Source organism: Dermacentor albipictus, chromosome 9 (assembly GCF_038994185.2).
Source record: "Dermacentor albipictus isolate Rhodes 1998 colony chromosome 9, USDA_Dalb.pri_finalv2, whole genome shotgun sequence".
Lineage (NCBI taxonomy): Eukaryota > Metazoa > Arthropoda > Arachnida > Ixodida > Ixodidae > Dermacentor > Dermacentor albipictus.
This window is the reverse complement of record NC_091829.1, coordinates 69896659-69968747: the sequence shown is the minus strand read 5'-3', so window position 1 is coordinate 69968747 and position 72089 is coordinate 69896659. Positions and strand designations below refer to the sequence as shown.

The window sequence follows — 72089 nt, the reverse complement described above, 5'->3', positions numbered from 1 at the left end:
TGAGGCGGTGTTATTTCTTTTGCAGTCTGTCGTAAAATGTAAGGGTATGCGAATAGTTACTTTCGAGACCCAATCGTGTACGAATCGAAGAGCGCCAGAATTGCATCGAATAGCGAAGGATTATCCAATGGCTTTCGAATAATGAATAGCCGTTGTCGCAGTTAATATAAAGCGATTTTCGCACTCTCCATTGCGTATTCACTGCTTTAGCAAGCTTCTGCCATTACATTGCAAATTATGAAGCGTTGTTAATTCAAAGCGCAAGGAAAGCTTTAAGAACGTGTAAGCATTCTGTTTGCATAGTAGTCTTCAGTAACTCAATTATAGCGGTTTAGTCAGAAAAGTCTGGCTGCCTGAGCGGCGCACGCCGTGCTACACTATACGTAACTTTTCGCCTGCTACTGTTGCCGCCCGGACGAAATGTATCGTACGTTTCTCCGATATTACGTTTGATCGCCCCCGGTTTACTTTTGATGAAAACATTCCGGCACGATTCGAACAGTATTCGTGCTTACCAATAGTGTGTCGATTCGATTCGATTGCCGCATCGAATCCGAAAATAATCGATTCTAAAGTTTCGAAACGTCGGGCAGCCTTAGTAAAATCTCAATTTCACGTCTTTTTGCGTGAAGTGGCAGTACTGACGCGTTTCCCTTGAAGAAGCGAGTGAAACCATAGTTATTGCATGTTTTTTTTTTAAAGAATAGAAGTCAGTTTCAAGAAAGCAACTCTACAATGTAGAGAGGTTGTACGCAAGTTCTCCATCAGACATCTTGTTTTCTAGTTCAATAGACGGTGCTCGTAAATGGCGAGTCTCCAAAGTGGTCCGCGGGGTCTCCCTTCATCTTTCTGTCAGGGAGCGCCCAACGGAAGTTTCATGCACACTTATTTGAGGCGTCAGTCGCGGAATGGCCTAAACTTGTAATCTTTGTAACGTTTGTCTATCGCCGTCAGCCTGCGAACTGGTGACGCTGATAGAGCCGCGCCTTGGCTGCCTTATCGCCTTATTCGTCCTTGTTATCTTGTCTTTTATTTTTATTCCTTATTATTCCTTATTCCAGTGTTTCTTATTATAGCTCATTTCGACTGGTATTCTAATGGATAGAGGCTGCATTTACCAGCAGTGAAGAAGAGCCAACAACAAGGTGAATTAAGCGCAATTTAACCCTTTCCTCAATATTGGTTGCTGTTGCCCTTTGACCGCTTCGGCAAACGCACGTTTTTGTTTTCGGTGTTTGTTTCTTTTCTACCCGAACGCCAAATCATCACGAAACACCAGACAGGTCCGGCTACGAGTGTATAGGGTGTCCTAGCTGACTAACAAAAACATACGTTTAAAAAACGTGGTGCAAGATACGATTTCAAGACCCTCGGTATTCGATCGCCAGACCTCTGACGACCGAACACCATCAATCTCATAACCTTATCTTACTCCGTGAAGTTTTCATCTCTATGTTTCTTTCAACAGCTCGGCTAACGTTAGCTGGGACACACGGTATACTGTATGTACAACATTCGCATGGTTCTACGGAACAGCTGCTTTCCCTTTCGTATTTTAGTGCCTGAACCACTGTGGCGCCTCTATTCCATCGACACCGAGACCCCCCGCAGACCACGCACACCTGACAGTGACGTTCAGACATTTTCATAATTGAACGTGTGCTTTCGAGAAGCAAGCAAAACACGAGGGGGGGGGGGGGGGGATCGTGGACGACTACCTAAGGACCGCGCGACGTGCGAAGCAGCTGGTGTTGAAGCGCGTCACCGTTTTCGTTTTCTTTTGCCGTTCCCGTTTCATCCTATAGCTCGTATTTCGGGCGTCTAGGCTGCGGCGTATATTCCCGAAAATTTTCGGGGTGCAGTTTTGACAGCGTGGTTCTCGCGGGGGGGGGGGAGAGAGAGAGAGAGAAAGAGAGAGATGCTGTCGGCTGTAGGACGGTGGTGCAAGTTTAAACGAAGCTGTCATTTCTTGCTGGCTGGCGGCTCATCGGCGTCGACTGGATGGATGTCGGGCGCTGCCTTGAGGTGTTGCTGAGGCAGCAGTCACTCACCCGCTATTGTCTTCGTTTGAAGAAGCCGTGTCTCTATGCCACCCTCGGCTAAGGCGCCAAAATAAAAAAAATAAAAAAATGAAATCGTTATTTGGCTTCGCGTCAGGCAGAAGGACCATTGCGACAGAACGTGTTTCAGTATTATAACGTCCCATCATCGTAAAAAAAAAAACACTGAAAGAAAAGCAAAACGTAGTGCCATATTTCTGTCTTGTGGGGCACCCCAAGGTGATGAAGAAATTATTTGCTGTAATATAAGATGTTTGTACTGTAGTGTATTATAGGTTTCAGTTTAAGAGGAAATGGTAGGCGCCTGTGAAGGCACCGTAATTCCCTCTCTTTATCAATGGTAGAGTGAATAGTCTATATATTGCAACACAAAAAAAGTGCTGCGTGAAAGAGACGTTGGTTCAGCTATTTATGTACGCGCAAAACATCTCAAGAAGCACCCCAAAGCGATTTATGTGCAGTTATAGCACCGTAAGAAATTACCAATCGTCGTAATTAAAGAGCGGAAATTGGCGTCTGTCGACCCTGCACTCCGATAACGGCTCACGGACGTTGAAGCAGTGTCCTTGACAGCGGCAGCTGCCGTTGACATTTTTCCTGTCGTTCTGTTCAGGAGGCGTTGGGGGCCTGCACTGAGTTCAGCTCTAGCGCGTGGAGAGGGCAGCAAATGGGAACGAGAACGGAATAAAAGCAAGACTCTCGCACTGCCACTTCAACGTCTCTCACTGCGAATTCTTTCTTGCTGTGGTGCGTTCTGTGCATGGCAGTGAACGTATAACGTTGCATACCGTCCTAGGCATAGCGGCATAGCGTCCAGAGGCTCCCGCCAATGCACGTGTAAGAGTAGCCTTGCGCTAAGACAATGCGTACTTTTATTGCGATAATAATAATAATATTTGGGGTTTTACGTGCCAAAACCACTTTCTGATTATGAGGCACGCCGTAGTGGAGGACTCCGGAAATTTCGACCACCTGGGGTTCTTTAACGTGCACCTAAATCTAAGCACACGGGTGTTTTCGCATTTCGCCCCCATCGAAATGCGGCCGCCGTGGCCGGGATTCGATCCCGCGACCTCGTGCTCTGCAGCCGAACACCATAGCCACTGAGCAACCACGGCGGTTTATATTGCGATAGCAAATACATGGACACTCCAGGCGCATTTCTGCCATCGCCGTCGGCGTTGTCGTGATGTTCCGTATAAAGTCCACAGGCGATATCACCGTCGCCGTGCTCCCTACGCTGTATGTGCGAGTGAAAGGGTGCGAGGGGAGCCAACAATCGCGGCTCAAACTCACCCGCGTGAAAGGGAGCGAAGCGGGGAGGAAGCGCGCCGTCTTCCGTCGCTGGGGAAGCCCCCAGCGTTGCGAGGCGCCGAGGGGAGGGGAGCGAAGGATGGCGGCGTTCTACTGCGGCTGCAACTGCGCATGTGGCGAATGCGCGCGTTCGCGCGCGCCCGTTTCTTGATGACGATTTGTGTTGGGGGCCGAGTCTAGGTGCGCCGGCCGCTCGTACCTTCGTGCGTGCTGTGTTATCGGCGCTCGGTTTTGTTGAATGAATCACGGCGGCCGCATTTCGATGGGGGCGAAATGCGAAAACACCCGTGTGCTTAGATTTAGGTGCACGTTAAAGAACCCCAGGTGGCCGAAATTTCCGGAGTCCTCCAATACGGCGTGCCTCATAATCAGAAAGTGGTTTTGGCACGTAAAACCCCAAATATTATTATATTTCTTGAAGCGATAGGCAGCACGAAGGTCACTTCGGTCGCTGCTGCTGCCGCGTTTCCTCACGCCAGCGTTTTTACAGGGCGTGTCCGCAGTGATCGAGTTAGATGTGTTCATGTTTGCTTCTGTGCGCGCTGACATACGGCTAGTTAATTTAGTCAGTCTGTATATGCTTACAAGTTTATACGGCCGATGAAGCTCCTATCGTTACTTCGTGTAGATGTCCACGTTAATTGCTACCCCAATCGATGCTTCGCTTTGGGCCGAAACAGCGATTTCATACGATGTTCATGCTTCACTGCACAAAAATAACGCGGTTACCTTGGCAAACTCGTTTCACTGCATGTCTTAGCAGTGTAACTGCGTCACACACTATGCTGTAACAACCTGCGGGGGAAATAACGAGCTTTTAATGCGTTTTCACGCGCGGGCTCCACTCCACGCGCGCTTATTCAAATCTACCTGGTTCCGCATGAACCGCACTGTATTGACGCTACAGTACAAACTCAAGCACGCCTGCAGCGACGCTTTGTATGTCCACACGGTTGCAATTACATGGTAAACACAATTTCGTGCCTTGTACACGGCTGTATATGCAATAATCCCTGCCACAATCGCGTGACCGCAGCTTTCGCCGTGCGCACGGACAACCACCGAGAAAGCGTCACGACACAGTGCCTGCAAGAGGACCAGCCACGCATGGTGGTCGGTTTGTGAGCCGTTAGTGTGTCGTTACGTAATCCTCATATGCGCATGGGAATACCTCAAAGCGCGTGGTTGAGCGTTAGACGGCTGCAGCAGTCCTACCTTTGTGTGCGCCATCTTCTCCCGCACAGTATAGTCAAGGCTATCTCACGTGATCATTTTCCCACGCACGGCAGATATGCAGTGCTGGCCGAATCGGCAACGCAGAACGCATAGCCCTTCGCAACTGCACGTGCTGCCAACGGGAGCCACTTCGCAACGCCACCATTTCACACGCGCCTTCGTCGTGGTCATCCAGTCCCTCTCTTCATGCCGGTCTGGCTACGCCGGGGCACACCTGCTTATTTAGCACGCTCATGTTTACTACAATTGATATTGCTCCTAAAGCTGCTATGGCCTTACTTCGTATAACATTCCAGTGTGTTGCTATCGCATTCATTGCTTCGCCCTTGCGGTGAAACTGTGACTCTTCTTCCACATGAAGAAATAGACGGTGGAAAAAGAGTGCGACTCAACAGCGGTTGGCACCGAAGAAAGAAAAGGTCTTCTTGGGCGCACTAGTGTACCTTGTGGTTAGTTTGTGGTGCCTCTTTACAACACCTTTACTTTCCTTATATTTTTCTAGCTTCGGGATCGGCCCACATGTTAATTGCGTATCAGTTATATGGGCACTCCAGGTTGCATTTTTGCCGTCGCCGTGATGTCCCGTATAAAGTGCAAGGGCGAGAACACCGTCACCGCCCGCCGTATGTGTTAGTGAAAGTACGCGAGGGAAGCCGACGATCGGCGGATCTATCGCGCACGCGAGAGGAAAGCGGAGAGCAAACGCGCCGTCTTCGGTCCCACGAAAATCCGTGTTGATACGGAGGGGAGGAAGGCCTTGTGATCGGGCACCAACTGCGTATTTCGAACAATGGGAACTGGCCGATCGCGGCTCACTCTAGAGCACGGAAGGGAGGAAAGCGGGGAGTCAGCGCGGGATTGCGTACTTCGTCAGTCAGCGATTGCGTACTTCGCGCGCCGCGCGGGCCTTGAAGGCGATTTGCGGACGGTTCAAACTTCTGTGCGCGCTGAGTTCTCGCCGCTGAGAAAGAAAATTAAATTATGGGGTTTTGCGTGCCAAAACCACGATCTGATTGTGAGGCACGCCGTTGTGGGGAAACTCCGGAGATTTGGACCACCTGAGGTTCCTTAACGTGCACCTAAATCTAAGTACACAGGTGTTTTCGCATTTCGCCCCCATCGAAATGCGGCCTCTGTGGCCGGTAGTCGATCCCGCGACCTCGTGCTTAGCAGCCCGACACTCCGGAGATTTGGACCACCTGGGGTTCCTTTAACGTGCACTTCAATCGAAGTACACAGGCGTTCCCGCATTTCGCCCCCATCGAAATCCGGCCCCTGTGGCCGGTATTCGATCCCGCGACCTCTTGCTTAGCAGCCCGACACCCTAGCCACTAAGCAACCACGGCAGGTTTGTCGCCATTCAGTTTACGTTGAATAGGTAGTCAGCACGCAGGTCACTTCGCTCGCTGCTGCTGCCGCACTTGCTCACGCCAGCGTTTTGACAGCCAGCGTCCGCGGTCATCGAGTGTGAAGTGTTCATGTTTGCTTGTGCGCGTTGACACCTTGCTTGTTAATTCAGTTAGTAACTAAATGTTTCCAACTCGCACTCTTTCGGGGAGAATTGCGGCTTTCTTAGAATACTCTGTGTCCGGGACCGGCCCATATTTTTTGTTGGCTAAAGCCACGCTTCTGCTTCCAGTTATATGGGCGCGCGATTTGAACGAACCAATCTGGGCTTCATTCTGGCCTTCTTGCGTTAACTGCGCATTGTTACTGCTCCTCTTGCGTTAACTGCGCACTGTTAATTCGTACCTCTTTCTTGTTACAAACTTCATTTTGATCCCTTTCTGTTGTCATACGCACACTACAAAGCCTCAGGTTCTTTAATTGGGCGAGACGAAAGTGGGCAGATATCCATATACCACGAACCACAATTACATCAGAAGTGGCCAAAGAAATCTTGTCTTAACGAAAGAACATAAAAATCAATAAAAAAATTACAGAACAATAAAGATGTACAGATAGCGAAATTTTACCATCGAAATGACTCGTGCCACTTACATGACGCCATCAGATTAGAGGAATCGTTGCAGTTAATGTTTTATAAATGATGCTGCCTGAGTTCGCGCAGTTTGCGATCGAAAGTTTTCAAGCGGAGTAGCCGCGTTTTGATTAATGATCTGGGGGCACAATTTGTTCTTCCAGGACAAGCTCGCAAGGCCCAGCACTGAAAGTAAGCCCCACTTTCACTTATCTGTAGAGTGGGATTCGACACGCCTTCCGCGCGTCTTTTGTTTGCAGCGCAGTTTGTTTACCGTACGCAGGGGACATAAAACTGCACCTGGGCGTCTGCAGCGTTTGTGAATTTAATTCCCGCTGGTTCAAGGGAGCTAAAAGCCTCCGTTTCTTACGCGCATCGAAAGGAAATCGATAAACACGCTTTGCAATGTAGTCGATAATTACCCGTGCCTGTTCCTTCCAAGTTCGGTCCAGGTTTAGTACGCGCCTGCCGCACAAAAGTTCGTTGCACATTGATATGTACACAGGACGAGAGTGCGTCTGCTATCGTATCATCTGCCGCTCGCGTCGTCTGCACATACGATGGTAGACGGCAGGGGCGACGTCAGCATTCGAGAACGGGTGCTGCTCTTCACTTACCCTTTCTCTTGCCACCACCCCCCCTCGACAGATCTGGAGGGAGTGCGCTGTTTTGTTAACACTGGCACTAGCTGCGCAATTATGGGGGTAGGCGGCAGGAGATGGGGGGCGGTTGGTGGGAGGGGAGGAGGAGAGAGGCAGGAAAGAGCTCTTCCCTAATGTTCTCCTAATGCCCGCCTTCTTGTTAAACTTTCAAGAGGTCACTCCCCATGATGACGCCGAGGAAGCGTGGTCCCTTGCTGATAGCGAGCGATGGAGCGATGCCCGCATGGCTGCGCGAGGCTGTGGGCTGAGACCGCGGCTAACGAAAGCAGAAGACTCAACAGCAAAACGCCGTCTGCGCGCATGTCGTCGTCTGCAATCGTTCGGCTCGAGCAGACGGCACTTCGTCTTTGTCCGATCGACGAACTCCGTTGGGATTCGAATCACGGTGGCGTGCGGTGTATCGACCGTGCATTAGTCTTAGCTCTACCGCTGCTTCTGCACTTTGTGAGTGTGCTGTCTCCTCAAAGTAAGCGAAAGCAAAAGGACTGTAGGCGTCCTCTCTCGGTTTTCAAAAGTATCACAGATAGCCGGAAAGCCGAAACCGCAAAGCGGTACAAATGCGTTCGGTGTCAACAAAAGTCAGGTGCTGCTTCTACAAAGAGCTTGCTCCTATTGCCTTTTCGATCGTGCAGCCGTTTTCCATTAATACGAAAGCTGCGGTCGCCGGGACATTATGGGATCCTCATTACAGTCGTTGCTGCTTTTGCTGCCTACATTAAAGCGGCTATCGCTTTCTAAAACAAAATCCCTGCGGGACTTCGACAAGCTTTCTCGGATTTTGCTGAAAAGGTGGTCAAATGCTCAGGGACAAAAAACGTCAATGTTTCAGAACGGAAAGCTTGAGAGTTGAAATTCAAATGGCCGTACTGCCCTTTCGCGATATGTAGAGAAACACTCCAATCTCCATAATGCATTGTGGCGATCCCACTGCAGCTAAATGAAGCGATGTATCTTGGTACTCTCCAAGAAGCCCTTTCGTGGCCGGCAGGCATTACAGAGACACAGCAATACAGCTTTCGTAACGTCGTAAACCTCGGGTACTCACAAATAATATGCGCATGAATAATTCACGATGCTGCGAGCACTGGGATATGAGGGCTGCAGGATATGCATGAAAGCTTTGACAATTGTTATACGGGAAAATGAACATACAAACAATAATTCCGGCGTTTTCTGTCTTTTTATCATGGCTTGCGACAAAGAGCGTTGTTAAAATATCCCAGCGTTCTTTTTTTATTATTCGCGCTTCCACAGAACACCCTAGTTGCCTGTTTCCCTTTTTATTTTGCCTTTAAGAAAAAGGTCACAAATGAGATATTCAAGTCTATTTCAGAGTCCACTGCAGCCACCGCAATCATAATATGCCATTTTCTTCTCCTGAATTTTGTCTTTCATTCTTTCGATCGCCTTATATATTTTGTGCGTTTGCCTGGCCTCCCTTCTGCAGCATCTGAACTGCGGAATGCTTCCTGAATAATTAATGGCAGTATGACGAGTGGGGACGGTAGTGATAACATATTTAATATTCACGATGTGTTACGGGTTGAAGAGGTAACCTTGCAATATTTTGACAGCTTCGTGTGTTCTGTTCAACGTATCTACATTTTATTTGTACATGTATTTTTTTAATGGTTCTTTAATGGTTTTTTAATGGTTAATATTCCTGCTGCATATAGTTCGCGTGAGACACCACGAAATACACAAAGATGAAGCACGTGAACCATTTAAACTGATAAACAGGCTTACTCGTTCAAGAAAGACGATGAAAATTAGGTTACTTATATTCACAGCATAACGCTCTGGATGTGTTGACATTTGTGGTGTGTTAAATTGTGGGTTTTACGTGCCAAAACCACTTTCTGATTATTAGGCACGCCGTAGTGGAGGACTCCGGAAATTTCGACCAACTGGGGTTCCTTAACGTGCACCTAAATTTAAGTAAACGGGTGTTTTCGCATTTCGGCCCCATCGAAATGCGGCCGCCGTGGCCGGGATTCAATCCCGCGACCTCGTGTTCAGCAGCCCGAAACCATAGCCACTGAGCAACCACGGCGGGTTTTTGTGGTGCGTATAGATATACAGGATAAGCGCAGGCAAAGTGACCAATCACATCCTTCCGATAAAATAATCATTAGCGTACTTCACGTCTCGGGATTCGAAATTAAATGTAAAGCTGTTCTTGGGTTGTTTATTTGTTTAGCGTAAAACATTAAGGGACGGGTGTCAAGTCAGCGAAGTTCCCACAGATATATTTTTGCAAGAATTTACGGCCGTTGGACATCACTGTAACACACAGTATTCTCCTTTATGAAAATTGTACGCTCTCTAAACGTTACGCTAGCATAAGCAAAAACGAACGAGTAATAAGTAAATGCCAAAGGTGGAAACAACAACAACAACAAGATAAAGCGCGGCGTCGTCGCAAATTAGGAATATTTGCATTTCGATCGCCCTTTTGCGTTTTGCTTGGCGTTTTTATATCGCTGGTATGGATCTTCCAGCTTAAGAACTCAGACACAAGAAAAACAATGCATTTCTTTCACCGCAGATGACTCGGGTAATACAGCATTTTCATTTTGTTTTGTATGTGCTATTATATATATATATATATATATATACACACATACCAGTTTTTCCATGCCGTCTGATCCAATGTTTAGCTCTTTTTTATTCGGTATCCATATTTGTTTGCGTTTTTTTTCGAAACAAACTCCATTTTCAAAAGATCAGTCGCAGCGCTTAGGTGAAAGCGTCCGTTTCTCAATGCCGGCAGAGGACAACAAACAATTCAAACAGAGGCGGGCGTTCGGGAATCGATGGCCCATATAGGTACAGTGAGTGACCGCTCGCCTGTACTGGCCACTTCCGTATTCCGTCCTTTTTTCTTTTCCTCTTTTTTTTTCGTACGCTTTGAGATTTTCACGTTGCGCTGTCTTTGGTTTGTTTATTTTTTTACCCAATGCTTTTGTTATCGCTTTTCGTCCTTCGGGTTGCTTCTGCCCACTTAATGTTTACGGTCTGCTTCCTTTGATCCTCAAGTTTCGAAGCGATTCCGATTCGGATATTGCACTTGGGGCCGTCGTTCTCTGCGTCGTCATTGCGTGCTGGGAGGGGAGGGGGCCAGGGGGTAAGATTTCAGGGACGCCAAAGCGAATCGAGAGTCAGTTCTCGAAAATCTGCTGAATAAATCTTGATATCGAAGATTCAGTCGAAAATGCAATCCACGCTCTGAAGAAGAAGAAAAAAAGACACTGGTGCAGTCAATGGCAAATTTTATATGTTCTTTTTTTAAAAGACCGAAAAATGAAGTTATTGAGTGGGGGCGCAGGAAGACTCTAGGAAGTGCTCTCGATTCGCCATATATTGAAGCGTTACATAACAATGAGATCGAGAACTTTTCTAATTTTTTTATGATAAGGGCGCGGGGTGTGGGATAGAGAGAGAGAGAGAGAGACTTCAAACCTAGTAGCATTCATGTACGAAGAACCGAGTTTGTTCGTTCGTGTAGTTGAAGCTCTGTGGCGGCAGTTGTCGTTTTGTTTTGGGTGCAACAGTTCGCCAGTTTTTCGCAAGAGAGAGGCATCCATTCTGATTGAGTACTTGAGATGACATCGCGGTTCTTAGAACTGCGCTGCGCTTTCACTTGACTGCGACACTTTATTTTTTAAGGGTGATTTGTGTAACTGCTTGAACTTGATTTGCTCGCTACGGACGCGGTGAATAGCCGTAAAAAGGCAATTTTCGTTTCTTGTTATTTGAAAAATTCGTGAGAGAGATTAAGAGAATCTGGCAGGACGCGTAATGCACAGAGACAGTAACCGGTGGCTCATTACAGCAACAAACAGGGCACCAAGTAACTTAAGGTAATTATAGTAACAGTTCGGAGAAGAGTGGTTGAGTTGGCAGATGCTTAGTTACTCAGATGAGAGCAGGAATTTGGCAGGCATAAAATGCAGCCAGCTTAAGCAAGAGCAGATGTCATAGGGGTAGCTTGAAGAGACATTTATTTTCCACTGAACATGATATAGCCTTCCGGTAAAGAGAGCCTTACAATCGTTCTTTGTTTTGTAGGTTATCATGTTGTGGGTTATCATGTTGGTTATCACGTTGGCTGCCGCGTTTGATAAGATCGGTGCATTTTGTTTGCGACAATTATGTGTTTCGCGTTAAACCTGGTGAACGCCGATTTTGTGTTCTCGCGATCGTTGTCGCTTTCGAGCTTACACACACATCTGACATCGGTCTCGGGCCACCGGGAGCCCTCGATACGCTGATATTTGCAAAGCATGTAACTTTGCTGATTTATGCATGATAATCGCGTCGATTGTGACGTTTTGCTTATAACTTTACAGGCGTTGAGAAAACGGAATAAGTTAAGACTTACCAAGGTAGATTACTAGCGTTCGCTTCCGTAAACTTCGGTCGATCCCGCCTCAGCAGCTGACGAAGCGTAACCAAAAGCGTGCCAACGAGCGTGGCTGTTGTATCTAGAGGTAAACGCACGCACGCCTTCTGAAACGTTTCCCGTCTTAAGACCACAGATTCTACATATCGAAAAGCGAAGTAACATATCTTGAGAAATGGAAAGGACAACGGTCATGTAGCGCACACGACAAGGCGTGTGGTCAGAACGAAGCGCCGCGTTTACAGGGCCCACTTGCTTTCAACTTGGGCTGATCCTAGTCACATCACTCGACCACCTGCACAGACTGGAAGAGGGGTTTTCCTATTGCAGCTGCCCATTAAGACTCGGCAAGACCAGGACGCACTGCCACGTCGAATGAGACTTGGTGTGGCATGTACGCTCTAAAACATGACAAGAAAATTGCACATGGGCATACTCCTGACCGTTGCGTGTGACCCCCCCACCCCTTGACCTCCTGAGACTATTCATCGTGAGCTCTGTGTGCGCTCACAGTGTGAGACTGAGTGGTGCAGACTTCTGACTACTGTGTCTTCTCTAGATTCCCAGCCTCTTTCGGACGAAACTCTTCTAGGAGCCCGGAAAGACGCCGAGAATCTTCTACGAGTAGCAACAGTAGTGTAGGAGTTTCTGAGCGAAGCTGCGTCTTGACACGCGTCTGTGAAATAATGCGGCCTGTACACACTGGTTGTTATGAAACTGTGCGATTTGTAGCTACGATGCATGTAAACAGCCTATGTATGTACGCACTTTTAAGCAGTGGCGTGTGGACATTTAGAGTCGCATGTATAGGTAATGTGTGTTCGGTGCATTCTCGCGCACTTGCCAGGAACACTAATCAAGCTGCGTGGATTGGACAGCAGGCTAATAACGCGAAGTAGTTTTTCCGCACCGCTTCTCATTCCCTTCTACTTTCCTGTGGTTTTCCCTTCACCTCTGTCCCACTGTAGTGTAGCTGGCTAGAGACACACTCCTCCGGCCAACAACTCCGCTTTTGCTCTCAACAAACTTCCATCACTCTCTCTCTGTTCTAACTTGTTCAGTAGCACTTACCGAGGGCTGCTGAATGTTGAAAGCATTCAAATGTTTCGCAGTGCTATGCGCAATATAAAAAGCTGTTCGAAGCAGCTTGACCAGACCCACAACCACAACAGAACAGCCAGCCACACCATTCAGTGGCCCGCCAGAGGGCTAAAATCACGGATTTCAGATTTTCGTCAGTTTGTGTACACAAATTTGTTTCCACTCATCGTCATTTGTGAGCCCAACTTCTCGAAACCAATCAGACTGTCAGGGTACGAATTTATCAGGTCATCAGCAAATGGCGCATGCAGCAAAGTCATCGTTTTTGTTCGTCGTGAGCTCACCTACGTTTTGCAACCAATTGCGTCCCACGACGACAATCACTATATATGCATCACAGTTAAAAAGAACAAACTTTTGTTTACTCTCATAGGCGTGTATATATCGCCTTCCAGCAATTTCGATACTGAAAGATTAGCGGATATCTTGAGTGTTTGTCCCGCCCCATGGGTAACCATAGGTGATTTCAGTGCGCACAATCCAGCATGGGGAAGTACAAGGACAAATGCAAGAGGACGAAGAATAGCAAGCATCGCCTGCAACTATGGCCTTACTCTCCTGAACGATGGTAGCCCCACCTTTCTTCGAGGCATGACATACGGCAGCTGCCTTGACCTTGCTTTCGTCTCCAACTCTCTCGCCAGATGTGTGAAGTGGTTTCCAGATATTGAGACACATGGGAGTTATTACATTCCCACCTATCTGAATATCAAAGGCTTGTCGTCTAGATCAGGCCCACGGAATACCATTCGGATGATTCAATGGGCCAACTTCAAATCTGATATGAAAGATGCCTGCCGCGAGGGCCTTCCCTCAGGGTTAGAGCAAACGATTAAAATGACGATGCAAAACGCCACTCGCATGATCACGATCTCTTAGACGCGAAACGACTTCGACATGAAATTAGAGTGACTTCGAGCACTTCGTGGCCGGGCGGAACGTCGATATCGACGTACAATATCAATCCATTACGTTAGGGCAGCCAGGAGGATGCAAAAGAAGATTCGGCGTCGAATGGATAGCAACGTTTTGCCAGACACTCGACCCCCGCAAGCCACTGTCTCACATTTGGAAAGCGGTGCAAGGTCTGCGTTGCCTTCCGGAACAGCGTTTTCCATTAAAGGTGCTCGCGCTTTTCCAAGGGCGGCAAGACATCGATGTCGCAGAAGACTTTTGTGCACGGATGGCTGACCAAGTGACTCGTCCAGATCCTCCAGCCCGAGCTCACGTCCCCCATTCTCGTGATTGCCGCATGGACCTTCCTTTTACAATGGAGGAGCTCTAGGCGGCACTAGCTCTCTGCAGGCGCTCATGATCTCCGGTTCCAGATGGTATATCATACCGGGCCTTGTGCTATCTCGGAGAATCCACACGGATTGCATTGTTTAGTCTTTACAACACCTCATGGCAGGAGGGAAATGTTCCTGACAAATGGAAAGTAAGTCGCCTGGTGCCACTCTTGAAGCAGGGCAAATCCCCGCTAGAGCTCACCTCTTACCACCCAATAGCACTGGCCAGCTGTGTAGGAAAGACAATGGAACGGATGATGCTTGGCCGCCTGGAATGGTGCCTTGAACACTACAAGATTTAGCCGAATTCCATGGCTGGTTTCCGACGTGACCGCTCTTCCATCGAAAATGTAGTTGATCTCGTTTCTTATGTCCAGCACGAAAGGTCCCGTAAGCGTTTATCTGCAGCTTTATTCTTAGTTGTAAAAGGGGCATACGATAACGTATTACATGAGGTTATTCTCGACGCTCCTGTGACGGTTGGCCTAGGTGATCGAGTCTTTTTGGGGATGGCAAGTTACCTATCTGCAAGATCACTCTATGTGTTAACTGACGATGGCCCAACTACGCGACGCTATACCAGCAGGGGCGTTCCTCAAGGCGGTGCTCTCAGCCCGACGCTATTCAACCTCGCTCTTATTGGGCTTGCTGAAAAATTGCCAACTACAACCAAAATTTCAATATACGCAGACGACACCTGTGTCTGGACTTCAGCAGTCACACGTCCTCAGATACGGGCACGGCTTCGTTAAAGCGGCTGCTTTAACACCCAGCTCCTTGTCTAAACAAGGTCTCAGCATATCACCAGAAAAGTGCGCACTAGGTGCATTTACTCGCAAACCAATGATGCCTTATGTCATCTCAATCAATCGGCGGACCACTTCCTATACCGTAACCGACAGATTTCTTGGTGTAATTATCGACCGAGACCTCTGTTGGAGCCCGCACGTGGCCTACATGAAACGGCGCCTGACAGCAACTTTCCAGCTGTTTAAACACTTGACAGGAAAGACGTGGGGGATGTCAGTAGACGCAATGCTTAAACTATACAGAGCTCTCTCTCTCAGTTTTTTAAAGATATAGTCTACCTGTACTGAACAACACCTGCAAGACAAATATTCGTGTTCTGCAGGCCGCACAAGCTCAAGCACTTAGAGTTTGCCTTGGCTTGCCCACATGCACGTCAACAGAGGCAACTATTGCAGTTGTTCGGGACCATCCAATGCAAACTCACATTACGGTGGAGCCATGAGAATGGTCATCAGACATTTTGCACCTGCCCCCTATTACCACCTTGCAACACTACCTTCAGACAGGCACCAAGCGTCATTCTCTCAAACTATCTTTAAGTACAACGACAAACTTCCCTCGGGCTTCACCTCTGCATCTAAACCATCGAGGTCTCCATGGTGTCTTGTCAGCCCCACAGCCCATTTCAGCGTACCAGGAATCGGGAAAGAGCCTGAGCTGTCGTCGCCTGTGCTGAAACAACTCTCTCTGCTTCTACTACACGAGAGGTACGCGGACAGTGCACATATTTATACTGATAGTTCCACAAACATTCACTGTTCGTGCGGTGCTGTGGTCGTCCGAGCAAGAGCTATTACCCAACCACCCAACGACATCGACATCTGCGGAACTAACTGCTCTTCGCGCAACACTTTGTTTCGTCAATCGGGAACCACCTCGATAATGGTCAATCTTCAGTGACTGAAAGGCAGCCCTACAATCTGTGCTATCAGCTCTGCGTCGCGAGCCATTCGAACAGCTCGTGTTCGATATTAGATGCCTACTCCATACGTCACATGAGAAAGGACATCGCATGACGTTTCAGTGGCTGCCAAGTCACTGCGGCGTCATAAGAAATGAAGACGCCGATGAAGCCGCTCGGGCAGCTCTTGAAGACACACAGGAAGACGCCATACCACTTTCACGGTCCGACGCAGCCAGCATACTTCGAGTGCTTCCAGGGGAGATCCCGCTCTCTCTATGGTGCACACCAAACAGCCAGACCAACCGGAGCAATCGTCAATACGACCTGCCCTCTTTAATGCATCTCTGTATGCCAACTGGACTCCGCCGAAGAGAGGGCACCCTGCTTTATCGCTTATGGCTAGGGGTGGCCTTCACGAAATCTTACTCATTTCGCATTGGAATGGCCGGCAACGCTTTCTGCAATGCCTGTCTTTGCGAGGAGTCGCTGGAACACATTCTGTGCGACACTCCTGAATATAATGTTCAGAGACAGTCCCTGGCGTCCGTTCTCGCACCTATTTTCACATTTTCACATATTGCCGACAGAAGACATCGCACCTGAAGGCGACGAAGGGACTACTTCGGTTTATAAAGGAGACGGACTTGGACAAGCGGCTGTGAGAGTGATGTCACGTACCGCGCAAGAGTGACCGACTGTAACTAACGATGTGTGTGCTGTGTTATGTGCTCTCTCTATCTCTTCTCCCCATCTTTCACCCCCCCCCCATCCCGCTCCCATGCGTAGGGTAACAAACCGGTTAAGCTAAACTGGTTAACCTCCCTGCCTTTCCTTCTCCTTCCAACCACACCAAGCAGGCCCCGCACCGGGTACACCGCTTTTCATAACAAAAAGCTAGTTCAGAGCTGCACCGCTGCAGCACATGACGGGTTTATGTGACTGCGAGCGTGTTAGAGGGGGAGGGGGGGGTTCACAAGCAGCGGTTTACCGTCAAATATGGACCAAGTATACAGCCCATTAAAACTAATTAGCATCTGCCTTGAAGACGTTGTAATGTCGGCGTTAACGCGCAATCACTACCAGAAGGCCGAGAAGAGAAAAAAAAAGCGAGACATAAACCCATGTGGCAGCGATGCCGGCAACGAAATGGTGGAGCCAGAACTGTGCGCTCTGCAGTTCTGACTCCGCCACGTCGTTCTACTCCCAGGGGACAGCAAAAGTAAAAAAAAAACGAATGAAGAAAGGAAAGGTCAGCGCGTTTACAGGGTAAGGCAACAACACGGAATCGGCGAGGGGAAACGAGAATGGAACACGGGTGGCAACGACAGATCGACGCCTCCGAAGCGTTTCGACGAGGCGCAAACAACAGAGCGAGGACAGAACGACCGTTTGCGCTGCTTTCAGAGATGGGGTCTCCGTCGAGGGTGACACGAGCCAGAAGCTACTCTCAAGGGGACCCGGACGCGCGGCCCGGTGGGTGGGAGTGGTGCCGAGTGAATGAGCACACTGTCCTCGGCCGGAATAAGTCAAGAGAAGTCTTGCACGAAGGCAGAAACAATATCTGGCAGGGATGCGCTCTTCTGAACGGACGCTAAAGAGGAAAACTGGGTCGAGTTTTATTCTCAAATCGCGCTTTTACGACACCAAAGGAAAAAAAATTGGCTGAGGCTTAGCTTGGTTAAGCCTAGTAAGATGCGAAGCAAATTGGTGGCTAAACTTGGTAAGTAACTTGTCGCCGAGCCGCATACTGAGCACGTTGCTTGGCCAGACGTTCTTCCCGCTCTTCATCAGTCTCTGTAGCACGCCGCAACCTTCGCTTCTCATTCCAACGAGCAGCTCTGTCTCCAGGAGGCATCTCACCTCGTGAGTGTCTAGCAGAGGCAAGCGCAGCTGCTTATATACCGCCGCGACACCGCGAGCGACGGCGCGAGTTGGAGCCCCGTTTCTCCTCTGTCGTGACGTCATGGTGTCACGTGGTCAGCCTTGAAGGCGACGCCGCGAGCGACGGCGCGAGTTGGAGCCCCGTTTCTCCTCTGTCGTGACGTCATGGTGTCACGTGGTATGGCATGAGTACTCAAGGTCATTGAAGGCGACACCGCCGCGCCTGAGGAGCTGGGTAGAGCTCTAGTAATATGCTTCGCATAAAAGGCAATGTTACAGCGAGGAGGAGTATATTGAGCCAGAAGGGAGTGAACAGAAAGGACCGGTGGCGAATTCTTGAATTCTCCGCACTAAGTAAGGGTTATGTCGTCGAATTTGACATCGTCTGCTCGGGACCAGGCCGTTGTTTACTGCTAAAGAGGAACTACGTTGTACTTTAAAGGAGCCAAACACTCGGCAGTTTGAAGCACATTTACAGCCACTACACCGGAACATATAGGAGAAGTATACTTCAAAAACCGTGACGTCACATTGACGCGCGTGCGCAGGGGTCTAGGCGCTAAATTTCGAAAATTTAAGTATGGCTTTCATATTTCTGTTTGGTAATGAAACTTTGCCAGCGAGTCCTTATTAGGAGGTTGAAGTGATATCTTGGAGGGAAAAGCCGCTCTTTGGGCGCTATCTATATATATATATACATATATATGACATGGAACGACCACAATGAGAGCTTAATACGACAAGAAACGATCGCAAAGACACGCAGGAATTGTGTTTATCTCGTTCTTCAGTGTAAAAATTCATTTTGTTCAATATGTGAACGTCTCCCGTCAAATCCTACTTTAAAGGAAAGAATGGGCTGAATAAGGCTCCTATATATATATATATATATATATATATATATATATATATATATATATATATATATATATATATATATATATATATATATATATATAGGGTGATTCCACGAGAGATCAACACGGGTCAAAAAATTCATATTTTAGATTTCATTGAATATTTTACATTTTATGCGCATATCACTCGGTAGCACTAAAGTGAACGTGGCTCCTTTTTTAAATGAATATTTTAGCAGGAAAAAAATAAGCAGATGCGTCAGTGCGGAGGTGCCTATTTTATGCCCAAGGCATTTTCACAAATTCACAACGATGTGAAATGCAATATGTTACAGCTATGAAGAATACATTCTTGTGTGTAAAACGTAGACGTAAAGAAGGGTCAGCTAGCACTGTTTGAGGCTTTCGTGCAAAACGGAAGTGTTTTAGAAAAATTCGTTAATTTGGTACAATCTTCAAAAGTTGCTATATTTACGATTTTTTATCAACTAAACCAATCCACGTAGCCTTTTGAAATTCGCTGGACTGTGACACCTTAACTTACTCAATAAGTGTGCTGAATATTCTTGCTGTATCACAAATTATCATTTCTAGAATTCGCCTCAAACTTGAAGTTTTGACAAAAATGAACGCTATTGAAAAATCAAAATAAAAAAACCCCATCGTAAATTTTTCTCAAAATCTCGTAAACAACTGTTCACAGGCACGTAGAAACGAATATTGAAAAACATGTTGCATTATTTTGTTTGTAATCACAATACAGCTGGTCGAAATGAGAGCTTTGCCAGAATGCAGCAAGGTGCTAAGAAAAAGGGACATCGGGGTAAAAAGAGCGTGCCTAAGGCTTTGACTTGCCTAAACTTGACCGTGATTGCGACGTAAAGGCAGTGTGGGTAAACTATAATTATTATTTTAACCACGCTGTTCTAAAATGTCTGAATTTCCAACATAAATTCGTGGAGTTATGCTTCTCCTCGGCCATCATTGGCGCCTATACTTAGTTCATGCTTTTAGATGCGGCGGCTGTAAAAATCGTCTCTTTTGATCGTGTTGGCAGAGTGTAGCAGAATAGGTAGTGAATCCACGGGAGGCGGTGGCAGGAGGATCAAGTGAAGTAAATACGTTGAAATTTTTTGGCAGCGCGGCCGCTGCCTTAACCAGGATAAGCTATGAACACTCCCGTTGTTTCGGATGCGCTTCCGTCTGCCGTCTACTGAATAGCTGCCTTCTGCTCGACAACTCCGATATTAGACACCGTGTTCCCTGTTTCGGAAGCAATGATTTAGTTTATGGTTTTTCAGGTATAGTTGGCGTCCAAATTATTGCCCCAGCGATGGCGGTCTTTGGGCAACACAAGCTAATCTCGAACGTCATGCTCTTGCTGATTGCAACCGCTGGAAGCAATCGGGGAGCCAGTAATATGTCGTAGGTACCATGCCTAAAACACCACCTATAGGTGATGGCACAGTTATCTTACATATTATAATAAAAAAGGATTTGGATTAGCTACGGAATCAATCTAGTACACCTTAATTTTCACCTCCACTTCGTTCATGTAGGAGCTCTTATTTTTACGTCTGCTTGTATCAGGCGTGAACGACCTCGAAACAGACGACAGGCCAGTTTTGTGCTGAGGGTTCTGAGCATATCCCACAGTCGTCATTCATCATAGACAAGCGCTAACAGTGTTCGCAGTAGTTTTCAGGTGTGAGTAGAGGTGCGATGGCTCACTGTTACAGCGGTGATAGGGTATTTTGTGCAGATTACTTGAAGGTGCACAAAAAGAAAATACCGCTTCAAAGAAATTTCCGCAAGGTTGGAGACATTGGTGTATCTGCACTGCAGAAACTCTTGCCGCGAGCTGCCCGCCATGCACAGGATGACGACCAGGTATGCCAAAATTGCTTCCGGCGACTAAAAGAAATGCTCTGTTTTTCCGATGCTTCCCCTGCTGAAACAGCTGATGAATACTTACCGGAAGAAGACGAACTGGGAGGTAGAAAGGAGTGCCTACATCCACTTGAAACTTTGCCTCACGTTCATCAGCAGAAGTCGGATTCGCGACTAAGGAACTTTCGCCCGGTGCTAAACCCAATTCAACTCGGTGGCACTGCAAGGTCGAAATCTCACTTCGTAGAGTGCAAGCGCCATTTGGACCCCTCAGGTACGAAATGCGGCGTGTGCACCGAATGGTTCACCAACTTTAAAAAAGCCTATGACATGTGCTCTTCGTATCAAGAGCGAATGCGCTTGTTGACTCTTCTGCCAAGCCAACTTGAGCGCCGAAAAGTTCAAGCTCTCATTCCAAATTTGTCAGCCTACATGATATACAAATCCCGACGTTGGCGCGAGAAGCGTGGAATATGGTCAGCACCAGACGCACCTGAGAGATCACGGTTGAACCCAACAGACGTCCAGACCGCTGTGGAATATTATACCAAAGACGAGCATGGATGTTCTCGGCAGAGTCCCAACAAAAAGGATGTAGTATCTGTTTCGATTGATGGGAACAAACAGTATGCTGCCAAGAGGTTCATGACCCGCTCTGTGCGGGAGACATATCGTCTCTTTAAGGAAGCCAATCCAGATACATCTATTGGGCTCTCAAAGTTTTATTTGCTCCGGCCAAAATGGGTTCTTGCTCCACAACAAGACGTGTGCCTTTGCATATATTGCGCCAATGCCACACAGTGTGTTTCCGCGCTAGAAGAGCTCACTGAAGGTGCCTACACAATTACCCACCTCAAAGAGCTATGTCTTTGCACCTCGCCCACGACTGATTGTTTCCTGGGCGATTGTGATTATTGTGCAAATGAGGATGCTTTCACTACTACAACTTTGGGAATCCCTGAAGAGACAGAGGTAAACTACGCAGTATGGTAAAATGGCGACCTCGTCAAAAAGACAGCACAGGCTACTACCTTTCTGCAGGAGCTTGGAGTATGGCTTGTCAAGTGGATCACCCATGATTACATAAGGAGAATTCAAGCATCAGCAATATACGACGCCAAACGGAATCAACAGCACGGATCGCGTGTCTTTCACTTCGACTTTGCAGAGAATTGGACAGCTGTTGTACCGAACGAGGTACAATCATACCATTGGCACAAAAAACAGGTCTCGCTATTTACGTGTGTCGCCACGAGTAGAGGATCCAATCAATGTTTTGCTGTCATCAGTGATGACGTATGTCATGATGCTGCACACGCTTGCTTTGCACTGGAAAAAATCTATGAGTGCATGAAGGAAGAACTTCAGCTTGACGAACATGTTACATACGTGTCTGACGGCGCCAGTAGCCATTTCAAAAACAAGTATCCGCTTTACGAGCTGTCACAGAAGGAGCACGCGTCAACGAAGTGGCTTTTTTCGGCCACAGGACATGGCAAGAACGCTTGCGATGGTGTTGCTGGCTTAGTAAAGCACCAAGCCTCGCTCTACAATCTCAGAGCAGACAGCACTACAGTCATTAGGTCAGCCTCTGAAATGGTGGCGCAGATGACTACAACGCTGAAAAACGTTAAACTGCTCTATGCAGATGCGGACGAAGTAGAGAACTTTCGCCGCCTCAAAAAGAACCAGTGGAAATCTTTGCCACGTGTTCCAGGCATACGGTCTTGGCACATTTGGTTAAGCGAGCCTGACGCCAGCAATTTCGATCGCGTTGTATTAGTGTCTCGCACTGCTGCAGGTAGTTGGAAAAGGATCAAGCCTTGCTGAGCGTATACATCGGCTATGCTCGAAGTTCCTTGTGCCCTCTACCTGCCTCCATGTTAGAGCACTTCAATGAGGCATATGCGGATCACCAACAAGTGTACACTGACGGGTCAGTAAGTCAACAAGCAAGCAACTGTGCCACTGCGTATTGGATTCGCTTCATTAGAACTGCGTGATTTGGCCCTCTGGATCAGTTGGTCCTATAGAAAAATGTGGAAATAGCTGCCAGTACTGCAGCGTTTCGTAAACTGAGGCCGTGTTCTCAGCACGCTATCATCGTTTAGCATTGCCTCATTCGTCATTGGTGCTTCTGCAACTATCCCACGCATTATACCAGCAAGTTTGGCCGAGAGTTCATCTGGTCCTGCCAATACTTCAATGAAGAAATAAATGCTCTACTTGAGGTTTTGCACAGAAGGCAATTTCCTTATGAGTGCGCGGAACAGGTAAGGTTTCCCAAAAGACCCAAGTATGTGAAAGAGGAAGTGTCGTGCTTCTTTCCAGCTTTTCTAAGAAACTGTGAACTTTCCGACAAGTGGTGATCCTTAGGGACTGTGAACTTTTCATTATATAGCAGTCTAACAGTTCCTTTTTTTTCTTTTTCTTCAGAGGCGGTAAAATAAACAATCGCTGGCACTGTCTGCCAGCTAAGCCTGCCTTAACCAACGCCATCGCTGCTCCCACCACCACCTCTTAGGTTGTAAAACGACGTTCTTGTAATGACCAGTACGACATTTTCAGAGGCATTCACCTGCTGTACATTCTGTTACCTGTGTACATTGATACCGAGTTAACAGTTAATTCTGTAGCACACAAATAAATGCAAACCTACATTAACAGAAGGTACAAATTATCTACGCTGCAAGGAGAAGGCACTTGCTGTTAAATAAAATAGGCCACGTAATACTTATGTTGACGCTTCTTTATTCCCATTCAAGCAAGTATCTAGTGTACTAAACGCACTTTTATGCAGAAATATTAATTATGAGGTCACAACTGCCTTTACGTCGCAATCACAGTCAAGTTTAGGCAAGTCAAAGCCTTAGGCACGTTCTTTTTACCCCGATGTCCCTTTTTCTTAGCACCTTGCTGCATTCTGGCAAAGCTCTCATTTCGACCAGCTGTATTGTGATTACAAACAAAATAATGCAACATGTTTTTCAATATTCTTTTCTACGTGCCTGTGAACAGTTGTTTACGAGATTTTGAGAAAAATTTACGATGGGGTTTTTTTTATTTTGATTTTTCAATAGCGTTCATTTTTGTCAAAACTTCAAGTTTGAGGCGAATTCTAGAAATGATAATTTGTGATACAGCAAGAATATTCAGCACACTTATTGAGTAAGTTAAGGTGTCACAGTCCAGCGAATTTCAAAAGGCTACGTGGATTGGTTTAGTTGATAAAAAATCGTAAATATAGCAACTTTTGAAGATTGTACCAAATTAACGAATTTTTCTAAAACACTTCCGTTTTGCACGAAAGCCTCAAACAGTGCTAGCTGACCCTTCTTTACGTCTACGTTTTACACACAAGAATGTATTCTTCATAGCTGTAACATATTGCATTTCACATCGTTGTGAATTTGTGAAAATGCCTTGGGCATAAAATAGGCACCTCCGCACTGACGCATCTGCTTATTTTTTTCCTGCTAAAATATTCATTTAAAAAAGGAGCCACGTTCACTTTAGTGCTACCGAGTGATATGCGCATAAAATATAAAATATTCAATGAAATCTAAAATATGAATTTTTTGACCCGTGTTGATCTCTCGTGGAATCACCCTACATATATATATATATATATATATATATATATATATATATATATATAGTAAATGAGGCGTTCTTTGATTGGTCGCTTGCGCATGAGGTCATTCGGAGCATTCATTAGAGATGTCGTAGCGATTTATAACGTCCGGCTCATAGAAGGTGCTTGTCCTGCCCTAATTAAAGCAGGAATCGATAGACAAAAGGAATTTGATTTCTCTTTCTTCTTTTTTTTCTTACTACTGCTCAAGCTAGTAGGGCGATGTTATCCACCTGAAAGACAAAGTCGCAAAACTACCTGAACTGTGGTAAGAGACAGGACGAAAGGCCTCGTGGATCACGGTGGTCTTGTCCAACCTATATTGAGGCGATAAATCTGTGCGCGCGTTGGGCTTCACTCGGAAGTAACACGCGAAATGAGGCGCCACGCCAGGGTCACACCGACCGTTGTGCCTCTGGTGGCACTGACGAGATGAAGAGGAAGGTGTTGGGGGAGGGGAAGGAAGGAGGGGGAGAATGCGTGTATAGGTGCAAAGAAATGCGAAGAGAAGTCGGAAGAGCAAGGACAGTTTTTTCCCGCGGTCATTTACACGCCCTGGCGGGCGACAACCCCGTCTTCCCTAAGCCACCCCTTCTTTCTTTTATTGGACATGTTTGCCAAGGAGTTTGTGGTTGTATATGACGTCTGCTGCTCACTTTTCGTGACGCGGTAACTATGCAAGGATCACCGAAATGCTGCGAGCATAGTGGGAAAAGAAAGAGACAATGATATCGGTCCCCCAGTTGACTCATTCGAAACATCAAGTATTTACGAGTGGTACAGAATTGACCAATCCCTTAAACACGAAAAACAAGGTGCTCTCGAGTGACACAGTGCCAACGGACCACTCGCGGGACGCGAGAACATTCGCACTGGTTCATCTTCTCAGACGCGTCACTGTGAAAAAAAAAGAAAAAAGAAACACTTTTCGCAGGAAACGAATCTCCGAAGCTATGTTTTCGTGAATGTGACAGCGTCAATACATGAGATGTCCATCCAAGAAGGTTCAATATGAGATGCATTCATAAATACAGTGTATTACAGAGACGAAATGTAAAGCGATTAGATTTCCAATGTGAACAGATTTACTATCCCCGAATACGCTTCCCCGCTCTCATTGACTGCGTGTGCGGCTGTATCGTCATGCACTGATGATGATCATTTATTGGCACACCTCTTGAAACGGGGCGGCAACAAAAGATCATCTAGCCTCCTTGTGTTAATCAAGTATACTATAGATGGTGTTCATTCTAGCATGTTTGTATACATCTCCTTTATCTTTCTTCTCTCTCTCAAAACTCCTCAATCATGTACCGCTACGCATGCCTGTTCGTGCCTATGTCCAGCTGCAAGAACTATGCCCGAGGGAACCCACGAGCATGGATGGATGGATGGATGTTATGAGCGTCCCCTTTGGAACGGGGCGGTGGCTTGCGCCACCAAGCTCTTGCTACCATGCTGCCTAATATCCTACCTAGGTTAACCCATGAGAAAAAAAAAAACACACTATGAACTACCACGTCCAAATTTTCTGATACCCTGTTGCGAACTGTGCTTTTGTACGCCTCCGTCCTTTGTCGTTTCCCTACTTTTCTTCCACCAATCCTCCAATCGCCTCTTACTGATGTCTATTGCGGACCTGTTTGCTTTACCACTGCTCCCGCTGAACCCAAGGGCTTCAAGGAGGCCAGTGGTGCCCAAATCGACCGCTGGATAGATGTCTTCACATTCTAATAAAATATGCTCCGTCGTTTCCCTAGCTTTACCGCAGCAAGCACATGCTTCTTCTTCCTTCTTATATCTCGCTTTATACGTGCGTGTTCTAAGGCATCCCGATCTCGCTTCGAAAAGTAATGAGCTTCCCTTTGAGTTATCATAAATGGTTTCTTTCCTAATTTCGTTTTTTCCCCTTAAGTAGTTACTCATGGCAGGTTTCTTTTCCATTGCCGCCACCCATGAGATTAATTCAGCCTCTCTGACTTTCCGCTTGACCTTCTTTGTTGCTGTGTTGCCCACCCCACAGGCCGCATACTTGCTGGTAAGCTTCCTAGTTCTTTTCCTCCACTGTGAATCAATGTTTTGCCTGTACAGATACCTGAACACTCTCCCAGCCCATTTACTTTCCTCCATATTCCTCAGCCGTTCTTCATACTCAATTTTACTGCGAGCTTCCCTCACTTCAAAACTAGTCCAGCCCATATCCCCTTGCACAGCTTCATTTGTAGTCTTCCCGTGGGCGCCCAATGCGAGGCGACCCACTGACCTTTGGTTCCCGTCGAGTCCTGATTGTACCCCTGATTTAAAGCAAACAACCGCATTTGCAAAAGTAAGTCCTGGAACCATTACCCCTTTCCACATACCTCGGAGGACCTCGTACCTATTGTATCCCCATAGCGCTCTGTGCTTCATTATGGCTGCATTTCTCTTCCCCTTGACTGTTATGGTTTTTTCCTGTGTTTCCATATATCCGTTGCCTTCGTTTATCCATATACCAAGGTATTTATATTCTGTTACCCGAGGTATTTCTTGGCCCTGTATCTCCACTGTCTGTTCACTGTTTTCATTGAATACAATAACACCTGATTTTCTAACACTAAATTTCAAACCTAAATTGTTGCCTTCCTGTCCACAGATATTAGCCAGACGTTGCAAATCACTTTGCTTGTTTGCGAGCAACACAATGTCGTCCGCATAAAATAAACCTGGGAGTTGCTGCTCTATTACTGTACCTGCCTGTTTGTATGAGAGATTAAACCCGATATTACTTCCTTCTAGCGCCCTCTCCATCCTCACCATGTACATCATAAACAGCAGCGGGGATAAAGGGCACCCCTGCCTCAGTCCCTTGTTGATATGAACTTTCTCCGCGCTCCTCATCCCTTCCCATTCAACGCAAACAGTATTTTCTAGGTAAATCTCTCTCAAAAGCTGTATACAATCGTTACCTAAGCCTTCCCCTTCCAGAATATCCCACAAAATGCTGCGGTCTACGTTGTCGTATGCTCCTGTAATGTCCAAAAAGGCCACATACAACGGTCTGCTTTCTGCTTTTGATATTTCAATACACTGAGTAAGAACAAACAAGTTATCATCCAAACGCCTACCTATTCTAAAGCCATTCTGAAGCTCTCCCAAAATGTCATTATTTTCTGCCCATGCTTGAAGCTTTAATTTGATTGCCTGCATTGCTAGCCTGTATATTACCGATGTAATGGTCAACGGTCTATACGAGTGAATTCTGTCTTTCTCCCCCTTACCTTTATAAATTAAATTCATTCTACTTTGTCGCCAACTGTCTGGTATTCGTCTATCTTTTAAAGTTTTTTCAACTGCTTTCACGAGAGCTTCCTTACTTTTTGGTCCCAGTTCATTTATCAGCCTAGCGGGAACCTCGTCTAGCCCTGTGGCTGTGCGCTTAGGAATTTTCTCTTCCGCTTTCTTCCAGTTTAAATTTGTAAGCACTAGCTCCTTTCCCCCTTGGGTCTCTTTCATGCTCTTTTTTTCTTCAAATACAACCTCGTCCTTGCCTTGGAAAGATTCGGCTGTTACTTTTTGGATGTAATTTATTGCTGCTTCTCCTTCCAGTCTGTTTTCATCTTCGTCTAGGATATGTTGTTGTATTGTTGTTGACTTCCTGCCTAATAATTTTATGTGATTCCAAAATATTCTAGGTGCGGCCTTCTTTTTCTCACGTATTTCTGACAACCAATTTTCACTTTCACCTTTTAATTTTGCTTGCACCAGTATTTGAACCATAGACTTTTTCTCCCGGTATATTTCCCATTTACCGGTTACTTCATCCTGTGGCAACTGCGCCTTCTTTGCCTGCCTGTGCTCTCAAGATGCTTTCTGTCTTTCGGCGATCGCTTCTCGTATCTCCTTGTTCCACCAGCTTTTCGGTTTCTTTTTTCCTTTCCAATGAACGTGTTGTTTCTCTTTCCGTATTTCTGTCGTTACTACACTTAGAAGCTCACCATATTCCCACCCCTTACTTGGCGACTTGCCAATTTCTTCCTCCACTCTAGTGACTATATTTGCTATTTGTTCAGCGTTCAAATTTGGGCTGGTCATTTTGCTTTCGTTGCTCTCTTTCCCAACTACATATCCCATTTTCAAAATGATGCGTTTATGGTCACTGCCTATGCTGCTAAACCCTTCCTCATCGATGACCATTTCTCTCAACTTATCATGAATTCCTTCTGTCATCAGACAGTAATCAATGGTCGATTGCCGGTTTCCCACTTCCCACGTGATCTGTCCTTCACACTTAGGCCCTGTATTCACGATCACGAGGTTATGTTGCTCGCAAAGGTCTAGCATTGACTTCCCGTTATTGTCGGTATAGCCATCTAAATCCTGTATGTGGGCATTCATGTCACCTAATAGGACTATCTCAGCACCATTCCCGAAACCCCTAATATCAGCGCTTATGCATTCCACTAACTCTTTATTCTTCTCTGTGCAATTTATTCCGGTCCACAAATACGTAACTCCAAGCCAAGTTTCTTTCCCACTCATTGTACCTGATAACCAAAGATGCTCTTGACATTGTGAATTTACTCTTTTCCATTTGGCTCCCTGATGGATGAGCATTCCGACTCCCCCTCCCTTTCTTTCCGACTTAGTTCTGTTGCACCCTTCCCATACATAATTCTCAATAACTGGCGGCTCTTCTGAGTCTCTAAGGTGCGTTTCTGTAACCGCATACACCCCTATTTGTTCTCTATGTAACTGCTCCTCAATCTCTGCCCACTTTTCCTTTCTTCTGCCGCCCTGCATCTTTATGTAGCCTATTGCATGGCGAGCTCTTGTTCTTGCTTTCCTCCTTTTTCTCTTATCGACGGCGATGCTCTTCTGCTGTTCCCCTAGGGGACCTTCTTTATTACTACCTACTCTGACCTCCCGAGCGCCCGCGAGCCCCCTAAAAAAGCAACAGCGCGACCCCCAAGTCGCCAGCCCACTTCTCGTGCTAGCCTGTAATTGAAGTGGATCCCATCTCGTTTAAAACCACCACAACTTCTCACTTCCCTGTTTACTTCGACAACCTCGAAGCCTTTCTCTCGGCTCATTTTCCATATTGCCTCATTGGCAGCCATTACGGCTCTTTGTACGTGACTGTCACGCACAGGCACCTCCGGCACCGTGCACACCACGATCTGCACCTGAGGGGATAGCTCGCGCAAGTCGTCCACCCCCTTCGCCAAGCGCTGGGCTAGTCCTGGCCCTTTCCTGTTCAGGACGTCATTTAGCCCACCTGCTACTACGACAAGGTTGCGCACGTGGGCATTTTCCGTGAGCTTTTCTTTTGCTCGCTCCATGACAGAACCCAGTGTCTGCCCTGGAAATGTCCCTACCGCCACTCTTTTGTCGCCTTTCACCCTCTCCACAATTGCTTTTGAGCACCCAGCCATGTTTGAGTCGCCAGCGATAATCACCCTTTCACTCTCTCCTACCTCTCCCTGCTTCCCGGCTTCCTGTGGCTGCAGCGTCGCCTCCCGCGGGGCGTGTTGCGCTGCTTCGCTATAACTACGCCGATTCACCGGCGGCGAGCTGACTACCGCTTGCCCTGCCACCCTGCCCCCGACTTCGCATGTAGGGTCTACCTTACTTTCTGTGCTTTTGCCACCGGCTTGGTGTCCCGACCCATCATTCTCCGCTGCGCGCGTCTCAAGCGCATCGAGACGCCTATGCAGTTCTGCTCTCCTTTCCTTCTCTTCTCCAAGCTCGGCCACGGTTCTTACTAATTGCGCGGCCTGCACCGCTTCCACCTTGACCAACTCGGCGACTTTCGCCTGCAAAGCTAACCGCCTCTCCCGCTCCTCCTTCAGGTCTGCTTTCAGCTCCTCGAACTTGGCTGTCCAATTTCCTTCCAATTTTTGGACTGCTTCCCTGACCTTTTCGCACAGCCTGCACGTAAAGCTAGACTCTTCCGCGTCTGCTAAGCTCTGGAAACTGGTCTCGTCGAGGGAGCACGAGCGCAGGCACTCGTCGCACTGCACTTGCTCCGCATCCCCCGCGGCCTTCCCTTTGTTTGGTTTCATCGCTAGGCCTACTTCCTCAGGCTCAACGAGCACGTCCGCCAAATCACTTCGAAGAGCTAGCTGAGATAGTTACATAGGCCTATCAAACAGGTCCCGCCTAGCACCCAGGCCCAACGACGGAAACCGCCAGACCCAGACAAAGCCGGCACGTTTACCACGCTTACCACGAATTCAAAATTTGCGCCCCCGCTCCATGCAAAACAAAACTCTTCAAAAACATCAGCCAACAAGAAGAAAAAAAGACCACCTAGCCACGAACGAAGTCGCTGAAGCCTCGACACAGGAGCGTCCGCACGCCCAATTACTATTTAAAAACAAAAAAACAGCTAATAAAAACAGAAGCAAGCTCAAAGCATGCACAAAAACTTATGATTTCGTCGTCGCCACGGAGCCCCGAAAAGCACGTCCATCCGCCACAGAATCCAAGACGAATCCAAGTCGCACATACAAGCAAAGCTTGTATGTGCGACTCCCTCTGGCGGCAGATGGTCGTTTCCTCCCCTTTAATCTCTCTCTTTCCTTTATTAAGTGCGAGAACGCTATTACGTATTTAATAATCGTCGGTGCTTAATTCTGGGTTTGAATGTCCCGAAGTAATGGGCGAATTCTCTGGAGCGTGGAAATCCGTTGACGATCCCTTTCGTCACACTCCAAATACCGAGGCGCAGGTGTATTCGCTCCGCAGGTATAACTGCATGCACGAGTGAGCATGCTGAGAAGTATCAGCCGTGATGCTCGATGTTTAACCCGTCTATGCTCTTGCGAGGGTGCAATCTGGTGCACTGCCCCATCGGGGCTCTGGGCAACGTCCTGCAGATTCGAATGGAACCAATAAATAACAACAAAATATGATTGTACTGAAGGCACTGGGCAGCGGGAGTAGTGCTGGTGAAAGAGAAGATGACGAGAATTGCCGGCTTCCCCGTTTCGATATAGCACCGACATGTTTAAGCTCACCGCTACTACCTAGAAATTGTGCTGCTAGGCGAACACCCCCGTTGTATAATAAATAATAATAATTATAATAACTATAATTATGATAATAACACCGGCTGCCGTGTAGCGCGTGAGGCGTTGCGTTGGTGGTGAGCGTTGCGTTGGTTCGCCGCGTTGCCATGACACCCACGCTGTCACTCACGTAAGCCTGCGTTACGCAGGCGTTCCTTGTGCACGCAAGCTCTCCCCTGCGTTCTGAACGCGCCTCGGCAAGTCCCGACGAAAACCCCGCGAAGCGTCTCAACGCACTCACTTGCCCGCGAGGTGTTTGTTCTCAACTCGAAGGACGCTCAAGCAGCGGGCCACCCCGAAATTTCAAGTAGGGCCACACTCAAACTTCAAGTTGGCCCACCCACGAACTTAGGATGGGCCCACGCGCAAATTTCAGCTGGTCCCGCCTCAAATTTAAATTTGGCCCGGCGCCGAATATAAGTTGGCCCGTCCCCAAATTTCAAGTTGGCTCATCCCCAAATATGAGTTGGCCCATCCCCAGATGGAAGTTGGTCCACCCTGAAATTTTAGTTGGTCCAGCCCAGGATTTCAACTTGGCCCACCCCAAATTTAGGTTAGCTCGCCCCAATCTTCAAGTTGGCACACACCCAAACGTACTTTGGCCTACCCCCAGATTTCAAATTGGCCCAGCCCCAAATTTTCGTACCACTGCTCGCGCGTTCTTCGTCGTCATCTTCCGCTGCTGGCTGGCCTCATTGAAAGCGATCGTCTTACGCGAAGAAATGACTGGACAGTTTTCTCGTTGGGCGACCATAGAAATGATTACGCACTTAAAATGGAGCTTGGTGGTGCAAGCCACTACCCGGTTTCAAAGGGGATGCTCATTGCACTCATTCGTCCATCCATCCAAGCAAGAGGAGCCCGGCTGCATATGCGCTTCATACATGACGCGTTTGAGCGGTGGATGCATCGCTAAAATGCTTCAGTGCCAATCGTGTTCACGACGGCATTCATCGCTACATGAGTTCAGCCGCAATTTCTTGTGTCTGTGTCTCTTTTTTCCTTGAATAAAACTACGGGGACACCTAAGCACTTTTTATGAGTTGTAAATGAGAAAGCATTAATGTCCAGTTGAACGCCGCAGAGCTGTAGTGCGAGTTATGAACTCCTCATGGGCAAGCGAGCACGTTGAGTCGCTTGGCGCCACTTGATTTGGCCTTAACGAGGCGCAGTTAGAACGCATTTGAGAGCTTGCGCTGACTAGGAACGCACGGATGACACAGACTTCCGACAGACTTCCGCATTCCAAGATTTCAACAGGCCAGCCCCACTGCCAAGCAAGACGCTCTCTCCACGCGCCCCGTCTAGCCTACGCAAGCGAAATTCCGTCCTTGTGTTCTCCCGTACCGGACCTCGAGGATCGCTTGACGCATACGTCACAGGCCCCGCCTTGATTTTTTTTCTCGTCGCTTTTTTTTTTCGGCGCTGCGCACTTCCGCCGACGGCGTCGCGCGCGAGCTGTTGTCTCGTTCGCGCAGCGCACGATTTTGATCGCTGTGCACAAGGAAACATGACTAGCTGTATAATTCAGGGCTACATGAATACTGCGACAGAACAAGCGGATCGTAGAGCATGAGTCACGCGCCGGAACACTGTAGAAAATGGCATAGTTTCGGTACCTACGCACGTGACCGCACGACCGTGGGAACAAGCAGACGAAGCGGAAGTACATCTCACTTGCTTGGGTGCGAAGTAAAACAAGAACACGCAGACATTCCATTTGTGTATTTTATTATTTCTCTAAATTTCAAGTAACAGATCGCGCAGATAACAGATAATATCTTGAATAATTCTCAAAGTCACGTGTCACCACGAGCGACGTCACACTGCGCACACGAGTACGTCACCGTGTGGCATGGAGCGTGGCGGCCGCGAGGAGAAGGAAAAACGGCGTTCGGCTTGAAATTTCATATTTTATGCGCGGCGCGTAGCGATGTAATACTTTGCAGACACGATCGTTATCGCGCGATGTATGCTCTGCGCTTGCCAGCTCAAAATGGCCTGACCTGGTGAGGGGACCTTTAAGCATACGGTTTCCGTGCTTCCCCATAAGCCTTAAAATTGTTTGTATAGTTAGTCTTCACTATTTAAGCACATGGTTTATTGCTTCGGCATATGCCTTAGTATTATTGTATTATATTTGGTCTTCATTATTTAAGCACGCGGTTTCAGTGCTTCGACATAGGCCTCAAAATTGTTTTATAATTAGTCTTCATCATTCAAGCACGCGTTTCCAGCATACGTTGAGAATCAAGACATTTTTTGCCATCACCGCCTACGGGAAGCTGGTCTCTGTATTATTGCACCAGAGTGTACTTTCTCACTATATGTGGGTGCGTAACTTTCTTCAAAATATGTCTTTCAGTATTGCCCATATTCCAGCGCACAAATCAGACGAGAAATCGATTTGTGCTTAGCGTAGAACCTTTAACCTAGTATATCAATTGCAAAGGGAAAAAAACAGACTGCGTTAGATTTAGTAGCTGTCAAAATTCCAATCTCTCTTCGCCGTATCTGTTTACCTGCGGCAAGTTGTTTTGTCAACCACTTTCAATTTCATTACCGTATAATTTCTTCATTTCAATTAATACGTACGAGTAATTTCCCCTGTGTTGTCCTTGGTGTCTTTCTTTGTTGGTTTCTCATGATTAATAAAAATGGGACCCCTCAGTTAACCCCCTTTCATCTCGTTTATTGCATAACGAGGGTCTCGAATCCGGCAAGATGGCTACCTTCAGGTAGCACGTGTCGGCTTATTGACCAGTTGCCTTCGCCCAAAAAGATCACGCACTCGTGACGCCTGCGGCAGAAAGGATGTTCCACACCCGCCGCCAAGGTTTGTGAGTGGTGGAGCTGGCTAACACTCCCAAGGTTAGTTCTAGCAGTAACTCATAAATACCCCCAAAAGTGTATGGAAAGACGGCTCCGCGGTAGCTCAATTGGTAGAGCGTCATCGCACGCGTAATGCGAAGACGTGGGTTCGTTCCCCACCTGCGAAAAATTGTTTTAAAGTGACAACTTTACTGGCCGCGAACTTGCGATTTCGCCGTGGCGGTGCTCCGAGGAGGCACATGACGTCACAACGCGCGCCTCGCCGCGCATATTTCTCTCTCTGTATCTCTCTCTATCTCGCTCACAAGTCACTACTGCGCATACGCCACTAGTAGCACCGAACAACAGATGTTTGGCTGCTGCGCAGCGCCGCGCCTTTTCGCATCCGCCGTTTGGTATGACGTCACACCGCATTCCTCGTCGTTGCGCTCGCCTCCTCTCGCTTCGCCAGCTGCGTCGCATGCCTGATGACATGTCGAAGGATTGAAAAGGAGAGCTCGCGTGCGCCGCAGCCACAGTTGAGGCGGCAATATGGACGGCGACAATTCTGATATGCAGGAGGATGCCTGGAATCGACATCGGAACGAGAGGAAGAGGAAACAAATCGCCCAGGAAACAGACGAACAGCGCGCTGAACAGCTGGCTAAACGCCGCAACATAGCTAGACAACCAGACTAACCTGGACTTGCAATCAAGATTAACCTTGGCTAACCATGCTATGCCTTAGCTTTCGCTGCGTATATCCTGGCATAGCCGAGCTAAGCCACAACCAATTTTTTTCTCATCCGCTTTCAATTCCATTAATTTATAATTACCTTATTTTAATTAACAAGTGCAAGTAATTTCCCTCGTGTTGTCCTTGATGTTCTTGTTTGTTGGCTTGTTATGACACAGAGATAATGGCTTTCCTGTTACTTATACTCCATATTGTAACTCGTCTACAGCGCTGTGGAAGCTGCAGGGCTCCAAGACCAATTTCCCCTCGACATGTGTTCATCCGCGCAGCGTCGTCTGCTCACGGACACAGTAATTCGCGATAGGCGACGTACATACGCAAAGGTTCTAACATGCCAGGCGTTGCTGTAATGCATCACTTACCGAGCAAGAACGTTCACCGATGATTACGATACTCCCGGTTGCAAAACTTGTTCGGAGCCCTTTAGGTGTTTCGCGTTCTACCGGCGCGTCGCTCATTGTACAGCAAGAAAGGCCGAACACGGGAACGCGTGGCTCACGCGAAGCGCCTTCTCCAGCGGCGGCGGCGGTGGAGGAGGCGAAGCAGCACATGCACAGTGGGTCCAAAACCCATAGAGTTTCTCGCTATAACACCGAGAGGGAAATCTGGCGCTGCGCTGTGGGGATGGGGATGGTGATGGGGATGGGGATGCATGGGGATGGCGGTATACTGTGACTTCGGATTGGCATCGTTCTCGGAGAGCCCGGCAAGCACCGTTCCGTCTGTCTGAATGATTAATTTTCTACTAAAACAGCACGTAAAAAACTGTGTCAGCTTTATTATTACACAAAAACATGTTTTGTTTAAGTATGAGAACTTGTTATTCCGTGTACAGTTATATGATACGTAAAAAGTATCAGCGGGCCGCTAAAGCTGGAGGACAGACAAGATTCGCGCTCACTTTGAAACAGTTTATCGTTTGTTCTTGCTTTTCTTCCCTTCGTCAGGCATTGTAGGTGAGTAAAGATGTAATATGCGTGAATAGAAACATTTCACGAAGATTTTACTTTAAGAACGCGTTATTTGTGTGGCCATATCCACGTTTTAGACGAAGCCTCTTACGAAACCAGCCAACGCAAGCCTCGCAGACACATATACCGTCATTCCCATGACGGCTGTAAGATTTGTCGGACGATCCCACCGCTGGCATACAGTTGTAGGAGTTGTCGGACAATCTCGCCGCTGCCACCATTTGTAAGTGTTGAAGGTCGTAGAGAGGAACTTGGGAGGAACTAGGTGAAGAGAATTTATTTACAGTATTTACATTTTAAACAAGTTATACATTTACACAGTCTAGCGTGACTCCCAAATGGAGCCCGAAAAACGAAGCATACAGCAAACGAGCACACATCTCACGAGTACGTTCACAGAGCACGACGAGGAGCACACCCTAGCAATCGACAACAGCTGCTTATAACCACTTTGTGTTCCCTAGATCCCTAGGTGAAGCAAAAAGGTTCGACGTCATCGCAGCCGGCACCCTTTTGGGGGAAGGGGGGAGAGGGTTTACACACGCACGTACGCACAGCTTTCACCACCGATTCGTAGCGTCAAACGTCAACGCAGTCAACCCACCGCTTGCCCATTGTCTTGAGTCTTGAAAGGCGCGTTAGTTACTTGAGCTGACCCCCGCAGCGTGGTAGCCGGTTGTCCCTTGTCCGGATCCTCTAAATTCCAGAGCTGCCTTTCTCCTGTAGTCACACGAGTGTCAGCAGACTGTGACGAATCCTGGGGTCCACGTACCGCAAAGAACCCTTGTGCTAGGGATGCTCTTCTTGCTGCAGAGACACCATGAAGATCCGGCGAATCAACCAACAATACACGGGGCGCCAAACGTGGCCAGCCCTGCTGCCGTAGTCTCCAGTTCTCCGAAGGGAGTTCATGGTCGGTTAGAGCTGACGTCCTCGCTGATTCTCTGAAGGGCGCCACCACCGCGGATCGATCGGAGCACCTGCAGCGGGTTGAGATAGCTTTGCAGAGCAGTACCCCTGCAGGCCGATCCTAACACGGCACAGCGCCCCTTAAGAAACTCCCATAGACGCTGGCACCAGATTTCCCTCTAGGTGTTATAGTGAGAAAGTCTATGCCGCAACCCACACAATCGGTAGACGCGATCGCCGTATGCCTTAGTAATGACGTCATCGCCGAACGGGTGACGGGGCCCGGTACTATGGCGCCATCTCGTAGTGGGTCACCGCCGTGGAGCACGTTTCATGCGACACTCCGCTTTCATCATCGCCCCTTTGTCATACTCTCCTCCTCCGCTTTCCTCCTCGCGTTCTCTTCACTGCCTTCCTCTCATCCTCCGCTCCGCTCCACTCGTTCGTTCTGCCTGTTACACTGAGGCCGAGGTCTACGCTCAACGCAGGAACGGGCGCCTAAGAGCTGCGCTCTAAAATTGTCAATTACGCCAAGAAGTGTATTGCGCTGCGCTCCTCGCACCCTTGACAGTGCTGTAAAAAACTTGTGAGATGTAGTATATGCAACTTCAGCTTTACGTGGTAGGTGATATGCAACCGTCATGCGCCGGCGTGAGATTGTCTGTGCACGTCTACGAAACTACTTTCACAAAGTGTACTGACATGGTATATCCAGAAGAGGGTTATAGCGAGACGGGACAGGCACATCCCGTCTCGCTTTCCGTGTGTTGGGTTTTTTTGGCGCTATAACCCTCTTCTGGAAACATGCACCGACTAGCCCCCCAACAAGTATTACTCACTGACATGGCAGTTTGGTGCTCTTTGGCCATGTCTGTCCCTTGTGTTATTAAACACCACATATCATCATCAACAAAATTACAGCGCTCAGGCCACCCACTTAGAACCGAAATCACACTTGCTACTTGCACTGCCTCGTGATAAGGCAAAATAAATTTTAAAGAAGCTTTGGAGGACGCTTAAGCTTCGCCTTTAGGAGGAACGCCAATAGCATTCAAAGATCCCCGACTATTTTTCACGCTTCCCGGCAACTGCAGCTCATGTAACCGTAACATTTTCCTGGAAACGCTGGCGGCGAGCGTCATGCGCGAAGGCGAGCTTTCTGGTTCTTCCTTTTGCGCCCCCGTCCCACCGGGGGCGCCACCACTGCCGCCGCTGAGCGGAACCAAGGAAGGAACCGAGCTGGGGGTGGCGCTCCTACGGAGGCACTTCAAACTGCAGCTTGAAAAGACGTTTTGTTGGCGTTTGCGCGTAACAGAATTATGAATGAATGAATGCGTGTTCTTTTGTCACGCAAAGGCCGGGTATGGCCAAAGAGTGCCGTGCCAATGTTAGTCAGTTCGCGGTGGAGGGATGAATCCTATGAGATGAATGTGACGTGGCTGTAAAGGGGCCTAAAAATGGTCGCTGTAACGTGTGTAAAATCTACATGTAATAAGATTATGGCAATGACTAAAAACGTGTACTATGAATATAAAGATGCAGTGCAAAATAATGATATCGTATATACAAGATACGTCAAAAGCGAAAATTCATCCCCGACGAAATTCATCTCTCTCCAGAGGATGCCGTAGCGGCATCCTCTGGAGAGAGGATGCCGCTACGAATTAATTGGGCTTGTAACGTGTAGGAAACACTCGTTCAAGAAACCTAGGGCTGCCTTGGTGTTAAAAAGCGGTTCTTCTCCAATAAACATAACGGGTTGGAGAGGGACGTGATAGCGCTATGCTAGAGGAAAATATATATCTCTATTTCGGCTTCCCGAAACTCCACGAGGACGTGGAGAACGCCCAGCCTCTCACCACATCTACCGCAAGTTGTAGGTCCACCACCGGTCATCAAAAAACCTGTGGGTGCCATTTGTGTACCCTATTCTAAAACGACAGAATAGGGCATCAGTTCGTCGTGTTTTCGCTGCGGTGGGCCAGAAACCCAACTGTGGCTTAATCAAGTGAAGCTTAATATTTGTTTCAGCGTCCCGCAAATGTCGCCAGTTGGTTCGTAGTCTATTTTGCAAGAAATTTTTCAAACCCGTGGCAGGAACAGCACCTGTAGTATTAATAACGTGACGATGTCAATGACGTGGCCTTTTCGACTGCTAGCACATTACCTTAGACACCTCTATGACTACACGCGGATTGCACGAACATTTATTAACGAAAATAATAACATTTAAGAATGGCTTCTAAATGTTCCGTAGACAACTCTTACTCCGTGCTGGAACGCATTCTTGAATTGGTTATTCGTAAAAAAAAGTGTTCGTGCAAGCCGTCCCAGAGGCGCCCAGCGTATAATGACGTGCTGCATAGACACGTGTTTTGCGAATAATGGGTTAAAGCTCGCTAAGTGCAGCATTCCTATGTTTGCGCAGTGACATTAATGCTTTTTACAGCGTTCAGAGAGTCCGTGAATGTAACGGCTTTGTTTAGCTTTGTTTTCTTGATTTGTTTAACTGCGGACCATAGTGCATAAGCCTCTGCGGCGAATATGCTTATTTCCGGATTCAGAACGTTATATTCCGAAAACAATGGGCCGACAGCTGCATACGAAACGCCGACATGTTACTTTGAAGCGTCAGTGTAAAATTGCGCGCACGAGTGGACTGGAGTTAAAGGAAGTGCATGCTAATATGTACTTCTGTAGCGTCTTTGGCCACTTCTACGAAATATGTATCGCACTGTATGAGCTGCCACTGCTGAGACATAAAAAAGTTGTTTTCTCGTCTATTCAAATTACAGTGCCACGCTGTGATTTATTTATTTATTTATTTATTTATTTATTTATTTATTTATTTATTTATTTATTTATTTATTTATTTATTTATTTATTTATTTATTTATTTATTTTTAGATACTACAATCCCTGGTCGGGATTTTGGTAGGATGGAAAATTGTGCAACAAAAGTGGCGGACAACATAAAAAAAGAAGGAGAGTGTCAAGAAATGTTTACAATGCAATACATATCCTCACACACTTGTTACATGAATATATACCTGTACAGATACACAAATATATATATATATATATATATATATATATATATATATATATATATATATATATATATATATATATATATATATATATATATATATATATATATATATATATATACACGCGCACATGTACACACGATATATACGCTTTAGGTTCATAAAAGCAGAAAGCAATATACATACACAGTAGGTTTGCCAAAGCACACAAATCAAATATGTCTCAAAAACAGGTTTATGTGCACAAGCTTGAAAGAAACGTTGCCACAGAGAGCTGCAACACTTGGTCATTTATGGATAAATTACAATCACTGATCGTTCTCGGGAAAAAAGAATATTTAAAACAATTTTTACGTGTTTAGTAATGTGCTAGTGTTCGAACATGCAGTTGTTTTGGGTTATAATGTGAGGAGAATGAAATGACTGAAACTGCATCGACATTAGCATGCCCCGTCAGTATTCGATACAGAAATTTTAAACGTGATGAAATCCATGATATTAAGCGTGATATTAAGCCTGACTAAATCCATGATATTAGCTTAGAATTGTCAAGTAGCGAGCTTAATTTATAAAGCAGTTCATTGTGAGAAACCATGTCAAAGGCTTTACGAGAGTCTAAAGAAATTCTGTCAGTTTGAATTCCATTATTTATAGAAACCGCAAAGTCGTGTATATTTTTTATTAATTCAGTTTATGTAGCAAAACTCCTGCCAAACCCATGTTGTCCTTTGGTGAAGTAGTTGTGCCGCTCGAGAAATGCTGAGATGTGTCTATGTGTTAGGTGCTCGATCAATTTGCAAACCGTTGAGATTAACGGTATGGGGCGGTAGTTTGTGACGTAGTGTTTTCACCAACGTTTGTGGAGGTGTTTCACGGTAGCTATTTTCCAGTCTTTTGGAACCTCACCTCCTGCAACGATTTCGAAAACAATATGCGAAGATACATTGCCGCCTACTCTGCATACCGCTTTAAAAATTAATTTGGGATGTCATCGAGACAACGCAATTCTTTTACATCAATATTTAAGGGCATGTTACAGATGCCCTGTTCACTAATGACAATATTGGAAGTAGGCGGAAGCAATGAACTGAAATTTGGCATTAAATCGTTGTCTCTGGTGTAAAAAGATTGCAACTGATCATTGAATGCGTTTGCTAGTTTTGAACGGTCTTGAATAATGCAGCCATCAATATCAAAAGCATTGCATTAACGTGTCGAAGGAGAAATCAGTCGCCAGTATTTTTCTGCGAATGCCGAAACAAAATGCGGCAATAGTACTCCATGGTAATTCTCCTTATCTTTCGCAACCTGACCTTGGAGTTGAATGGTTAAGGTAGATATTTCTTGTATTCGGGAATTCGTTAGCTAGCCTCTTTTCTTTAGTCTTTTCAGTTGTCTTCTGAGCTGTAGATGTAGATCACGATATCGGAGGGTTTTTACTTTTCAATTTCTTTTTTGGAATAACGCGCACGAAACATTCAGTACATTCTTTATTAATATCCTTTAGATAGTTTGAAAGATTGTTTACATTAGCATCGCTGCTTGAAAACGCATCAGAATGAAAGGTCAACATGTCTATTATTGAAACATCATCTCCTCTAGAAAAGCTACAAAAGTGACACTTTGTTCGATTTGCATTCACAGAAACACCAGGGAAAGTTAGTAGTACAATCTGGTGATCAGAGATGCCGGGATGAATTTCGCATTTTGTAGGAGACGCGGGAATGCCACGTATAGAAAACAAGTCAAGTATGGATCTAGTATGACCTTGTATCGTAGTAAATTCAGCAACAATTTGTAATGGGTCGAAGAGAAATACCAGGTCAGTAATTACTTCGCCTGCTCTGTCGTTTTGCTTTCTAACTGTCAACGAGTTCCAGTCAATGTCTGGTACGTTGAAGTCGCCGGATAAAATAATCCGAAATCCCCTTGTTTTACATGAATGCTCGTATATTTTTGAAATTCAAGAAGATCGGTAGGTTCAATGACGGGTGGCCTGTAAACAACACTAATAATGCTCTTAATATTTCCGTGGTAAGCTTTTCAGAAAGGGGACCCGACATAAGGTAAATCAGCAATATATACTAATAACGTTCACACAATCTTTAAAAAGAACGTAAACTCCTCCTCTTCTAGCTCGGCGATCCTTCACGAATACGTTGAAACCAACTGGCGCAAATTCACTTGCGAAGACTGATTCATTCAACCATGTTTTGGCTAGTAACACAATATCGGAATCGTGAGAAAACATACCTTCCCGTGAGGTGGTTTTGTCTAACACGCTTCTGCAGCTTCTGTTTAGGATTCGTAATGATGGGCAGGATCGTGTTTTTGGTCATTTGTGGGACTATTTATTTAGTAGGTAAAGTTGGCTTTTCTCGTCATTACACGCGTCAAAATTTCCATCGAAAATAAATTTGTCATAAACTAATTTAGCTTTGGCATCCATGTTGTTGCCTCTCTCCACTTGCGCTGTCCCGTAGATTTTTACGCATCTCACTCACCGGTTTGCAAAAATCTTCAGTGAGAGACATAGATGTGCATTTTAGTATATAGGGTTTTTTAAGGATGGCTGCCTTTTCATGGCAATTCATGAAGTTAAGGAACACAGGACGAGTTTTTTCACCTTTGGAGCCCCAGCCTATGGATTCTTTTCTACAGTAGGATTTGGTACTTGCAGTTTTTCAATAAATATATCTTTTACAACTATGTTTTACAGCTTATCGGTGGTTTCTACAGAAGACTCATCCAAGCCGCATATTAGCTCGTTCTTGCGACTTCTGTTTTCCAACTCATCTACTTTTTAATGACCGAGGGTATAATGTACCATTCTGATTTGAAACCGCTTTTACCGTATAATTTACTTGAATTCGTAATTTCTTAAAGCAGAAAAGCTGCTGTTCCATACCGTAAATTCTTTCGGTTAAGGCAGTTTGAAAGGTTATTTAACACAAATACCGTATATAATTGCATAGTACACAATTTTGGGACCAACAAATTTCTTTTTCGTTGACTTTGATATTCTCTACGATAGCATTGATATTATTTTAGCCAACTAACAGCTACATTAACAGTTTTGTTCAGTCGGACCGGAGCTAGAATCAATATCACCGCATAACAGCAGATCTCTGGCAAGTGAAGGAAAGCCCATCAAAATACACCGAAAACGAAGCAGCGCACCAAGAAAGAGAGAGGCGAAAGGAAAAGATGTAACTCCCAACTAAATTTATTCCTTGTAAACGTCGCAATATGCAGGGTGTCCCAGCTTATTTTAGCCAGAGTTTAAACATATGCAAATGCCAAGTAGCCCGACAGAGCAAAGGTAATGTTGTTTGCCGCGGCTTGGAGATACTCAAACTATATTTTTTTCGTTCCGCCTAATTAGATGATTAGTCTTAATTATTTAATCAACTTCTCAAATATTATAATCAGGTGAAAAGAATCAATGAGGAGATTGTAAAGCGACATGAAAAACTCCCGATACAGCTTTCTGTTCTTTGGTGTTTTTTCCGAGCCTGAAAGAAGCCCGCGAATGCACGCAAAATGCCTCGAGCGGCCAATCGTGCGGCAAGACTAAAGGTTTGGGAATCCCTGGACAGAGGCGTATTATATAAAAAGAAATGTTGAGTAGAAAGAATGAGAATTAGAACTCAGAGCTTTCTTCATGTTTTTCCTTAATGAAGTGATACGTACCTGTAGACCTAGTAATAAATTTGATACTGCGTTTTCTTCGCGGCCAAAGCTTTCTAATACTTGTTTTACTAGCATTCAAACGAAACTGAACGGCCGTCGCAGCTCGTGCGAGGTCACTGCCACGTAATTGCTCCTCGGTTTCAAAACCGATGATGTTTCTTAGATTACTTCGTAGTTTAAATTAGCACTTTCTGAAACCTTGGCGTGCGTGAAAACCATTCTATTTTCACGACGGAAGTAGTCCGGCTAGGAACCGACAAGAAAACGGTGTCGCTTACATTTGCGTAATTCTCGAGGAAACCCACCCCAACATGAACATCGACACAAATGAATTTACTTCTTAGCTTCTCCTAATTACTCTGAGAACGCAATACTCCAATTGCGCTGGAAGCTTTGTGTCCCCTGTCTTTGAATCAGAAGAACGCGTTCGGCGCGCTTTTACACCCAGAACGGGCTTCAACGTAACGACGACACCAATTCTCCCCTCTTAAATGATGTCCGCATCGCCCAAAACTCCCTCAGGGGGTACCGGCGGACTGCGAATGAGATTCTCTCTCTTTCTCTCTGAAGGTTCCCTGCCCGTCTCATTCGACGAAATGGTTCTGGAAAGGAGCGCTTTTCGTTAACAGTTCGTTTTTCACGAATCGCGCTGAGCCTAGATGCTTCCCGCACTCCCTCCGCCCCAACTCAATCTATGCACGCTGTTTTTGTACAACACGTCCATTCACTGTAAAGCAGGCTTACCGCACAGCTTTAGTGCGTGCAGAAGAAGCCTTAAAACGCGGTATTCGTGTTTGGGTTTTTCCAGCGTTTTTTTGCAACGGACGTATCTGCGGTTGCTGGGCTTCCCTTTAAACTGATGTAACTCCGGCTCTGCTTTCGCCTATGTTCGGTGTTGTAGGCTTCGCAGTACAAAAGGAAGTCAGTGAACGAAAGCGAAAATTAAAATTAGCGCACAATGTGGGCCATAGAAATCTTGCAGAACACGCTGGAGAGTAAAACGAGTAGTGGCGGATAGAAAACGCGAATGAGAGAAACAAGGAACTGAATAACCGAGACGCCTAATTTGATTACGATTTAATTAAGCTAGAGAATGAGGCTATCCTACATTAGGTTTCACATCACGCACAAAAAAAAAAAAACTTCGCCCGGATTATTTCTCACTGCGCTTCTTTTTATTTTATTTTCTCTCTGTCTCGTTTCGCTACTACTCTCGTGGTTATTGTATTTCTGATGTAAAAACACAGGAACATTTTTTTTTTTTACAAAGAGGAGCTAATGTTTTGTTTTCTTTTTTTCCTGACGAGCAGCAGAGCAAGAGACACTGCCTGGTTGATCCCCGATCTCAATGCGTATCGTTGTGTAATGCGAAGAAAGGAATACAACGGGTACCTTTAATTACACGGCCAAGGGAAACAATTCTCACAATGGTAGTTCGAAAGTGTAAAATGGCATGCCAGTTCTTCTCGATGGTTATGTCTTTAGTACACTGCGATTGTAGCTGATTTGCTTCTTGCCTTCACTTAGAAGGAGAGAGAGAGAGGAAAAGCAGGTAAGTTAACGAAAGGCGAGTTTCCGGTTTGCTACCCTGCGCTGGGGTCGTGGGTATAAGGAAGAGAAAGCTCTCGGATAAAAAAGTGACAAGCTTGCGTCGGCAAATAGTTAACGGATTCTTATGTATCGAGCCCACGTGTTTCATGGTATTTTTTGCAATTTTGAGCTCTATATTATGTGTTGTCAGGATTGGGGGCTCAATGCCTTCGTCCGTGGTCCTTTGCCAAGATTGGAGTACGGCATGAATTCGAAGGTAGCTGGCCCATGCCGTCGTCCAACTTATTTACGCTGAGATCGTTGATGAAGTGAAGAACTGCTTCTCATCGAGAACGAGGGAAAAGGGTTTATTTACAGAAATTAACTCAGTCTAACATGACTGCTTGAGAAAAAGAGTATTAGTCCAACAGGACTGCATGAGAGAAGTGAACCAGTCTAACATGACTGCTCAAGAGAAGTGTGTCCAGCATGCGCACAACCACAGTTTTTATACACTCGATGCGCCGGTCCTACGACGCGGCGACTGATCGTTTTCTCATCACCACCTCGCCGCTGCTCTGCTGATCAGTTTACAGACACAAAGGCACACACATTCCGAAGCCCAAGCGACGGCGTTGAAGGGGGTGCCGTTCCGGAAAGTATCGACGCCGCTCGAGGGTCGCTCGTTGTTTTGCGTCTGCCGAAACGTGAGAAGCGCAAAAATACGGCGTTCCCGCGGTAGCTTCTCCAGGCGTGTCAAATCAGCTCCGCGTTGGGGAACTCTGGAATCATTGTCCACACACCGAACTCGTCCCGTCACAATGTCGAAGGGGCTGGAGGAAGGCGGCGGATTCCAGCGCAAAGGTCGCTTCTTTGAACGCCTCGCAGCTGCAGCGACGGAGAGGGGGAGGTGCGCGTCTTGCACCCCTTGTCGTAATCGGGTGGCAAGGTGGCAATCTTGTTGCGCAGCTCGCCATTCTTGACAGTGTACATAAAGTATTTAAAAATCTGCTTATGCGTAACATTTGTGCGCTTTACTAGTTACTAGTTAAACTAGTCGCCCGGCTTCATATGTCTGATCACGTCGGAAACATACATGCATTTTCGTATTTTACGCTAGCAGTGCTTACTACGGTTTCTCTATTTATTTTTACATACTGCAGCCACATATGAGGACTATTGCAGGAGTGGGTTAATACAGTGGTGAACAAAAAATAAAGTGATGTCGACAATGACTCTTACAACATTTGCATCGGTATTAGTACGACATTCGAAGAACTGGAAAATCGTTTTATTCGGTTCTTGAAAGCAGCGAAACAGTGAATTGCAGACACATATGGCATAAACTAAACCTGATTTTAGCATTTACCCTTACTGGCTTTCTTAGAGAACACTTTCGAATTCACTTATCGGCAGTGAACGAAGGCAGCCAGGTGAGGGATTCCATACTTCTATTGTGCGGAGAAAGAAGCTGTGCTTGAAAGTACTTGTACGGGCATAGAAAGGGTCAAGATTAAGCTCGCGGAAGTTACGCGTGAAAGTAGGCTTGGTGAAAGATATACAAGCTGTGTTTGAAGTATGATAGGACATGTTAAGTATGTTTTGCAAAACTTTTTCATGATTCTGCGTCACGACGTACTGAAAGTAATGTTAGTTTCAGCGTAGGGAGGGCAGACGAGGGATATATGGGACAAAATGGGGAGCCCATTTATTCTTAATTCCCTTTATGTTTGATCCATTGAAGCGCTGTTACCTTGTTCCGTCATTACTGCGTGAAAAACGGCAGCTGTGCCCCTGCAAGGTGATTAAGAGTAAGCCTGTTTTTACGGTTCATTTATTGAAAATGGAAGGAGTGGATGTGTGCTCTGTTGTTTCCAACTTTAAACAGCAAGTTTTAGGAAACGACGGCCGTGATGCGAACGCGCCAAGGGTACATACGTCCTTCAAAATTCTAAGATTCCCTATGCGTGTGCTTGACTTTATTCATACCGGTGATGGGCTGCTAAGCACGAGGTTGCGGGATCGAATTCCGGCCACGGCGGCCGTATTTCGATGGGGGGGGCGAAATGAGCAAACACCCGTGTACTTAGATTTATGAACGCCCAAAAGAACCCCCGGTGGTCCAAATTACCCCGGAGTCCTCCACTACGGCGTGCCTCATAATCGAATCGTTGTTTTGGCGCGTAAAACCCCATAATTTAATTTTACTTTATTCATATTTCACAGGTCCGAAATTATGTCGTAGAAAAGAAAACACATGCGAAAGCTGTGAGCTTCAATTTTATGCAAGTTTTAAAATCATTTGACGCATACAAGTGGCAGTCATCGGTTGAGCCATTCTGGTACACGTTTGAGGGCGCATGCTCTTAGGCGCCCCTTCCTGCACTGAACGCCGGCGTCACTCAGCGTAACCGAGCGAACGAACACAGCGAAGGATGAAAGAGCGAACGCGGAGCGCAGTGGAGGATGAAAGGTGGAGATAGTGAAGAGAGCGGGAGCAAAAAAAGCGGAGGAAGAGGGCATGGCGAAAACTTTAGAAGAAAGGCGTAGTGCCGCGCAAGACGGGCGCTGCGGGCCCCCCCCCCCCCTCTACAAGATGACGCCAGAGTAGCGCACCGCCGTCTGTTCACCGATGACGCCATCGATAAGGCGTGCGGCGAGTGCGTCCACCGACACCATACATGGAAACCAAGCGCTGCGTGAGCGGACGTCTGTCTGCGGTGGCTTCTGTGACTTGCGGCCACGCGTCACCCACGCGCTGCCTCTCGCGATCTCCCGATTAGCGAGGCAGTCGCACCACACTTCGCTCCCTTTGCAACGTGTCACACGAGACAGATTGTCCTCGCCAGCCACGCTACTCACAGCGTTCTCTTCCTAATTTAAACCGCGCACCTATATAGTCATAATACAAAATGCTGACAGTAGGAACGCCTTTGCGGGCTGCGTGACAGTGCCCACAGAAACAGTTTGTGTGTACGTGCGTGTGTGTGTAGTTTTTTTTTATCCTTCTCCCTCTCACCTATCGCTTCCCCTTTCCCCTCCCCCAGTACAGGGTAGCCAACCGGAGATAATCTCTGGTTAACCTCCCTGTCTTTCCTTTGCCTTTCTCTCTCTCTCTCTGACGCGCGAAGTAAGAACACGTATGGAGCTGCGCTCAAATTTAGCATAAAGGAGTATCGTTATCGTCGGCGAACTTTTTTTTATTGCGAATGTTTCTTGGCATGTTCAGCCCAGTTTTCTTTAACGGCTATCTGCCGACTGTCTCGCCATTTTGGTGGGCAGACCTTGAAGATAGTGCAGTCTAAAGCGTGGCCCTTTTCCGTGGGTACGTGCCATAGGCTATGTGTCGCTCTTCAACGAGCCTCTTTGAGGCCAACTTTGGTCCCTGTGTATTACAACAAACACCACCATGCCCTACGCTCCATATCAGTTTGTCACACATCGCAAAAGCATTAACTGTTCAATACAGAACGCTTTTATTTTGCTCATATAGGCCATTCTCTGTTCCTTCACACTACGCAGATGTCAGCTTGAGTTGAGTCTGCCTAAATTTGCTTATGTCTAGAAACAAGAAGTGTTGTGATAAGTTCTCCGTAATGCAGACGAATTGGCCAAGTATCAATATCGCATTAATAGCGACCATGCATGTCTTCAAGTGCTATCCTCAAGTGTGTCCTCGGGTAAGTATGAAAACAAAATCTAAAACGACTTTTTAAATGTACCAATGAATCCAGAACATCTACAACGTGATCCTTTCGCGTGCTCAAACCAATTAGAGGCCTTATATTTACCAGATCTATCGCTGTGCCATTCAGGTAACTGGCTGCATTATCCGCGTATATCGCGTTTCACGTATTCGAATGCTTCCCTCTTGCGATTGTATCTTTCTATTTCGCACTTGTACATGTGCGCTTTGAAATTTGCCACCTAAATTTAACGACCATTGAGCTTCTGCAGAAGCTAGCGTGCTTTCTGTTTCCGCAATAATACGTAGAGGAAAACCTGGCCCATATTGGCACGGGAGAAAAGCAGGATATTTTCGCACAATGTATTAAAAGAAATGAAAAAGTGCTGTTGCCTGATACTTATAGAAGGAACCTTAATTTCGCGGCAGTAGAGCGAGCGACAAAACACGCTGCGGCGCTGCATGAAACGGACACCGTCGTCTTTGATGCCACCGTGCTGTACATGTAGTTGCACACGCCTCGGTGCTCCGTGAGTCGTAAGTCATGGACGTCTGGGGAAATGCGTCGGTGCCGTCAAAGCCGGGCGAGGTGGCACCGAACGTAAAAGTGGAGAGAGAGAGAGAGAGAGAGAGAGAGAGAGAGAGAGCAATAGCCGTTTAGCTCTGCGTACGCATTCCCTCGCCACTCGTTTCCCGCCTGGAAGCTTACCGGAAGAAAAAGAAGATGAGACTACGGTGTAGTTGTTCCCCGACGTAACGCGTAAACAGACCCAACTCAATAACTGGAACACCCTTGTCCTTTTCTCCGACGTCGTAAAACGAAGGGTCCTTTTTTTGGTTTAGTTCCCGCGATCCGGCTGTTTCCTCGTCTTGGCTCGACGCGGACGCTCGTAGCACTTGTTCAGTGCTCGAGGCTACCGTGAGTGGTGCGAGTTGTGAGCCCCCCGTATGCGCATGCGTGAGATTGCAGACGGCAATGTCGGCCCGCGGGAACTGGGCGCAGATGTCGGATATGAGTCGTCCTCTTATTACGGGTCTCTTTGTTACGTGTTCCTGTTACCTAATTTGCTTCTTCGCTTTTGTTTCTTTTTTTGATCTACACTACGCCGTGTCCTTTGTTCCTTCACTCGTTTAGGCGCGACAGCGCCACACCCCGGACTCCTGCGTCAATAAATGCAGTGCGTACGCCGACTGGCACCGCATGCACCAGTACAGAATATGGCGCAGTCGTACAACAGCCTCCGTGTACAGCACTGACGTATCCTGCGACAGCTCACGCTGCCATTGAAGCGAGGGTTAACTGCATTTGCGGAAGGCGGCTGTGTTACATCAACAGAGAAACGATACGGGGAAGACATACAGCAAGGTACGCTACATCAAAGAAACAAGCAGGCAGGGCGATTCGTATATCAAAGTAGCAAATCGACCTTCGAAGCTGCCGGCCATTCGAAGCAGCAAGGAGCCTGTAATGGTCTTTTTTATATCTTTGTCGCTGCTTTTGTTTTTCTTCTGCGTCGGCTGCTGAGCGAAGGCGTCGTCTGGTAGCCGCTGCAGACGACCGAGCTGTTTTTCGTCTGCCTTCGTCTTTGTGCCTCGTCGTCTGCTACGGAATGCGGGAGCCTTCTGGCTGGATCGGTCGGCGTACGAATGCGTGTGCGCATGCCCCTACCGACGCGTAGGTGGGTGGGGAAGGGTGCAGGCAGCGCCGAGTGGTGTTCCATCGAATCTGGCAAATGGATGGGGCGCTGTCGAGTAGAGCGAAGCGCCCTGGAGAAACGACGTGGCAAGACAAAGAGGCCGAAGCGGGCGACCCCGCGTACACGAGAATGCAAAGGAGATTGGATGGAATGTTGCACTCGCGTGTTGTCGACGAGAGTACACGGCGTGTGGGATCGCCGTGCGATTCTTGTCTTTGCCGGCGGACCGCTCGCTCTTTTCGTGGGCGCTTTTCGAATCATCGGGCTTGGAGCGCGTTCTTTTTTATTTTTCATCTGATAGCATCATAGGAGGGCTTCACCCACTTTGGAGGTACGTAGCAGAAAACTCGAGGTATGTTTAGCGTGTGCGAGGCGAGCGTGTCGCAGTGTTCATGAAATCGCAAGTTTGTAAGAGATATGAGGTATAGAAACTTCCCTTTTATAAATGGCAGTTTGCAAGGTCACAAGTGCACGCATACTTAGAGAGTTAACGATGCTAAGTTCTGGCATTTCTTTTTATCAGGAACGTCATATATAGTGCCAATGAGAAGGCTGATAGTGTCAGCACCAATTTAACAAAAAACATATTGTAAAAAAATTCTGGTTCTAAATCGAAATTGTGATTCCACCAGTGAGAAGGCTGATAGTGTTAACACCAACTAAAAAAAAACATATTGTAAACAATGTCTGTAATTCAAAACTGTGATTCCAACAGAGTCGCTGGACAATAACTTTCTCTCTGAAATGCAACAATTTTTTATTAAAATCGGTCCAGCGGTTATATCAGAAAAGCATTCCGCAACTTACACGTATTTGAATAGGCGGCATCGGAGTTGGGCGGGAACTTCGTCTTAAGACGTTGTATTCCCTTCGGTATTCCAAATGGCGACGACAACTGGAAATATTATTACCGGCGTCACATGTGCACTTTATATACCGAATAAGCACGCTTGGGATCAATTCTTTTCTGTCGTGATTGGTTCCTCTGAACAAGCTCGCGTAGGGGAGCCAGTGGGGTGAGCAGATTTTAATTCTATTCTGTTTGAACTGCCTTTGAGAGCATGTGTGCGGCAGGGATATTACTTATACAGCAAGATTACTATTGTAAGAGGACAAGATGACTAATGAAAAAGAAGATGACTAATGGAAGCAAAGACAGAATGAATGGAACGTTGACTCAGAAGTGAGCTTTGTTACGAGAACTGCAAATATAAAACAATTCCACAAACGCGTCTTGGCGATCTAAAAGAAAGCGAAACGGAAGCGAACTACTACAGGTGATATAGCGAAAGGGGAGCTGACGGGAGAGAGATAACCGCATGTGAAATAATCGACACTTGCCTACATGGCAGTACGTATGCCACGTAGGCAGTGCCTACGGGCGCTGCAGGTATGTAAATAATTGATTGATTGATTGATTGATTGATTGATTGATTGATTGATTGATTGATTGATTGATTGATTGATTGATTGATTGATTGATTGATTGATTGATTGATTGATTGATTGATTGATTGATTGATTGATTGATTGATTGATTTCTACACCAGTTAACGCAACCGACGGCGGGCTCACACTGCCTACTTGATATCAATAATTTAATGCAACAAAACGCTTGGGTGCACGTTAAGAACCCTACGTGTTTAAAAGGCTATCCGCTGCGGCGTCACTATAAGCCCTGTTTTGCCTTGGCGCGTCAAACCGAATGGATCAATCAAACATCGCACCCTTCATGTCGAATTTTCTGCCCTCATTAGGTTAGGAGGGTAGTATGGCGCGCTATTCCTTCTTTGCTTTCGTTCTGTCTTGCGCTACCATCCTCACAACGCCGGTAGCCAGTCTTGTCGTCTGTGAGTTCTAGGGCCACGGACTATCGTATGTGTGCTGTCTTTGATTAGGGCCCTTCCGGTTTCCTCCTCCACCTCGTCCTGCCCTGCACTATACCGTCCTCGTAATGATGCGGTGGTGTCTTACATTCGCCAGCAGGAACGAGCTAGTTATTATTCCATCTTCCTTTTTCCTGCCCGCCAACCCTGAAACGTAATCTTGTTCCCCAAAGACGGCGCAACCGAATGTCTCTCGCCCCAGAGGGAGAGTGCACACACATCGCCAGAACGGCGTCTATTGTGTCCGCCGTCTCAAGCGGCCGAGTACGTTTCGATACGGAGTGCTGCTGGTGGAAACACAAGGCAGGAATGCGGCGTTGTACGTCCAGGCGAAGGTATAACAGAAATGTGGACGTATGTACGAAGTGGGATCAGGGCCGACGGGGACCTCGCGCGGAATACAAGCGCGTATTAATCCGAAGGCCGCCACGACCCACAGAGGGAGCCCGTCACGCTAACGATGACGCCGTTAGCGATTTATGCGTCATCGTCGTTAGGGGGTACACGAGGTGCCGCCGACAAATGCGGCGGCGCTGCGAAGTACGGAATGCTGACACGTCTGCTTAAGTCTTCTGTTTCCTGTTTTTTCTTTTTTTTTTCGTATGTTTTTGTTCGTCTGTCTGGCGGCTTGCTTAGCTTCGTCTGCTGCTTCTCTCGCAGAAAACAATGTCGCTTCGCGGAACCGACGATTGCTACGTCGTGTATACAGGGACCTGCAGTTGGACAGGCTTGCGTGGCACTATGAGGCTGGTTACACGCGGGCTCGATGTGGCTTGTTGGCTGCTTTGTCATCAGGTAAGAGTTAATTTGATTCACCCTAATTGTTCACGTTGTCGAGCTTCGGCTCAATAACCTTTGATGAGCGTCTCGATGAAAAAGAAGATAAGAAAGGTGCTCAACTCTCGAACTTGTTGGAGCACGCGAAGAAAAAAACGATGCTATGTACAGCGATGGGAACTTAGAACCAGGTTGTGCCGTGAACTTAGGACCAGCATGTGCGCGTGAATGGCACATGCCGTTCACGCGCACACTCGCATTTAAGTGCAATAAGTCGAAGAGGAAGCTGGGGGCTTCTGTGCGTTGCCAGTGCCAGGTGATTGTAGAGACTGCGTTTACCTTTTCGCAGGCTATTGAGCTGCCCTCTTCACGGCGTTCGTAGTTCAGGTGTCATGTGCTCACATGTTGCCCTGATCTTGTGTAACAAGACTCGTTAAGATTGTTCACACCACAAAGTGCTCCCGTAACCCTGCCTGCAGCACCAAGACAAACACAGGCACGCACACACATGTGTGCACGCACGCATGCACACACGCATTTTCTCTCTCTCTCTCTCCCTCTCTCTCTCTCTCTCTATCTATCTATCTATCTATCTATCTATCTATCTATCTATCTATCTATCTATCTATCTATCTATCTATCTATCTATCTATCTCTCTCTCTCTCTCTCTCCCTATCACTCTTGCACGTTCATAGCAATATAAGCAACGGGATAACTGCGATAATAAGGATGTGTCCGGACACGTAAAATGCGAGCGTACCGTTAATTCTCTCGCGTTTCGTGGTCGGCGCACCACGGTCGCTCTTGCGCCATAAAACAAACAAACAACATTATCTCGCATCGGGCTCGATGCACGAGTTTGCGGTGTGACATGAGACAGGATCTCTTGGGCTGCCGCGGTTTCTCCCGCCCCAAGCGCCACCCTCGACCCACCGCCCCCGAATGTCACCTTCGGAGCCCATCGCACCTGGCTCTCCGACGAGGCAGAACTGCTTCCACCCAAACGCTGTCCCTCGCCACGAAGACGCCCGCATATATGTATGCATGGCACACACACTCCCGGACATCTGGAAAATTCGCAACCATTTCTCAACGAACTCGGCCGGGCGCTATCAAACAACGAAGAAACAAAGGACGAACTTATGTTTAGACGAAACCAGTTGAGCATGAGTGAGAGTTCATGTTAACTTTGTCTCTCCTATTTGTTTTTCTGTGAATTGCGCTCTCTCCCTGTACTAAGGGCCTCAGGCATAATGATCTAGACGCAGGACAAAAAAAAAGCGACGCAAATACACACACTTCGCTGGCGACATGCGTGCGTGTGTGCGTGTGAGTGTTTGTGTTTGTGTGTGCCGCTTTTTTGTCGTATATCATGCATGCTACGTCTAAGGCATGTAGCATGACGTACCAAAACGTGTAACGTGCAACCACAACCACAACCAATTTCTCTCCGCTTTTTTTTTGCCATAGGAACTATATGGACACTCCAGGCGAATTTTCACCACCGGTGTCAGCGTCGGCGTTGCCACGAGTTCCACATATATTTCGGTATAGACCTTCTCCCCAGATAAGTTTGCTCCAGAGAAACGAGATGGCGCTTTCGGCGGCACGCCGCACGTTGCCTCAGGCGAACGCGCACGGATACAAAACTATTACCGCTTCTGCCATGCTACTCTACGATCGGCTGTCGGAATTGCAAGTTAGTGTTTGCGCACGCTTCGTGCTCTATCTACGCTGTAAAACGTGGAGCGGTGGAGGGCAGCCGTGTGCTATAGTGGGCCCAAAAATTTGTGACTGGCGTATTAAGGAATTTAATGAACCGGTGTGAGCAGGTCCACGGACATATGCCACACTCTTAAAACGGTTCCACCCTTTGGGGTGTATATTTGTCCCACAACAATAATCGTTATCTGCCTTGCTTGCGTTTCCTTTCTTGAAACTCGGCGCTCGCTACTTTCCTGTCGAGAATGCTGCGTCACACTGATAACGCGCATGCCGTTCGTGACTGGGAAGTATCGGGCTCGCAGCGTTAAAGAAAGTAAACGCGGGCAAGACAGATGACGATTACTGTTGTGGGACAAGATACGCCCTAAAGGGTGTAAATTTTTCTAAGAGTGTACATCAAGGCTGCCTGTGCTGCTGGCCCTTAGCGATGCACGGCTTTCCTCGAGGATGAAAAAAATCGCTCTCCTCCCCCCCCCTCCCCTTTGAGTGTTGTATCGCTAATCTCCAAAGAAAGGACTTCAACCCCGGATCATCACCCAGTGATGTGTGATGTTCCGGTACAACACCCAGTACCGCTCGTGACACAGTAACAAATGGTGTAGCGCCGCTTCCCAGCATAGTAACTTTCTCACACGTTACCCACACGCATCTGCCCTAACTCGCACGCAAACTCACGCCCACTCTGTCGCCAATGCACCAAGAATAAGTGAACGGGCGCACACTTAAATCAATGCACCGAATCATGGGACGGCGACTGTACCGACAACCCGCGAATGTTCGAAGCTGAACGTTTCATGAAAGTTCACAGAGTAAGCGAGTGACTAGCCATAACACATCTTTGCTACAAACTATTGCAAACTGCAGAACATCTACGTTCCAAGCCCTGTCGGCAGTAAGGATAAATATATTGCAACTGAGCACACTCGTGAGTGATTAGGCAGAAAATAAAGAATGATATAGTGACCACACCGAGGAAATTAGTCAGAAACATGAGAAGCCGGTGCTTCAAAGTGGTTATCAAATAAAGGACGAAGAGCAAAGCACGCTGATCCTGACTTAATTCATTAAAAGAAGGCTGGGACAGTTGGGAATACATTTCAAGCCCCGCTGTTTGGACAAAGCATGGCGGGCACCGAAAGCGCTTACATGTCCCCTGAAGCTGCGGCAGAAGCTTCGTGTCGTCCACCTAGTCAACGTCTGTGATATTCGCCGAAACAGACGTTTCCTAAGCCGCGCCGGCGTCATGTATAGCCATTTTACACACGAAGGCAAAGGAGGCAGCTAAGGCAGTCAATGAACGCGTCACCAAGTGATCAAACATGGCAGCGCCCACGCGATCTCCGCGAACAGAGGCTTATGTTATACTTTATGCGTGCCATATGTGCAGGTAGATGATAAGTTGGTCAAACAAAGTCCTACGTTCTTGACTGAATAATTCCTCAATATATTCAGAATGGCAGGCCGCAAGGAAATGTCCTGGCAGAAGAAATATAACATTCACAGCGCATGGCTTTTATCTTAAATTTGCTGAGACGAATAAATGTTAAAATTGCGAAACAATATTAAACTTCAAACCTGAAAGTCATGTAATTTCACTGGCGTGGATCCTTACGGGCAGCGAAGTGGCTGACGCCTGTGCGATGCCATTATGCATGACCCTATGTACGGAGTGCTAAAGCTTTTAAGGCCGCCGAAAATATTGGCCCACTCGGGTATGTTCCGTCCGCGTTGGTCGAACCCGCGTATAGTTAGAACACCGTCCGAGGATTTCAAGCACAACCCTAAACCTTGCAATCGCTGTCAGTTTTGCGACCTTCAGGCGAAACTGCCATTTTTTTTTTTTTTCCTACGAGTAAGTGATATCCACTCTCCCATTCAAGCTTTCGGCATTGTTTGCAGAAGCAACACCACGGGGGAGTTCTACATTCGCGTTAGGAGATAGCCAGTAATGCCCGCTATGTTCAATGTGAATTTCATTTCGTGATATCTGGCAATCGGACGTTAGCTACCACTCCCTCATTCAGCGACAGGTCGCCTACTTTCAGCCAGTTGAGCCTATTCAGGGCTCCTCGAGACAGTACTAGCACGCCGTCTACCACAGATCATCGGCTCAGTAGGCAATGAAGGCACTTTGTGCTTTCTCTGAACTTCTGGTTTGCGCGAGCGTCTTTAACTCAAGTGCTGTCCGTACACGTATCTACACCTTCTCTCTCCCATCTCTCGCCTCCCCTTCTCCCTTCCCCCAGCTAGGGTAGCCAACCAGACTATTGACTGGTTAACATCCCTGCCTTCCTATATTACTCTGTCTCTCTCTCTCTTTCTCTTGTGCTTTCTGAGAACGTCTGGTTTGTACGAGTGGCTTTGACTCTAGTACTGTCCGTGCATGTCTCTATATCCCAGCTCCCTCGCCCTTCTCGCTCTCTTCCCGTTCTCCCTTCCCCCAGCGTAGGGTAGCCAACCGGACTCTTGACTGGTTAACATCCTGCCTTCGTTATATCCCTCTCTCTCTCTCTTTATCCTCGACCTGCTGTCTATGATGGCGCACTAAAGGGCATCGACGATCCCGCTATGCCAGCCACAGGCTAGCGACTCATCTGATTAGGGATATTTCATAATTAATATGCTTGTATTTGCGTACAAGGTGATGCAATCTACCTTGATGGCGTTACTGCGAGATGCCCAGTAAGTACACGCGTTGACGATGATGATTATCTCTTAAAGCACTCGCTTTGAAATGGGGCAGCATTGTGTTCAATTGGGGCTGCTTGAAATATTAAAAGCCCATCCTGCTAGATCTCATCCCGCTTCACCATACGACGCTTTACCATACGTGTTTTGCGTGACGCGGCACGAGCAGCGCGATGGCTGCTACGCAGCGCAAACGGCGCCCTGCACTGTAAAATAATTTACTCCATTCAAAGTCAGAAATGGTGTAAATTGGCCTGTAACACACACCATTGCACCCAATTTACACCTTTGAAATGAATAAAGGTGCAAATCGGTTTATAGCTCACGCCCTCGCACCCTCAAAAGGGGTGCAAGAGTTGATAGTTCGACATTTTTACACTGTTATTTACTCTTTAGGGTGTAAATTATTTTACGGCGTGGCAGCTTAAGTGCTGGGGCGGCGAGCGTCGCCATCAAAGAGCGACGACCGCCACCACCAATCCCCGCGCATTAAGCAGGTATTGCAAGATCCGCTTCTGAAATGCGTTGCCATCAGCCAATGCTCTTTCGTAGTCATCAGATTGGTCAGTTTCTTCGCACTCTGTTTGAGGGCACGCGCCGAATGCGCACTTTGGACCACCGCCGCTGCTCCACGTTTCTCTGATCTGCGAGGCCACGCAACGTGGTGCCGCTATCACAGCCTAACTTTTTTATTTATTTATTTATTTATTGATACTGCGGTCCTGTTACCAGGACCTTAGCAGGGTGGATACAAAGTGAAAAACATCCAAGTAAATATACAGCGATACATAACATAGGTCACTCGCGATGTACAAATGCAAGCAGTTACTGAATAACACACAGTAAATCACTCGCTACATAAACATAGGTGCGATTCAAATAATGGCAATGAGCATTGAGTTACAACGTCATTAGTAAGATTATTCCATTCAACAATACAACTTGGCAACTTGGCAAGTGAAGTTCAAAACATGGCGTCTGTGACGTCTTTCCGGATACACCATCACTTCCGGCACATGTAGTAAGCAAAGGCTTCTTCTGTAGACTATATAACATCTGTTAGCGGGATATAGCCGTCGCAGGGGCTCCGATTTGGACGCCACCTATTGATGCTGCTTGTCCAAGTTCCAGCGGTAACCACGACTGTCAGCTTCTGGGTCTGGCGAAAGAACCAAGCCTTGAACGAAGTCCTGAGACACGTAGTATATGTACTCCGGGCTCCGAGGTGACCGCAGATGTACTTTGTGTCCGGAAGGGGACGTGCGCGGCAGTCCAGAAGTTCGCGACACCAGCTTCCGCGATCGCCTCTCCTTAACTTGCGCCCCGCTAACTTTCCAGCTGCTGGTCATTTATCTTCTCGCGTCTTCTTCTCGGTATCTGGTTCATCTCAGACGCCACCTTATCTGGACTGCGGCCGCGATCCTTTTCCCGGCAGCCTCGCGGAGAAGCGAGACCGTGTTCTTTTCAAATCTCTCGGGGGACCACGGCCCGACTCGATCTGTTTCTTTCTCGTTTTTCACTATCCTACATCTTTAACTCGATGTGTAGCTTAAGATGCTCTTCTTTCTTTTTATCTTTTTATCTTCCCTTTTTCATTTTTCGTCCTCACCTGCGTTATCTGTGCCCCTCTCTCCGGAATTCTCGTCGCCAGCACCGCGGGTGGCGTGTCACGTGTATAGTGTTCGCTCTCCTTCGTTCTTCATCTGTCCTGAAGCCGCTCCGTTCGTGTCACTGTTGTGGCGGAGTAGGAGAGAGGACGAGACGGAAGAGGGATGGGGGGGGGGGCGGCATTGCGCCCTGTTCTTCTTCGTCCCTCGGCGCTGGCAGTGAGTGATTGCACTACCTCGACTTTCCTAACAAGCAGTCTTTCTTTAGTTGGGAAACCGTTGCCCTGACGTTTCCACTTTCCTCCCTACTTTGACTCGGTTTTCTACACAGTTGGTGGGCGTTGGCTACCAGGAAAAGACGGAACGAAAAACAAGAAATGGACAAATAGAGAAAGGTGCAACAATGGCGTTTTTCTTTTTAATTTGGCCCCTTTAAGGTCCGATGTACTCGACGACGTGAGTTAATGAGACGAGACCCAAGTAATGGAGATGCATGGGACCAGGAACCCAAAACCGCAATTTCCTAAACGCCCTCAAGTTTTGTTGTAGCTAGCGTTAACTAGCGCCCTAACTAACGTCGTAAATATTCCCTGTCTTTGCAGGTGAGTCCCCGTCCTCAGCTATTCCATTCGTGAATCACGGATTTCTGGCGTCACCACGCCCACTTCTGCCAGATCGCGCTGCAGGTGCAGTCACACTCAAGTTTCCAGGTCACATGTTCGAAGCACTTGCGTATCTAGTTTCCTTTTCTTCTGCGCTCCGTGCAGGTGGTCCCGTCGATTGAGTGATTTAAGCTTTTATTAGAACGAATGGCCCGTGGCCTAAGATGGGGGTAAGGGATGAGGTGAAAGGAGGGTACCTGCCTCCTTAGCAAATGACTGTAAAGCGTTACTGCTTCTGCTGGCATCGGCTTGCGGTACGACCCAGTCTTCGTAGGACGCCAGCCTTAAAGCTCAGGTGTGCTTGTCCCTGAGGCTGGCTGTGGCAGGACAGGACCAGATCGGGTGTCTGAGATCGACGTTGATCGCAGGGCAGTTGGGGCATTCCACTTGCGTTCCTATCCACTTGCTGAGAACACCCGGTGCAATGGATGCCTTAGCTCTTGCTTTGTGGATGAGAACCTGCGATGTTCGAGGAAGGGTAGTGGGAATGGGACGAAGGATGCTGAGAATGGGCTCCCGTAGTAAAGCCTTCTTCTCGTGCTTCAGCCAGGCAATCTGGTGATCTGGTACAGTGATGGATGACTGGGAGCTATAGGTGTGGTCCATCAATGACAGGCTCACTTCAAGGCTGCCATGACGGTCCTCTCTGATTTTCTCGCCAGCAGCCCCATGGGCCGCCCCGTTTCCCGCTCCTCTCATGTTGTGGCCTGGTGTACGAAAATGCGTGAGGAAATGCGGTGCGCTATGATAGTCGTGTTGGATCGCGATTTCAGTTGCTTGAGGGCGTTTCGACTGTCAGTGTTGACGTGAATCATGTCTTCTACGTGCCCATCACAGAGTTGAATAGTTCCTTCGGTGGTTAATACTTCAAGGTCGGTGGCTGTCCAGTGAGCATAGCCGCTGTGGCTCGCGGCGTGTGCTTACCCGTTTTCTTGGTAAACAGTGATAGCGGCATACATTTTGCCTGAATCTTCATCGTATTGTAAGGCAGCATCGTCGAAACGTCACGCGTGTCTAGTTTACTGCGGCTCCGCGGGGCGGCAGTGCCGTCTTCCACGCGAACGACACAAAGTGTGCGTGCGTATCTTTTGTCCCGATGACCACCGATCCAGACAACAAATGGGTTTGTACTTGTGATTAAAATTCTGTGTCACTTCTGCGTCATGCGCTAAACAGCTTCGCGGGTCATCCACCTTCGGAGAGTGGAATGGCTCGTGATTTTTTTTTTTTCGTTGCGCACGCGTTTACGGTTTTGAGCCAAAGCTCCACTTCTCAAGGCACAAATTCCAAGGTCAATCTCGGCGCGCGTTTCACCTTGAGCCGCCGGCGCCCAAGTGTGGAGGTGCGACATCACGTCACGTGACCCGCTGCGGAGAATCGTCGCAGCTGCACTCGCTCGAGCCTCGCCGCTATGTACCACGTGACTAGGCGAGGGTTTAACAGCTGCTTCGCCGACGCTTGGCGGCTCAGTCTCACCATGGGTGATGCACGCGCAAGCGCGAGCGCGTCAACTCGTTGCCACAGGCGCCAGATGGAGTCTGAGCATCCTGCCGATATAGCTCGCCGGGAAAAAGCATTGAAGAACCGTGTCTAATTATGCTTAACAGAGCTTCCGCTCGTATAACTAGGTTCAAGCCATGTTGAACCCCTGGCAGTTCTTTTTTCTGTCAGGCACTGCGTCATATTTAACTGAATGAGCTATGGCGTTTGACTAAATTAACTGCGTCTTTTGCAGTACTTCACGGTAATTGTCGCCAGTTTGTTCGCGCCTAATTTAGCACCAAGTGCTCAATAATCGTTGTTTGATACCCGCTAAGAACTCGCTTGTTGTTGATTCACGAAATTGGAGGTATTATTACAAGCCATTCCCGTACATTAGAGAAGGCGCAAGCAAAGGGATGAAGACGAACATTGAAGAAGTGCTCGTGTGGTTATTGTTCCACCATCTTGGCTTCTCTCTGTATATAATACCGAAATGCATTTTCCCTGTTTTGCCTGGTCTTATCCCAGTCACATTTTTGGTGGACGGTACACTTGTCGCTACTCTCGTTGACCCGGGGCACATACATCAGTATTGCATTCGGAGCGTCGAAACGCTTCCTGTCCTTGGTATGTGCTCCGCAAGAATAGGTATTGCCGGCTGCTGTACGACTGATTTACTTGCTGTGCTCGAGCACTGCTCCTATCAACTCATTCTGGGCATGGACTCCCTGCCCACTCCTACTCCTGCCCACTCCGCCCTTATTGATTGTGGAACCGCATTGCTTCGTCTTGACTTGCCTCGCTACTATGACGCTGCGACTACTCGTCAACCACGTCTCAGTACCATGGATTACATCCGTCTGACACCCCAATCCGTTACGTATGTGGACCTCATGTCTGTCCACTCTGTTCCCTATGGCGATTGCGTCCTGACTCCCATTGTTGGCGTACTATTGGCCAGAAATGGGAAGCCGCCGTTCCTCATACCATACTCACCATTTCTGATAACCACCTCTAACAGAGGAACTTATTTTATAATGCCACCGTCCCAAGCCATCAGAGCGGAGGCCGACGAGATAACTGTTGTAGTGTTTAAGGGCAACAGAACTGGACAAGCTGCTGTATGTAGCCTGAACAGATGTTTATAGTGCTGCAGGTGCTAATGTGCTGTGTGGTGACGGTGTGCGGTGACATTGACCGACTGTCATCGTATGTCTATGCTCCTTTATTTCTTTATCTCTACTTTGTTATCACTTTACCTCTCCCTCTCCTCTTCTTCCCCCCCCCTAGGGTAGCAAATCGGATCTCCCCAATTGGTTAACCTTCCTGCCTTTCACCTTTCTTCTCTCTCTCTCTCTAATTACCGCGCGCTCCTTAGCATCTTTAACTTCAGCTCGTGCCCGCAACTTATCCCAAATGGCATGACTTTGGGCAACGCCTCTTCTATCAATGTGCATGCCGTTTCTGCATGAATTGCCAGCGGTGCTTCGCTCCCCGCTGCCTTCTCCACCTCAAGCCGTGCAGCCGATCGTGACTTTACCAAGGTGACCGCGTCTGACCTCCTTCGAGCACAGGCTACCGATATCAGGCACATGTTGACGTCTCATTGCGACATATTTGACTTTGACGAGCGGCCTTTGGACCAGGCAATTCTCATCACTCTCCGTATCCATATTGGAGGTGCCAGCATCGTCAGACGTCGTCCTTATCGTGTGTCTCATCCGTGTCCTATCACCCGGCCTATCTTGACCCATTTTAACCTGCCCGCGGCCACTGAAGTTCGCACCGACGGCAGCGGACACGGCATCGGCGTTGTGCTTGCCCAGCGGCAACAAGAGCAAGTCCGCGTCATCGCATATGCCAGTCGACTCCTCTCCCCTTCAGAGCGCAAGTTTTCGATCACTGAACGGGAATATATCTCTTTGGGCTTTCGCAAAATTTAGACCATACTTGTTTGGCCACGCGTTTTCGGTCATCACAGATCACCATGCACTATGCTGGTTGTCCTTCCTTAAGAGGAAGCTTTAGCTCGGGCCCAACTCCGACGCGGCCTATTCAAATACATGTAAAAACGCAAAAATGTTTTTCTGAGATAACCCCTGGACTGATTTTAATGAAATTTGTTGCATTTGAGAGAAAAAGTTAAATTCTAGTGACTGTTGGAAGTGGAATTTTGATTTAGGGCTTGAATTATGTTAAAAGGATTTTCAAAAATTCAGACGTTTGAAAAAAATAGAAGCACGAAGTTCACAAACTAATAGCTCTGCATCAAGAACAGATATCGCGATTCTGTAAACGGCACCCATTAGACCATTCAAAGCGGACAAATTTGTTATGTCAGTTTACATCTTACGTGAATTTGTTACATTGTTTATGAGGGTTCTGCAAAAGTTGTAATTACACATTTCCCCATTTTTTTAGGTTCATGTGTAACATATCAATTTTGTCCGCTTTAGATGTGCTATCAGGTACAATTCACAGAAATGCGATATCATTTTTTCTTGCTGAGTTACGGAGTTGTAAACTTGATAGTTTCGTTTTCTGAAAATGCGCGATTTTTGCCAAATTTTTATAAAAAATTGACGACCTAAATCGAAAATTCGAAACCAAGTCACTAGATTTTAAGTTTTTCTTTTAAACGCAGCGAACCCCGTCAAGAGAGAGAGAGAGAGGAAAGGGGAAAGGCAGGGAGGTTAACCAGAGAAAAAAAAATCCGGTTGGCTACCCTACGCTGGGGAGAGAGGGGAGGGGGAGGTAAAGTGGAAACAAAGTAGAGATAAGGAAAGGAAGGAGCATAGACACACAATCACAATGGGTCACTGTCACCGAACACTGTCATCGCACAGCACACTGACACTTGTAGCAACATTAACATCTGTTCAGGCTACAGTCGCCTGTCCAGTTCTGTCGCCCTCAAGAACCGCAACAGTGCCCTCGTCGCCCTCTGCTGCGATGGCTTGTGATGGCGGTATCTGAAAATGAGTTCCTCTGTGAGAGGTCTGTGGTCAAAACGCGCTATCGCGGTTGCAAGTGATTGTCTCTGTAAATTATATCGAGGACAGTCACAAAGAAGGTGTTGAAAAGTCTCTTCGTTACCACAGTCCTCACACGAGGCGTCGTCGGCCCATCCAATTCGGTAAGCGAAAGACTTGGTGAAAGCCACCCCCAGCCATAGGCGACAAAGCAGGGTAGCTTCGCGACGACAGAGCCCAGCTGGAATACAAAGGCGTAGGGAGGAGTCAAGCTGGTGGAGTCGGTAGTTGTGAAAACTTCCAGCGTTCCACAAGGATAACGTGATGTGACGGCTGATCATTCGAAGTTTTCGAGCGGCATCGCTCCTTGATAACGGTATCGGCTCCTCTTCGTCCCCTTGAAGAGCCGACCGAGCAGCGTTATCAGCGTGTTCGTTCCCTATGACTCCGCAGTGACTTGGAAGCCACTGAAATGTCACGTGGTGTCCTTTCTCAGTTAAGGTATGAATGAGTTCTCTAATTTCAAATACGAGTTGTTCGTGTGGTCCGCGCCGCAGGGCCGATAGCAAAGATTGCAGTGCAGCCTTGGAGTCACTGAATATAGACCACCTTCGAGGTTGTTCTTGGTTGACGAGACGAAGTGCAGCGCGAAGGGCTGCAAGTTCCGCGGCCATCGGTGTCGTTGGGTGACATGTCTTGAAACTGATGGTGGTGGCTTTCGCTGGGAAGACCACGGCTCCAGAGGAACACTGGAGAGTTGCCGATCCATCAGTATAAATATGTACGTGTTCGGCGTACCTCTCGTGCAAAAGAAGCAGAGTTAGTTGTTTAAGAGCTGGTGATGACAGCTCAGATTTTTTCCTGATTCCTGGTACGGTGAGGTGCACTGCGGGTCGAGCCAAACACCATGGAGGAATCGATGGCTTAGTTGCGGGGGTATAGCCTGATGGGAGGCAGGTGTAATACTCCGAAATCGTAGTACAAAAGGCTGCCTGCGGCCTTTCTGATGGTAGTGTTGCCAGATGGTGGGAACAGGCACGGGCAACGTGCCTAATGTGCACTCTCAACACTTCTACCGCAATGTGTGTTTGTATAGGTTGGTCCTGAGCAATCGCAATAGTCGCTGCTGTCGATGTGCATTTTGGCAAACCAAGACACACCCTGAGAGCCCGAGCTTGAATAGCCTATAGAGCACGAAGATTTGTCTGGCAGGTGTTGGTCAGTACGGGCAAACTGTATCTCAAGAAGCCCAGAAAAAGAGCCCTGTACAATTCCAACATTGCATGCACTGACATTCCCCAAGTCTTTCCTCCCAGAAACTTGAAGAGCTGGGAGATTGCTGTCAGACGCTGTTTCAAGTAGGTAACGTGCGGGCTCCATGAGAGATCTCTATCAATGATTATGCCAAGAAATTTGTGAGTCTTCTCATAAGAAATTATCTGGCCATTTATTGATATGGCGTAGGGTGTCATTGGTTTGCGAGTGAACGCCATCAGTGCACATTTGTCTGATGAGATTTCAAGACCTTGGTTGCGGAGGTATAGAGCTGTTAGAGTAGCAGCTTTTTGAAGTCTTGCACGTATCTGAGGACGTGTCACACCTGAGGTCCATATACATATGTCGTCGGCGTACATTGATATCTTGATCGCTGCTGGCAGATGATCAACGAGACCAATGAGTGTGAGGTTGAATAGGGTAGGGCTTAGTACACCGCCTTGAGGTACACCTCGGTACGTGTAGTGTAGTGCGGTTTTACCATCACCGGTACAGACAAAGAACGATCTCATAAAAAGGTAATGAGAGATCCATTGGAAAACTCGACCACCTAGGCCAATCATCTCAAGAGCATCGAGGATAGCCTCGTGAGATACGTTATCGTATGCCCCCTTGACATCCAAGAAGAGAGCTGCAGATAATCTTTTGCGTGACTTTTGAAGCTGGACGTACGTAGCGAGATCAACAACACTGTCTATGGAAGAGCGATCTCGACGAAAACCAGCCATGCAATTCGGTAGCATGTTGTAGTGCTCCAGGTACCACTCCAAGCGGGCAAGGATCATCTTTTCCATTATCTTTCCCACACAGCTGGCCAGCGCTATAGGGCGGTATGAGGCGGTTTCAAGTGGGGACTTGCCTTGCTTCAGGAGAGGGACCAAGCGGCTTATCTTCCATTCTTCGGGAACCATGCCATCCTGCCAAGATAAGTTGTAGAGATGTAACAGTTCTCTTCGTGCGCCATCACTCAGGTTGTTCAAGGCGCGGTAGGATATTCCATCTGGTCCCGCGGATGAAGAACGCCTGCATAGAGCAAGAGCCGCTTCTAGTTCCTCAATTATGAATGGAAGATCCATGCGGCCGTCACGTGAAACAGGGATGCGACTGGGGGCTGGAAAGCCTGGACCGGTTGCTTGTCCAGCGATCCTTGCACAAAAGTCTTCTGCAACATCAGCCTCTAGCCGCCCCTGGAAGAGCGCCAGCGCCTTGAATGGGAAGCGTTGTTCAGGGAAGGAACGTAGACCACGTATGGTTCTCCAGATGTGGGAAAGTGGCTTTCGGGGGTCTAGTGACTGGCAAAATCTTGCCCAACGTCGAGATGCCAATCTATCCATGCGACGTTGAAGTTTCTTTTGCAGTCGTCTGGCTGTCCTAAGGTCTGCGATGGACTTTGTACGCCGGTAACGCCGCTCCGCACGACGACGGAGCGCACGAAGTCGCTCCAACTCTATATCGAATTCCGTGTGCTTCGACGAAACCGTGACCGTGCGCGTGGCGTGTAGCATTGCAGACTTGATTGCTTCCTCTAATCCAGAGGACAAGCCCTCTCGACAAGCATCCTCCATGGTGGAAGTAAAAGTGGTCCAATCAATTAATCGAATGGTGTTCCGTGGGGTGGGACTGGACATTCCTTTGATGACAAGGTATGTGGGAATATGATCACTCCCGTGTGTCTCGATATCCGAAAACCATTTAACATATCTTGTGAAAGTGCTGGAGACGAAAGCTAGGTCAATACAGCTGCCATAATTCACGCCTCGTATAAACGTTGGGCTGCCGTCATTCAGGAGTGAAAGGCCGTGGTTACAGGCGAAGTTTGCAAGTCTTTGCCCTCTTGCATTTGTTTTTGCGCTTCCCCATGCTATATGGTGCGCATTAAAATCTCCGATGATGACATATGGGGCAGGGCACACAGACAAGATGTTCGTTAATCGTTTGGGATCAAAGATACTTGAAGGCGATATATAAACGCCTACAAGTGTAAACATGAGTTTGCCCTTTTTAATGATGAGGCAAACGTATTGATTTTCATCATGAGGCGGAATCGGCTGGCGAACATAGGTCAGTTCTCGACGAATAAAAACCATGACTTTGCTGCATGCATTAGTTGTTGCGGATATAATAGCTTCGTATCCCGATAATCTGACTGGTTTTGACACATTAGGCTCACATATGACAATGATTGGGAACAAATTAGTATATATATACTGACGAAAGTCCGAAAGGCGTGATTTTAGTCCTCTTGCGTTCCACTGTATGATTGACGCTGCCTTGACTTCCTCTCGAAACGATGGGCGATGGCTGGCCATGTCTCTATTCGAGGGACTCAAGTACTGGGCTCAAGGCGTCCAGTACCTTCAGTGCATTTTGAGCAGACGTTGTTTGAAGGCTCGACAGAATCACTCGAATGGCATCTATGAGGGGACGCAGCATTGAAAGGACTTGATCTGCTTTGGGCGTGGCATCAGCGGCAGGAGTAGGCTCCCGAGCGGGCTTGACAATCTGTAGTTCTGTGGGAGATTGCTGGCTCGGAAGCGCAGGCCATTCTTCTTGAGACAAATTCCTTTCAGGCGACTTCCATGTGCTGTTCAGCCCCTTTTTGGCCTGATTGGAGAATGTGGGTGCTACACTGGAAGTGGCCCTCTCCTTTCGCGGCTCTGTCTTTTTTGAGGAGGTTCGGTGACGCCGACGCCGACGCCGGATCGTTGCAGCAGCCTCCCTGTGTGTCGAATTGTCCCGAACCATTTGCTTGAGAACAGCGACCTCTTTCTTGATGCGAGGGCAGTCCCTAGACGAGGCAGCATGGGAACCATTACAGTTTCTGCACTTTAGGACAGTAGCCCGGCACGTCTCCTCCGCGTGAGGTTCAGCACAACGGGGACACAGTATCGAGTTTGGGCAGACACCCTTGACATGTCCTAGCCTAAAGCACTGATGGCATTGAAGAGGCCTTTGTACGAAGGGTCGAACAGGGTGTCGGAAGTGACCGACTTTGACGTGTGTTGGTAAGCAATCTCCTCTGAAGATCAGTTTGACGCAGCGCGATGTTCCAAGGCGGCTCACACGCGTGATGACAACACCCTCACTGGCTGGTTTGACGAGGATAGGCAAGTCCGCGTTGGGAATGGCGACATCGATGTCATAAATGACACCTGCTGTGGATGCGTCATCCATCGGGATATATGAACGCACTTTGATGCGCCCTAGCACCGAGATTTGCTTCAGTTTTTCGAGCGCACTCCCGTTGGTAACATCGATTGCGAGGACATTTTTGCGAGTATTTATCCGAATGTCCTTAATTTCATTCGGCACGACCCCTTCCAAGAAAACAGATAGTTCTTGCCTGTTTAGCAGTCGGAGGTTGTTTGAGGGCTCCTCGGGCACGAACACGATGGCGTGAGGCCAGCGTTCAGGCCTTGACTTCAGAGTCGCCGTGCTCGCTTGCGTTGATGGGTTCGCGTTGACAGTCCTCCTTTTGGCCCTCTTTCTGCGGACAGTGATGAAGCTATCATCCGATGAGTCTTCATCCGACATCGAGTATAATTCAGTGTCCTCGGTGTCACTGAGCACGCTTCCTCTCTTCCTCGTGAGGGACGGCCTTGATGGCCTCTGGCCAGGAGGGCCTCTGGAAGGCTCCGCGTCCATGGCCACAAAACCGGGAGCCGAGGCACCAGGAAATTCCGAAGAATTCGTCGGAAACAAGAGAACACAGATAGAAGCGTTCTAAGAGGAAGGCACTTCGTCGTCGTCTCCAAACCCCGTCAAATTTGGTGCAGTGGTTGCCTAGAAAAACGAATTCTGCTTTTGTAATGAATTCTCCTCCATGTATTTAGATAGGAGCACCCGAGCTAAAGCTTCCTCTTAAGGACCTTATACTGGACGACTTGGTCGCTGGGCATTGAAGCGTCAGGAGTATACCTTTAAAGTCAAGTCCACCATGAGTTTGTACTACATGGTTCAACAGCCAACGTCAAATTCTACGTGGAAGTGCCTAAGGGATTGAAACGAAGGTTTCATCGCGGCCAGCCTGACATCGCGGGCGATTGGAGACTCCGCCACGAAAACGCGCCAGCCCCCACCCGCTTCCTGGTCGATTCAAAGGTGCCAACGCTTCCCCAGTCGCCCTACAGTCCTGGCGTGGCTCCCCCATACTTCTTTTTGTTACCGCGCTTGAAAACTGCCCTGAGCGGACATCACTTCGGAGCAGTTGACAAAGTCACAGAGGCTTGCACCAAGACTCTAAAGGACATTCTGGTGGAGGCCTACCATGACGCCTTCAACGCCTGGAAATCTCGCGGGGAGCAATCTATCGACGCAAGAGGAGCCTATTTCGAAACCTTTCAATGTGCTGTACTGATATGATCAATAAATTTTTTTAATTGACTCAGTGACATTACTTTTCGGACGTACCCTGTATGTGAACAACATTGTGACGTTAGGTTTTACTTACTACTGTTACAGGCTGCTCGAAAACTGAACGTTTTTCTGAGATCCCGTGGTCCGTAAACTTTTTTGGTTGACTGTACGTTTGTCCGTTGCCCAGTTTAAAACACCCCACGCTATCTGCTCGCACTTCGAGTCAACTCGGGTTGGATCTGACGAAAGCTGTTTGATGTTTTCCTTTTTTTTTTGCGTGGGGCAAATTTCTTCCACGCCACGTCAGGCACTGATAACGTGCCCACTGTGAAATAAACGAAGAAAACAGATAGAGAGAGAGAGATAGAAGAAGAGATCTTGCGTCGGTGTGTCTTGCGAAGGAGATGCCCTGCCACTATACGAGCTATGGGTCGCTGTCTCGCGAGAACTCCGGGAAGTGCAATGCGTACGCCTGCGTGAGCGACACTGCAGGATGTGGCCTGCTGGGTTCGTCGGCGGTCTGCAGGAGGGGACGCGTGCGGCATTTCCTGTGGCCACGGTCCGGGAGATGCTATCGCCCCAGCCGTGGCCTGACATGCGTCGCTCTACCCCCCCTGCTGGCCTCGTTCTGTAATTATTTTCGCAATTTGGCCTGCCTTCCTCTTTCTCTTGCTGCTGCTTGAGTGTGCTGAACCCACAAACACGAAACAAAGAAGAAGAACAACGAAAATGACATTAACCGTGAACATGCAATTGTAGAGGTCGCAAATCAGAGGTGCGCAGCTATTTAAAATTTGAAAGAAGTAGTAAATATGCCATTGGGCGCCAATAATTGCGTCTGTTGAAAATATAGTTTTGCCGTTTTTCACTGCATCCTTAACCTAACCTGAGCGTCCCATGCAGAATCGTACCTAGCAGCAGAGTAGATTTAATTACTTGTTTTTTCTTTAAAAGACATGTAGGGGCATGTGACAATGAATAGGAGAGTGGTTACAAAATAATAGCCCACAAAGGAAAAAGAAGAAAAACAGAATGTGTAATCAGTTATGGTAATAGCCTGTAGATACTCCCGATTATGCAATGTTAGCTAAGGCTTGAAGGAAATGCTTTGCCGTTAGTGACGGCATTTGGGGTAAGGTGATTATATTCCTGGAATTTACGGCGAATGAAGGACCGAAAGAGAGACTTCGCGTAGTGTGAATCAATTTTTATCTTCATGCGGTGATCAACGTGGTTTGAGAGATATAGTGGCCGCAGAATAAGGTTGTCGTGACTTGCAGTGTGAGAAAAAATTTGATGGAACATTGAAAGATGGCCCACCTTAGGACGGTACGCTAGTGTGACGAATGCTAGGTTGGCTTTCATTGAGGCCTTACTCGCGGTTTTCGATTATTTATTGAAAGAATGAAACGACAGAGTTATTTAGTACTACTTCAAGTGAAGCAATTTATAAATTTTGAATATCGACATCGAGTTTTGTTGCATCCGGAATTGTTGACCCCATGCTCCAACTCTCATAGATGCGTGAAGCAATATTAGCTATATTATGTTAATCGGGCTTACACCCAGCTTCATACTTAGCAGGTAACGGAGCGGAAGCTACGCTAGTAGTCCAGTCGTATCCTGCCAATATCTTATCTTGTAGCCAGTGGTGCGGTCGTATCTTGTCCATATCTTACCTTGTAGCTAGCGGTGCGGTCATATCTTGTGAATATCATATCTTGTAGCTAGTGGCGCGGTCATGTCTTGTCCATATCCTACTTTTAGCTAGTGGTGCGGTCATATCTTGTCCATGTCATATCTTGTCTATATATTGTAGCTAGGAGTGCGGTTTTACTCCGATCATTATGAATAATTACATACTTAGGTTTAATTAATTAAAACAAATTATGTAATTAGGTGTAATGCAAACAATAGTCTGAGTATCTCCAAACGAAGGCGAACATTACCTTGGTTTTGTACAGCTACGAGGCATTTGCATATTTTAAAATCTTGGTGCGTGACAGTTGGGAAGCCCTGCATATTAAATACCGTCCAAGAAGAACGTCGCGTTATCCCGCACATTTGCAAGCAGGAATAGTATAGTGGCGCGGGTATTATTGGCGAAAACCGCACAACCGCGCCAAATAAATTTCTGTGCCGAAACATGTCACAATAACCGTATTCTACACACATTTGTCAAAATCACCGCTTATAAACCGCAGCATCCGATAGACAAAATCATGGCGACTTTACATTTCGAAATTTCTACCAATTTTCTTCGTTCTTACTCCGGGTTTCTTTTTCATTTCTTTTTTTTTTTATTCCTTTTCGATTTGTTGCTGTGGCTTCACTTCAGCGGAACTTGCCATCAAGCGACTATGTTTACATTCTCGTTTGCAATAACTGCTCAAGCATTTCTGCAGAGTTTGCATACCAGTCTTGTCGGATCCTTTTTCTTATATTTTCGCAATCGATGCGATGTCACGCTAGAATATCGCGC

At 47.3% G+C, this 72089-nt stretch overlaps 1 non-coding gene across 1 annotated transcript; it reads left to right on the top strand.

Moving 5' to 3' along the window:
• Positions 1 to 33997: 33997 nt before the first annotated feature.
• TRNAT-CGU (transfer RNA threonine (anticodon CGU)) lies at positions 33998 to 34072 on the top strand. The gene has a single exon. It is a non-coding gene; the product is annotated as a tRNA-Thr (tRNA).
• Positions 34073 to 72089: the final 38017 nt, after the last annotated feature.